Source organism: Parasteatoda tepidariorum, chromosome 4, assembly GCF_043381705.1.
Source record: "Parasteatoda tepidariorum isolate YZ-2023 chromosome 4, CAS_Ptep_4.0, whole genome shotgun sequence".
Lineage (NCBI taxonomy): Eukaryota > Metazoa > Arthropoda > Arachnida > Araneae > Theridiidae > Parasteatoda > Parasteatoda tepidariorum.
In genome coordinates this window covers 12,391,160-12,463,248 of record NC_092207.1, presented here as the reverse complement: position 1 = coordinate 12,463,248, position 72,089 = coordinate 12,391,160, and the positions used below count along the sequence as shown (strand labels likewise).

The 72,089-nt window shown below is 28.8% G+C and overlaps 2 protein-coding genes across 2 annotated transcripts in view; one reads left to right on the top strand and one right to left on the bottom strand.

Annotated features, from left to right (window-relative positions):
- LOC107441929 (chloride channel protein 2) overlaps window positions 1-28,605 on the top strand; it is a 39,120-nt gene extending 10,515 nt beyond the window's left edge. Inside the window, exons 9-25 of the mRNA XM_016055343.3 lie at window positions 654-738; window positions 3,746-3,847; window positions 4,596-4,680; window positions 5,560-5,709; window positions 5,932-6,001; window positions 7,167-7,277; window positions 11,295-11,392; window positions 13,459-13,574; window positions 15,451-15,587; window positions 18,150-18,337; window positions 20,812-20,926; window positions 24,102-24,166; window positions 24,688-24,735; window positions 24,907-24,939; window positions 25,031-25,135; window positions 25,967-26,053; window positions 28,381-28,605. Coding sequence (XP_015910829.2) covers window positions 654-738; window positions 3,746-3,847; window positions 4,596-4,680; window positions 5,560-5,709; window positions 5,932-6,001; window positions 7,167-7,277; window positions 11,295-11,392; window positions 13,459-13,574; window positions 15,451-15,587; window positions 18,150-18,337; window positions 20,812-20,926; window positions 24,102-24,166; window positions 24,688-24,735; window positions 24,907-24,939; window positions 25,031-25,135; window positions 25,967-26,053; window positions 28,381-28,566 — 1,781 coding nt within the window. The 3' untranslated portion in view covers window positions 28,567-28,605. The remainder of the gene's footprint in view (window positions 1-653; window positions 739-3,745; window positions 3,848-4,595; window positions 4,681-5,559; window positions 5,710-5,931; window positions 6,002-7,166; window positions 7,278-11,294; window positions 11,393-13,458; window positions 13,575-15,450; window positions 15,588-18,149; window positions 18,338-20,811; window positions 20,927-24,101; window positions 24,167-24,687; window positions 24,736-24,906; window positions 24,940-25,030; window positions 25,136-25,966; window positions 26,054-28,380) is intronic.
- Window positions 28,606-46,100: 17,495 nt separating this feature from the next.
- LOC107441930 (uncharacterized) lies at window positions 46,101-69,623 on the bottom strand (the record flags this gene model as incomplete). The annotated part of the gene is given in 10 exon segments (XM_043048310.2): window positions 46,101-46,279; window positions 48,913-48,942; window positions 49,024-49,059; window positions 50,600-50,674; window positions 57,668-57,760; window positions 58,967-59,005; window positions 62,911-62,928; window positions 63,049-63,115; window positions 65,652-65,941; window positions 69,537-69,623. Coding segments are annotated over 10 exon segments (767 nt in total), but the record flags the coding sequence as incomplete, so codon positions are not given.
- Window positions 69,624-72,089: the final 2,466 nt, after the last annotated feature.

Sequence of the window (72,089 nt, the reverse complement as noted above, 5' to 3'; positions counted from 1 at the left end):
AAAAAGTGATTGTAAACTATATCAATTGAAATGCCAACACATCAAAAAATGAGGACACAAATATGCGATTCAAAGTTTACAAACTTTAATTTTGCAAAGAAAAAAATATATATACTATAAAACTATATACTATGATTTTATTAAATTCAGGCGCATAAGCTAAATGCACTTTAACAGACGTAGGTGGTGCACTCCTACAATATTTTATTAATTGCATTGAAACGTCTATACTTCTCTTAAAGTATTTAAATGTTGGCTTATAAATCATATTTTTGCTTTATGCTTTCTGTTATTTTAATCCTTTTATTTTACAAACTTTTAAAAATTTGAAAGAGGAAACTATGAATTCTGTTAAGAACATTTCATGATTATTAGACATTAGATTATTCGACAAAAAATTCCATATTTTGTCAAAACATTTAATATTGAAAGGTTTGCTTATTACTTTATTGTAATATTTTATTTTTAAAATTTTCACCAGGGATTACTGAATATGATCTATTTTATTCATTACATATTTTGTTTTTTTTCTTCTGCAAAATAGATTTATCAATGATAGAATTATTTTTATTTTAAGATTTCAATGTTTCAAAGTAAATATTTTGTTCATATTCTTATTTATGAGAGCTAATTTCTAGTTTTTATCTTTATAGAAACTTTAACTGCAATTTTTCGGACCAACTTTCACATAGACTTTCCCTTTGATCCACAGGAGTTGATTGTGTTTGCAGGAATTGGGTATTAATATTTATCTTCATTCTCCAAAAATGTCATTAAAATTCAATATTAAATTTGTACAGTAATGCAAAAATATTTATCTATATTATTAATTGAACTGAGTGATGATAAATCTAAGGAATTTGAGTAAATAAGTTTTAAAATAATTATATCATTTAATTTTATCACTTTGCTAAGTATTTATATTTTTGGTCTGTTACGGAAGTTATAAAGCAAAAAATGTTTGGGGTAAATTGATTTGGCTCTAACTTATGTAAAGGAGGTTTTTTAATGATTTTTGTACATATTATTTGCAATCATGAGGAATTTTTAATGTTCTATAATAAATATAACTTTATTTAAAAAGCTATGATATATTTTTTTATTCTGGCTTGTGTTCTCAAAATAAAATTTTAGTTGCCACTATTTGGGACAAAATGTAATCACATTAATCTAGCTTTGTGTAGTGTATCTACCACAACAAACATATTCCAATTCATTAGTAAATAAGACATGTTAACTCGATTCTATAGAGGGGTACCTTGTCATAGATGAAGGTTGACATTGGCGATAACTACTATTCCCACATTGGTGAACTTCGGATGTGATGTGAACACGCCTACCTTGACAGGAATGCCCACTACGATTTGAACACGCCTACCTTGAGAGAAACGCCCACTACGATTTGAACACATGCCTACTTCGATGAATGGTCCACATTGAAAAGTTAGACTTGCTACTTGTGACTGCGACATTGTCCTCCTCACGCTGTTGCTGCTCAGTCTCCATCACACACAACGTATACACTCGTCTGCTAAAGGCAACGCAAGAGCGACCACGCTCATGAACTTAATATCGCTCTCACTATCAGCGCTCAAAAAGTACGGTGATCTTAATACAGCTCTCCCGGCTTCTCACAAAACAGCAATGAATCAATTAGTGATATCCTTTCTTCGAATTCTATCGCAGATATAATTCTGGTGGGGGAGTACTGTTGTGTATCTTCCACTACAAAAATACAATTCCAATTCACTAGTATATAAGACATGTTAACTCGAGTCTATGTTGGGGTACCTTTACATAGATGAAGGTTGACATTGTCGATATCTACTCTCCCCACACTTTGTTTGTCCGAAAACAGTTAAAAAGTATTCACAGATTTTGTAAACTTAACAGCTGCGGGGTAGGTGTACCAGTATTTATTGCTATAATTGATAATAATTTAGTAACTTTTTTTTTAAAAAAATCGGGCCTTGTAGTTTTTCTATATTTAAAAAAAGAAAAAAAAAGCCATGAAGTGTCATATATTTGTCCAATATTTTAAAAGAAGTGTCAGGGTTCCCACGGTCCTTGAGAGTCCTTGAAAGTCCTTGAATTTTTTTTTGCTAAATTTAGGTCCTTGAAAGTGCTTGAAAAACGTCTTAGGTCCTTGAAAAACTTGATAGGTCCTTGAATTTGTCCAATACTGCCGGCGGCCCTTTTTATAAAACACCCACGGATCTTTCTGTTTTGTTCCCGAGCTCTCTCACGTGTTTTTTAACGCCACCGTTTCTAACCGGGCCTAANAGAAATTGATAGCAAACTAACTGAAGTAACAAAAGCATTAAACAAATGTGATTAATTTTTGTTTTGCATTGCAATCATGGGTCATTCAAAAAGGTTGGACACTTTAAGTTTCAATTTAATTTCTCTATTTTTTATGGAGTAATTATGTAAGATTTTATGACTAAAAAAATGTTTCATAGCTAAATACTTTTTTTTTGTGTGAGAATCAGAATATTATTAAGTAAAGTTAGTTTCACGACCAACTATTTTAGATGACTGTTGGACTTGGGTGACATTTCGTTTTGTAAACATTTTTGTTAAAGTGCAATGTTTTATTATATCATTAAAGTGCAATATTTTTATTATATCATTAGAGTGCAATGCATATTATGTCAAATTCAAGTGCAATGTTTATTACTTTATCTCAGATTGAAGTGAAATATTTTCATTAATTAAGAATTTTTGTTAATAAAGTCATATTGTATTATTTTGTTTGCTTCTTATCTTTTAAGAGACATCACCAAATATTTCCATTGTATTGCTTCCTTTCATTATTTTATAAAATAAGTAAGCTTTATATGGTTCATGAATATGTTCCTTCTAATTTTTATTTTCAGAAAGAATTGTTGCTGCATAACATTTAGAGAAGGTTGTGTAAATTATGGATAAATTAATTTTATAATTTCAGAAATGATGTTTGATGGAGGAGAGGAGGGGGTTATGGAATACCTAAGATTTAGTTCTGTCTCTCTCGTGCAGCCATCACGTGGAAATACCCAGGATTAAAGAAATCTCCTCTTCACCATTAACACCTCATTACCATTAGTTATAGATTGTGCTGAAAATGATTTTGTGAATTAATATGTAAAACCAGTAGGGTTGTTTTTAAAAAAATATAAATTTTAGTCCATAATTCATATACTCTCTTCTCTCTATATAGGCAAAGCATTTAGGTATTATATTTGAAATTAATTATTGCCACAACAAGCATTGTTGCTTCTAGTAAAATAGAAGAGAATAATTTTTAAAATTGGTCTTAGATTAAGGTCCTTGAAAAGTCCTGGAAAGTCCTTGAATTTCAATCTCATCATAGAGTGGGAACCCTGAGTGTCTTACCCTACATTTTTTCTAAACTTACGGTTTCGATTTTTTGAACTTTCTAGAAATGCTGGGCAATTAAAGAAATTTATGAGTTCCACTAAACAAGAATTAAAGAAAAGAGCAAAATGTAGTGCTTTTAGAAATGCTGTGGAAAGCCTCGCTGCTTTTTTTCTCATAGAAAAGGAAAGGATTCAACCAAATTTTGTCCTTATAGTTGCTTTTTTTTATTTTGGTTTCAGCCTATGTCAATTTTTAAAAAGGCATCTTCATAAAAAGTTTTTACGGAGAAATCTTAATTTATTCAAAAGTGTCACCTAGATCTTTAAATTTTTTAATTGTGTATCATACTGCTACTTGTTGAATGTGACTTTTCCCCTTTCAGTGCAGTCTGTGGCCTGGGAGGAGCATTCTTTGTGTGGTTTCACCGACAGATTGTTTATTTTAATAGGAAGCATAAAAGGATGAATGCATTTCTCCAGCAAAAGTAACATTTAATTTTTGAAATTTTCATAAAATTGAGATTGTTTGCATTTCATGTATGCATACTGCAGTATGTATATATTTTTTACAACAATTTAACTTAAATCTAAATGATTGGCATGAAAATTTTATAGATTAAAATTATTGAAGTTTCCTTTAAATGGATTCCACTAAATTAAGTTGAAATAACAATTTTAAAAATTAAAAATGATTTAAGCCAATAATTGTTTAGAAAGAATATAAAGTTATTTTGTATTATTTTTTTTTTTGTGTAATAATTAAGTTGAACTCCTTCAGCAATGCACTCCTAAAATTCAGTTTGGATTGGAACTTGTTTGCTTTTCAGCAATATATACTCACTTTTATCTTGCTATTTTGAGTACAAACACTGAGTTGGAAATCTTGCACAATATGAGTCATTAACTCAATATGAGGGTTAAATAGTTATTATAGTAAAATATGTACTCAATATGCTTTTTTTCTATTTCAAGTATAAGTTTTTCCTTTGACATGGACATAGTCTTAGACAGTTTTTTCTTAAGTGTAGGATTTTTCTTTAAGCATTTGTATATCATTATGCATTTATATTGTTATTGTCTTACAGTTTTTAAATTTTGTCTTATTATTTTGTTATATTTCTGCCTTCTGATCTTTAGATTTAAGGATTATATCTATTTAATTTTCTTTCTTTTTTCAAAAATAATGGCAGTTAATAAAGTGTTCACTCTGAAATATTACTTTTTCTTATTTAGTCGTTTTATATATCCAGCATTAATAACTCTCATCATTTCGACTATGACATTTCCATTGGGTCTTGGACAATTTATGGCTGCAGAAGTAAGTTTTGATATTTAATAAATTTCAGGTTTCTCTTTTTAAAATTGAAATTTTAGGAAAAATTACTTATTTATTTAGTAATTTTAATATTATAATTTGAAATTCTGGTGTTATAATTTTTTTTATTTTGTTTTCTTTAATAAATTTTAGAATTATGTATAAAATGTTAGTCTTTGAAAGCTAAAATTTTTATAATTTTATAAATTTTTTATTAGCATTCAAAATGTTAAAACATTTTTCTCCAAAATTAAGTTTAATGATTATCTATTAATATAAATTTATAAAATTAAATAAAATATTTGAAATAAATAATTGAAAATTTAAATTTTTAGAGTTGGTTTGTTTTAGAGTAATCTTCAGGGTTTAGAGAAAGGAATATTTTAAACAAATTTTCAAGCTAAAATTGTAATGATTATAAAATGACAAAGTAAATTTTTCATATGATAAACTGCTAAACTTATAACTGTATCAAATTTTTTAAAAATATAAATCTTAGCACTTTTTTAGATATTTGCTTTATAAATGATATTTAAAGTGTTTATTCTAATATTTAAAAAGACCTTTAACTTTTTTAAAATTTTGTTTTATCCAATACGTAGGACCATCAATATTTCTTTTTTATTTTAATTAACTTTTTATGTAAGTCAGAATTTTCACTCATATCTTGTTTGTGTGTTCTATGTTGTTCTATCATGTTTCATTTTGACGAAAATTTTTCTATGACTATGGCTGTTCTTTGAATAGCAGAGATAAGGTGCTACTCCAAATTGTTGTAATTTTTGTTGTTCATATAGAATGAAAAAAACTGCTGCTATGCTTTTCTGAGGAAATGAAAAACTTTTGGAGTCAATATTTTAATTTTATTTTTTTAACTTTCAGTTGACTACCCATGAGTCCATGAATGAATTATTTAGTAATGTCACCTGGTCCAATCATCATTTAGAAGTAGATGAAGCTATCATTGTTAGTCACTGGACTACAAAATATACTAATATATATGCTAATTTAGTTGTATTTATTATTATAACAGTGAGTTCTATTTATATTTTATTCAATTTATTTATCTCTTAAAAATCTTATAATAGTACTTTAAGAAATTATTGTTAAATTTGCTGTTGTAAATAGCTGCTAGATTTTAATAGATATTTTAAAATTGCTTCAAAGAAGAAAATAATATTTTTATTCTATAATTATTTAAAAAAAATGTTATTATAAATAATTGTTTTCTTATGTTAATGTTTTTAATTTTAGTTCCTAACTAGTACTTTGGCTGCAACATTACCTGTGCCATCTGGTCTTTTTATTCCTGTATTTAAAATGGGTATGCTTTTTTTTATGTCTTTTCTTAGCAAATTCATTATTAAGATTTAAATATAATGATTTTTTTTTAATAATTCGCTTTGAACAAATTGGCATGGAACTTGCTGCCTTTATTTCATTAGAAATAATGCTTGAGAAATCTTTTCTCCTTTAATAATTTAAAAAAAAATGTTGTGCTTAAACTCAATCAGGCACATTATAGACTGAAGTGGAGCTAATATAAATAGAGGTGATAGTTTATTGTAGAATTAAATAGTGTTGTATTCATTGCAGGGTATCCGCGTACCTGGAAAGTCATGAATTTTGGTATTGAACAAAATTTGTCATGATATGTCATGATTTCAACTATTTTTTAAAAAAGAAAATCATGGAAAGTCATGAATTTAGGTCACCGGTAAAAATCTAATTTTCAGAATTAACCCTCCCCCCCCCCAATTTCATGGTGTTCTGAATATCTGAATTTCTAACAAAATCCCCACTCACAATCATATTTTATTAAAATATAAAATGTTTTATCATGTACTATAAAAATTAAGGTGTTCTTTCAAAAAATGAAAGAAAAAACATCATTTCTAGAGCAAATTATCTTTTGAACTTCTGTGATTTCAGAATTTTTATTTATATATATTTTTTATATTATCAATTTAAAATTCTAACTGAAGCAAACCAGTCTTTGGCAATTTTTTTAAAATTCTGAAATGAGAACGGAAAAATCAGGAGTATTTCTTTCCTTTTCGATGAGCAAGAAAATTTTCTTTGGAATATAATTCTGCAGAAAAAAGGAAAAAAAATTATTTGCTTTTGTGATTTTTTTCAACTATTTTATTGCTTCAACTCTTTCTTCACTCTGTTTTTTAAATTTAAAATCTATAAATGTGAAGATGCAGTGTTTAACAGTTTTGGTAATACTTCTCATTTCAATTAATGTTATAATGCTATTTATAATTTATTGTTTCGTTTTTGTCAGAGAAAATAGTAACTTCGTTAAGTCCTGAAAAATTCTTGGAATTAATCATGAAAAGTCATGAATTTGAAAGTCTAAAATGTAGCAGATACCCTGTAATTAACATCTTTAATCCGGAGGATATCTACTATGTGTTTGAAACAAACATTGAAATTTTAATGTCCCTTAAATGATTTTATAAGTGTTTTAACATGTTTTTAAGGGGCTGCTTTTGGGAGACTTGTGGGAGAATGTATGGCATCATGGTTTCCTGAGGGCATTACTCTTGGTGGGAGTGTCAACAGAATAATTCCTGGTGGATATGCTGTTGTTGGTAAGGAATATTTTTTTTGATAACTATTTTGCAGAGAATTATATTATATTGTGTAATTTACGAGTATCGTTTCTGCCTTTAAAATTTTCTAGTTGTTAAAAAAACCTTTTTATTGTATGCATGAAGGTCTTAGTACAAAATAATAGTAATTGCAAAATATTTCCTGATCAATTTAGAAATTTATTAACTTTTAAATATTTAATAAAAATTTTACTGAATTCTTCCTGTTGCACACTACTTTCTCTCTGAATAATATTAGAGAAAAATTGATTTTTGTTTCATAGTAACTGCATTTGAAATTTATTACTACGCTGCTTTTAAAATTAATTACGTCCATTTGAATTATATAATTTTTACAAGGTTCTTACATCAAGCCAGTGGTAGTTAGCCTTTTCTCTCACCCACACGTGTGCTTCTTTATTTGTTGTGCAGTTTTTTTTAACCACTGTTCAATCAAGCCGTAACCAAATTTAGTACAGTTGTAAAGTTCATGTAGTTAAAGTTTATGGAGAAGATGTTTGTTAAAAATAAATGCATATATCTATCTATCAGGGTGCATAACATTTTTAAAAAGTGCTTAAAAGCTGCTTATTTTTTATTTAAGTTTCTTAAAAGCCCTTAAAGGTGCTTTTTTTTATTCGGGGTTTGTAAAGAGTGTTTAATTTTTTTTAATCAAAAAAGAGATTTTATTTCTTTGTTGTGTCGATTGTCATTCTAAATTACAAAAAAGATGCAAGATTTTCACAATTTTCTCTGCAATATTTATCAGAAACTTGTTATTTTATCATGATTATGTAAAGTTTTTGAAAATGTTTTGATTTTTTTTGTTTTTATGTTTATAAATTAAAAACTTCAAACAAAAAAAATTTTTTTTTTATTACTGCATGGATCATAATTATGATTTTTTTTTTGTTGGAAAGTGATTAAAAATATTTTTTGAGTGCTTAAAAAGTACTTAATAGGGGCTTATTGTTTGTTGAAAAATCTGGCTGTTATCTGTTTATTTTAACTTTTACGATATGCGTGTCAATTGATGTTGCATTTTTTCATCTTTGTAGACAAGAGACATGTAACCTTTAAAAAAACACCTATTCATCTGCCATAAAAGTATAACCTACTAGTAGACCAGTATTGCTAGAAGTTTAAACAGACTTTTAGTAATTAAAAAGCAAAAGATTTTGAATGAACTCAGGTTGTAGTAAATAAGTGTATTTTATATAACATCAGTCATGTGATCATGGGATGGCTTATGATCTGGAGTAACTGTAGTATCAGTTCTTAATCCAGAAACTGCCTGTACTGATCTAGTATATGAGAAGTAAAGTAGCTTAAAGTATTAACCAGATTAACTACCGCTGCATTAATCACTGTTCATCTCTTAAACTTTCCTTTAAATACTTATAAGTAAACTTGTAGATAGGCTCAAAATTGCCACAAGCAATTTTTTTTTAGTTGATGCTTTTCAAGCCAATCAAAATCATATACTGAAATTCTTCATATACCAAAATTTTCGAAAAATTTATTGTGATTTCCAAATCTGTAGGAAATATGTTATTAAGAATAATACAAAAAAAAAAAACTATTAATTTCCATCATAGTTCTTCAAATTTGTTGAGAGTGTTACAGTGATAGGCTGTTTTTTTTTTTCCTCATCAAAATACTGAAAAGTCACTAGCATAAGTAAAAAATGTTTTAATCAAGATTCTGTAAAATTTATTTTATGCCAAAAATTTACAATGGGAGTAAATCTTATTAGTTACATGTACTCTCACCTCATAGATACCTTTCTTATTTGCTAGTTCTAAAATAGAAATTTATGCCCGTTTCAAAACTAAAGTATGTTAGTATGACCAGCTAGGTTATGGGCAAATGATTCCAAGTACTCAAAATTATGCCTTACCAGAAGGGAGGTAAGAGGACTGAAGTGTCCTGGAAATTGCATAAAATGGTAAAAAAAATCATAAAAATTGAGCAGTTTTTCCAAAGTTCTAAAGCTTAGATAAAGATGATCTCCTTCTACAACTAAATAACACCTTGTTCTTGGTCCCTTTTAAGCCAAAGAGCCACACTGACTTGTAAAAAAGACAGTGTTGTTCGTTGGCTGAAAAGTTTGGAGAGACCTGATATAGAATAATATTGTACACATATTTTAGAACATAATTCTGTTTTGCTTTTAGGTACTTTTTTTGTAAATTTTTATTATAATTTTACAGCTGAGCAAATAAAACTGTTAGGACTGTGTTTTTACATAAATTAAATACCATTTTTACATTTGTTTAATGAACTGTCAGAATGGAGGAATTAAATTGATGTGAGTGAGTTTTTTGTGAATTGTATGTTCAATGAATTAAATTTTTATTCATCAGTACTGTTTTACCTAATAATTTTTTTAAAATTTTTTTACTTTTTTAAAGATTTATTTAAAGTTTTTCCATAAGTTTTCCAAGCATACCTTTTGTTAAGGAATGACTATTTTTATTATTTTATGTTTTTTGTTAGTATTTTTAGACTTGTATTTGTTGCTAGAAAAGTATAAAAAATTCTGTATATTTCCCAGTAAAGTATAGAATAATACATTTTAAACAAATAGTTGCATACACTTCTTAAGCATTGTATGTTATATTCAGAAGTTATACAGCTATGGCCAAAAGACCACCAAAGTATGAAATGCAAACATTTTATCTAAGATTTAAGAATGTCTGACATTTGGCCACTCTATGTATACTTTGCAATTTTGTTTTTAAATAGAATACACACAGGAAAAAACATGAAATATTTATCATTTCATATTTTGTTATTAAATTTTAGCCATTCTATAAATTGCCTAAAATTTATCTTTGCTGACTATATAGGGTAAACTAACCAGTGAAGGAACACTTAAGCTTCGCTTGCCTTTTAAAAAATCATATTAATTTCAAAATTCGTAATTTTAGTTAAATGACAGTGTCAACATATTTGTTACTAATTGCAAATTAAGTAAAAAAATTGTAGAGAACTTACATAATATTGTTTTAATGTTTTGAAGGTTCAAATAATAAGTAGTAAGAAAACCAAGTGAAGGAACAGCTCTTACCAGTGAATGAACACCCAGTAAAGGAACACTTAATTTTGGTTACTTTTTAATGCTCTTTATGAATTTATAAGCCATACAAATATTTAAAAACAAGCCTATTCTTGAAATTATAACATATAAATGCTTGGAAAATGTTAACTTTTTTTTTGTAATCATGAATTGAAAATTAAAGTGTCAACATATTAACACATACTGTTCATTCACTGGGAAATCAATGCCCAGTAAAGGAATATGCCTGTTCCCTCACTGGTTAGAAGTTGTTTTTCGTATTTTTGACATACTTTTGATGCGGAACATCACTAAAGGTACACGAAAATTAAAGTTTATCTTTTATTTTCATTAACTTAGAAAAAAACCTAGTAAAGGAACGCTTGTTCCTTTACTGGTTTTTCATCGTTTGGTGATCCAGTGAATAAACACCTCCTTATCTCAGAACTTTATTATGCTATGATGCGTAAAAAAAAATAAAACGTAACTTCAATAACTATATGTTGTATTCTCTTTTTCACAGTGAGAAAAATAAAACTATTACATGCAATTAATTCCACTTCAAACATATAAATACAAACACTCACCTTATAATTTTTTCAAAGAAACAAGGTGTAGCAGAGATAATAACAAATTCAAAATTTTTTCCAGAGAAGTCTATTTGACCAGGTAATCCAAAACATTGCTAGATTGTTTTACAGTAAGCTATTGTTACCAATCAATCTAAAGAAAAACTTCCAAATTCTTATTTTTAATCAATATATATGAAATGTTCCTTCACTGGGTAGTGTTCCTTCACTGGTTGGTTTACCCTATACAACTTTTTGGGCAAATTTCTACTGCAGGCATGTTACTCTTCCTTTCATGAGTTTTAGTTTTTGCTTTCCATGCAGTTAAGATGCTAGTAAATTTGGAAGTATTTTGTACCAAAAAAAATGTTTTCTGTAATTCTTTAGGTGCTGCTGCCCTTTCCGGGAGTGTCACCCACACCATTTCCACGTCAGTCATTGTGTTTGAGTTGACTGGTCAGATGTCGCATATTTTACCTGTGATAGTGAGTCACTAATAATATTTAACGTCATATTTCATTTTCATTCATTTTTTTAACTGCTTAATTCTCATCAGTTTTTAATATTTACTATCCTGCATATTAATATTTTTACTGTTTTGGTTATTGCATAATAAAATTTTTATGCTTTATGTCATGTAATACTTTTTTTATGTAATTTTGTATAATTTTTTATGCTCTTCAGAAGCATATTATTTTTAGATAGATGTTGTGAAGTGTAACAAACAAATTTAAAATAATTTTGAAGTTCAAACAATACAAAATGAATTTAATAACACAAATATTTTTGTTTCTAAACTTAATATCCTTTTGTCAACACTGTAGTGTTGCTGCAAGTTGCTTGTTACAGCCTGTTCTTTTATTCAAATTTTACTACTGTTTTTGGATTTATATTACCTGGTTGCACTGCCCTGCTATATCAAAATCAAATTATGTTGTTTCTTTTTTATGAGTCTCAGCCTGCTCTTTCTGCCTTGGCTGTCTGTTTGAGATGGCCTCTTTATTGAAAAAATGAGCAGTACTTGTCAGCCAATTTTTAGTTAAGAGATTTAGCCATTGAGAAAGCAGAGGAGAGTTTTGGTGGAAGTTTTGAAGCAGGAGAAAATAAGAGAGACAGAGATAGATAGACAAAGAGACTGGAAGAGACAGATAGATAGACAGAGACGAAAAGAGGAGAAAGTGGGCCTGCAAATGAGAGATAAGATTTAGGATTTTTATTTCTATTTAAGTGCAGCAAAATATTTATCAACATAAAATTATATAAAATAAATTATCTTCTTTTGATTCTTATTTCTCGACAAACTTTGCACTTTATTTCTGCTCAATGTGGATTTGTCAGGGCTGATTGTACTCCGGAAAAAATCCGGATTTCCGGATTTTTCGCAAACAGTGATCCGGAAGTTTCCATCATTGATCGCAGAAGTTTCCGGAAATCAAATTTTCAAAGGTGGAACTTAAAAGCACAGTTTATTATTATTATTTTTTTTTGTAAGGGAGAGCCAGAGATACTTTATAAGCTTATATTTATGATTAATATTCATTTTTTATCAGTAAGTAGTTATTATAATCATAAACTCAAGAAAGAAAGACATATTGTAAATTTCAATTACTTCTCCAGGTCATCATAGGTATGTGTAAAATTTTAAATATATTTTAAGTAAACTAAGAAATATTGAGAAAAGGGAAAAAAACCTTGTTTAAATTTTTATTTTTTCAATTTAAAATGTTTTTTTTTTTTAAATTTATTTTTTATTTTTATACGCAGGGAATTTTCCGGAATTTTGACTTAGGCTCACAATCACCCCTGATTTGTTGATGGTGATATAGAATAGGATATAGTTATATATTTTAAAATGTAATTGTAGCCAATTTTAAAATATTAAACAACTATATCCTATAATTCATGTAGCAGAACATTAATATCAAGTTAAGCAAAAAAAAAATATAAATAATAAATTAGATAATTTTAGAGTGATCACTAAAGGTTACAATTATAAATATTTTGCTGTACTTTTCCATCTCCCTCGCCCAGTCTCTCTGTCCATCTCTCTTTCCCTATCTCTCTATTTGCCCCTGCTTTAAAACTTCCATTAAAAATTCTTCTCTGCCCTCTCATTGGCTAAATCTTTTACTAACTGAAAATTGGCAGACAAGTACTGCTTATTTTTTCAATAAGGAGGCCATCTCAAATAGACAGACAAGGCAGAAAGAGGCAGGCTGAGACATTAAAAAGAAGAACTACATAATTTGGTTTTGAAATAGCAGTGCAGCCAGGAAAAATAAATCCAAAAATAATAGTAAAATTCGAATAAGAGAACAGGCTGTAACAAAAAAAGTTTTAGCAATAACTTCAACACTTTTATTTATTTATTTATTATTTAAAATTTGTATAGTCACCATAGGGGGATAAAGAAATGGTCCGGAAAACTTATTATAAATTTAAAAATTTGACATTTTAACTTTTACCAAAAAAAGTTTATGACACACAAATATTTTAATACTCTGCTAAAGTTCATAAATGTCTGTTTATTCCAAATGTTTAATTATTTCAGCTTGCTGTTTTGATTGCCAATGGTATATCTCAAGCTTTACAACCGTCCATATACGACAGTATTATACAAATTAAAAAATTGCCTTATTTACCACCTATAGTTTCTACATCATCTGAGTGAGTTGCTTAATTTTTTTCTCAATTATTTTTCTATGTTACCCATTTTAGATTGTTTGTTTATTTTATAATATGGTTGAATAACTGAGCACATATATATTGTATAACCTTGGTAATACAATACAAGTTTTACTTTTCAAAAATTGCAGTGTTATAGAATTATTCTGCTTGTCAAGCATTTCAGAGTATTTTATAGAATATTTTAATATTGTGTTATGTTTTATAAGATATTCAAAAACACTGAATAAGAAATTCCATTACTTTTTTAAGGGCTTGAAAATTTAATTGTTGGTAAGTAACAAATAAATATGGTAAAAATGCATATCAACTAACTAGCTTAAACTAAGCAGAAATCCACATCAGATTTAGGAACTAAAAGAATAACATTTTCAGAATTAGTTTTATTATTAAATTACTTAAATGTTATATTTTTTCTGATGCACTATTTAAACAAAAGCATTGACAATTAGTTAGTTTGCTATACACAAAATTTTTTTTTTCATGCATTTTCCTCTTACGAGAAGCGTTAGGAAAGTAAATACTGTTTTTTTATTCAAAACAAAATTTATTTTTGCACAAACGAGAATTTTGGAAACTATTTTTCTACTTAGTTATCTACATTGTTCAAATATTTAAATATATACCCTCTTCTGTCAATATATACTCTCAACTGTTCAAATGTATATCCTCTTTAAAGAAGGATGCCACCAAAGGAGACAGCCACTGTTGAACCTTGTTTTTTTTTTTCCTCATCATTGATTTGTCAAAATCTCATACGAAACAGTTTTTAAAATTCACGCAAACTCATCACAAAGCATTTGAGCCACTTATGAGTAAACATATTGTGAGCCATTTATGTTTGCAAATAAACTATCACTGACAACAGAATGCTGCCAACTTCTTGTTTTGCCATGAACTTTTTTGTCTTGTGTGTCCTTCATTGAATTTTGCAATTGATATTCTCACCATACCATCATTCATTACATTTTCACTATGAATCTAGAAGTTAATTTCAACTGCATCGCCTTTCTTTGTAAACAAAAACTGTAGTACAAAGCACTTTCACAGTCAGCAATAGTCTTAAACATTTTAAATATCTGCTAACACATGTCAGGGTGCGTAACGTTTTTACAAAACGTTCTTAAAGGTGCTTATTTTCTATTTTCGTGTTTTAAAAAGCCCATAAAGGTGCTTTTTTCATTGGGTGTTTTTAAAAAGTGCTTAATTTTCCCTTTTCCAAAATGAGATTTTTCCTTTACCATGTTGATTTTCACCAGAAATTATACAAAAAGACACTTTTCACATTGTTCTATTCAACGTTTTCACAATTAACTCAACCCCAATCTATTTTGGCGTACCCATGATCCCTAGCGTATGAAAATGTCATTCATTTTACGTGATTCGAAATTTCATGATTTTCGACAATTCGTCAAAAACTATACCAAAAGTTTTTTTGTATTATTTTTTTTACATGACGGTTAAAACGGGATGAAACCGTCAATTGTCAAAAACTTGCCAACTCTGCCTAATTATGATCTTTTTATAAAGTGCTTAAAAATATTTTTGAGTGCTTAAAAGATGCTTATTTTTTGTTGAAAAATTGGGCTACGCACCCTGACATGCAAACATAACATAATTTAGCTGTAATAGCATCAGTTAAGAGACAACCAACCAGAGATGTGTGTGCACATGTGCAGAACTGCTAAATTACTGCTGCAGTAACAGAACAAAAAAATTACTTTCTGTGCATGCCTGGTATTATTTTTTTCATTTCTTATATATTTTCACCTTATCTCCTTTTTTGCAATCTTATGTCGTTATTATATTAAAATGTATTAAAACTTTCTGCATATACTGAAACTTAATTTAATTCCAGAGCTCACAATGTGTATGTTTCGGATATAATGGTTCGAGATGTTGTCAGTGTGTGGAGAGGCTGCTCATACAAAGACCTGCGAAGCATATTAAAATTGAAGAAGAGACTTCAGTTTTTCCCACTAGTCGAATCTTTAGGTTTGTTTAACAACTTATATGTTTCTATATTTACCTATCTAAGGCTGTTTTTCTACTTAAGGCACTTTCGAAGGGTAGTGAAGAGCCACAGGTCAATTGCCTCAAGCTCAAAGTAAACAGGGGTCTGTCTCGAGTTTCTTGAGAGGTCCCTATTTTGTGAAAATTAAGTAATAATTTGTGAAAATAAAAAATTATATTAGGAAATCAAGACAAAAATATGATAAAGTGAGAAAATATTTTCAAAAATTGTCACTACAAATAAAGATTTCTAGATATTTTTCCCCACATATTCAAAAACAATTTTGCTATTGTAAAATTTTGGGCCAAAAATTGTATCCAAATTTCAAAATCCGTAAAAATCATTGTCCATAGTTAAATTTCAACTTGAATTTAATAAAAAAAATGTATTTAACAGTACTAGTGCTAAAAGTTATTTTAATTAGCAATTTTAATAATGCAAAAAAAGTTTCACAGAGAAAAAAAAATGGATCATAAAAAAATAAAGGTCTGTTAGAATATATCTACAATAGAGTTTAAGATATTGTTCGAATTTCGACTTCCTGTAAAGTTTATAGAAGGAGGGCTTCATTGCTTCATTTAAAAAACTCGGCGAAAAAAACTTGCTTTGATCTGATCGGTTAGGCTTACCATGTTGCACTATCTGATCAAACAAAAGGATAGCTGGCAGAAAAGACAGCTGACAAGAGACATGTTAAAAGACAGCTGGCAGAAAAGCTCCTCTTTTCCATAGATTGCAACGAGAACGGGGTTTGCATGAGAACTTGCTTTTTTATTTGTGAAACTACCGTTTTTCCTAAAGTTGAATTTGTGAAAGTACTGCTAAACGGTAGTAAATTTACCCTGGACAGACCCCTGGTTAAGCTTTTATTTTAATATATAAATGTTACAGTAGCCATCTATAGTGGGTAGTTGGTTTTATTGTTTCATGATTCTTTATTTTTAATCCATGACATTACTATTTTAAGTGCAAATGTTTATGCGACACAGTGATTCAATCAAGGTAAACTACAGGAATTTTCTAGCTTCTCTTGATTGATTTTAAAGTTTTTATAATTTTTATCTTCTAAAATTCGAAAATATTTTGAAAAAGTTTAAGGAAATAGATAACTGAACTATTTTTTTTAGAGTAATCAGCTTCTCTCTCTCTCTTTTTTTTTTGTTTAAAAAACAGAATTTTATTTATTTTTTTTGAAATATTTCTGTTTTCAATGTAATGAAAAAAATTTTTGTTAACATTTTGTAAACTAATATTGTTATTTAAGAATATGTTACAATAACTTAAATCATTCGAAATTATAAATTTTAGAATGAAAGGTAAGAAAAAAAATTTATGTCCATTTAATCAATTATGAATGAGAAAATATTGCAGTCAATAAATTTGTTAGTTGTTTTATATAATTATTATTGTATATTTTTTCACTGTACTGATTTTATAACACACAGGGTATCTGCGCACCTTGAAAGTCATGAATTTCGGTATTGAACAAAATTTATCATGATTTTTACTATTTTTTAAAAAAATTATGATAAGTCATGGATTTAGGTTGACGAAAAATCTAATTTTTAAAATGAAATCCCCCCCTCCCCAGTTTCATGGTGTTCCGAATGTCTGAATTAGTAATAAAATTCCCACTCACAGTCATATTTTATTAAAATAATAAAATTTTTTTATCATGTTCTTTAATAAGTATTGTATTCTTTCAAAAAATGAAAAGAAAAAACATCATTTCTAATGCGAATTATCTTTTAAACTTCTGTGATTTAAAAATTTTTGTTATTTTTTTATTTTATCAATTTAAAATTCTAGCTGAAGCAAGCCAGTTATTGGCGAATTTTTTTTGTTCTGAAATGAGAACAGAAAGATCAGGAGTATTTCTTTCCTTTCCGGCAAACAAGAAAAGTATTTTTAGAATATAATTCTGCAGAAAAAAATATTTTCTTTCGTATTTTTATCAACTATTTTAGTGCTTCATCTCTTTCTTTACTCTGTTTTTTAAATTTAAAATCTATAAATATGAAGATGCAGAGTATAACAGTTATGGTTATACCTATAATTTCAATTAATGTTATTATAATGCTTTTTTAATTTCATTGTTGTTTTTTTTGTAGGAGAAAATAGTAACCGTTAAGTCAACAAAAATTTTTTGGAATTAGTCATGGAAAGTCATGAATTTGAAAATCTGAAATGTAGCAGATAATCTGAACACGCCTTAAACAGGGAATTTTTTACATTTTATACAATTGATTCTTCCAAATTTCATTGTATCATAAAATCTACATAATTTTCATTCCTTGTATCATTTTATTTAGCCCTAAAAAAGAAAGCCTACTCTGGGCACAAACAAAAATTGTGTTACATGAAAATCAAATTAGAAAATCACTAAATGATAACTAGGTATTTTCTAATGCTGTATTTATAATTTTTTATTACATATTAATGCTTATAACTTATTCTCTTGTTATTATAAACAGGTATGAATTATCTCTGCTCTTTAATTTTCTGTGTTATCCTTTTTAGTTATTGGAATGTTTGTTTTTTAGAGTCAATGATATTACTGGGATCAATACAGAGGATTGAGCTTTTACGTCTTCTGGAGTTGCAGTTAGGGCGAGAAAGAAGACTTCAAGAGGCACAAAAAAGGGCACAATTAAACGAGTCTCCTAAGACACCTAGAGCTGAAAAGAAACTTTCCCGTTTTGAAGTCATTCCAGTTCCAGGCAGTACAAGAGTGAGTGATTTGTTTTTATTTTATGTATAAAAAGAAAACGTAAAAAATCTAATTCTTTGCTTTTCAACCATTTTTTAGCATTTTGTGCTACTATAAACTCTTTGTACTATAAACTCTGTACTATGTACTATAAACTCTTTGAATGTCACAGTATCTAATGTAATAAGGTACCAGTTTCTATTTTTTTCTTATGGAACTTGTGAGGAATATTCTATTGGTGGCACCCTGACTTTGCAAATAAAGTTCTTTAATAATTGTGACATATTAACTAAAAAAAACTACTAATTATTTTGAAAATATTTATTATATAAAATAAATTTTTTGGGGCATTTAATTATTAATAACCTGTAAATTAGGCTTCATGTCAGACAGTTGAATTTGTAAATCTGGAGTAACATATAATCTAGTTCTGTATTTGTTTTTGAAATATGCATAAATAAATTAAACTGAAATATATTTTTTTATGCCTTGAAAATGAAATATAACTGTAATAAACATTGGGATTGATTATCAGTGAAACATTTCTTTATAGTTGAATTTAGATATTTTATTTTGAATTGAAAAGTTGTATTCTATGGGAAACTTAATGAAGTTTTTTGAAAATGGATATCCTTTTCGGAATTTACTCAATGCAGTTTAACCCCAATTATCCGATGCCCAATTTTGTGATACTCTGATTATTTGACATCCTTTCTGAAGAGTGTTAAAAAGCTTTTGACGCTTTTTTTTATCATTATTATAGATGGTGTAACCCATTTACTCTTGAGACAACAAATCCAAAATTTTGTTTACATTATATTGTTATTTAAGATCAAAAAATAAAAGTGTTATTAGACTCCATTATACTTGCATTTTGTTTGGAGTAATTTCACTCATAGTGTGTAATATTTAAACATTTTAAAAATCGAATTGAAAACTCCCAATTATTCAATAATTTTGATTTTCTGACCTGATCTTTTTTTACCTAAATGATTTAAATCCCTGATTCAATGATTGAAAAAAAAAATTAAAGTCATGATTAAAATAGTTGACTTTAATACTTTATGTATTAGATATCCTGATAATTGTACAATAGTCAAATTAAATTCAAGTATCCAGTACCAAATGCTCATTCAATAGCTGTTACTGAATGGTAAATATGAGCTGATAAAATTATATTATGTAAGAATACATTGAAATGTTACACAATTTGTATGAAAATATGGTTGGGGTTGCAAAGAAAACTATTATGTCTAAGTATTTCATGCATCCTGGATAGAATATTGAGAGGCATTATGATGCAAAATATCATGATCACTTTTTTAAGTTGTTCTAAAATTTTGTAAAAATTAGACAAAAGAAAACAAACATGTATTTTACGATCTATATACAAAATACTTTATCTTTTAGAGAGAATAATTATGAATTGCTATGATAGATGATATTTTTAAGTAAAAACTAAAATTTTTTCATGATAGATTTGATCTTTCAAAATGATTTAACCTGTATGTGGTTCTTGTTTACCATATTTTTTCTGAAGAAGATTCTGCCTCATATTTTTTTTGTCCTAGTGAAATTCTGTCCCATGATATTTTTTTATGTCCAGATTCTACACTACGTATGTTTTCTGGACATGATTATGTATTCATGTAACATTTTGTTTGTAATAGATTCTACTCTATTATTATTTCAACCAATAATATTCAATCATTGATTATCATTATTACAGATTTTTTTTTATAATAATGTTTTTACCAAATTTCTTTTCTGCATTGACAAAACGTTTAAAACTCTTAATTGTAAGGAGTATATTAATGCGAAAACATGCACTGCAAACAAATTTTGTCTTGCCTGTCAATTTTGCAATTTTTTACATAGATTATGCTTTATTCATTTCCCTCCTAGAACTTATTTAAGGTATGAATTATTTTTATAAATTTGTGCTTCTAATTTTCCTTTCTGAGAAGATTTTAAATGAGGAGTTTGATCATTATTAATTTTTATTTTGAATATTGTTTCAGAATTCACCACGACCCGGTCAAGAGTCAATAGGTAATGTTTGACAGTGCAACAAATGTTGATTGGCATTCATTTGATGCGGCTGAGATCAAAATTAAAAATCAACAAACTGTACAAACCCTTGAAAAATGAAAAAGTGGTGATAAAGCCATCATCTGATCAATTTTTGGGGAGAAATAAAGACAAAATAGCACAATGGAGGTTATTTAACATGTATCTACTCCATGGCGTGATTTTTTTTAAATTTAAAAAAATGGAATCATTCTACCTCTAAGCATAAATTAAGCACCACTTTTTTATGTTTTCGAAAACTGTACAAATCTTAGCAATAATACTTTTATACACTAGGATGAAAAATTTATTTAAAGATTTAATCTTTATTTCGGTGTTTACCTTCAGCTTTATCATTTGTCTGCCTTGGTGAAATAGCTTTTAAGAGATTTGTGACTTATATTTGTTTATTTATTTTCCTACAGCCTTCTCCCAAGTGTTCTCCCCCTCCCTCCCCAGTAGCAACCCCAAAGTCACCCAAAAAGTCTTTTCTAAGATATTCACCTGTTAATTCCCCGTATAACACAATCTCTTCACTCGGTAAGTTTCCTTTTCTTCTACAGTAGTTATACTTTTTACTCATAGAAAATTTCTTTATCCTTTTTATTCAAAATGCATGTGGAAATTCAGGGTGTTAAGTAATGACTGCCCTTAAAGACTCTTGTGAAAAATGAAGTAAAAAGACTATGTATGCTAGGGGTTACAAAAGAACAAAGAAGTTTTTAAACATAGACAAATAACACTGTACAACGGATTTGAAAGTTTTTCCTGCCCCTTAGTTTCTGTCACTTAATTTTTTTTGTTAGCACAGAAGCTATTAGATTATGTATTAACAAAAAATGTTCTTGATTCATATATCAAAACTAAAATGATCCACCATTTTGGTAGGAAAAAAGTCACCTAGTTTACTGTGAATTCTATGATATCTTGCTTTTAATTGCATCTATGCATTATTTTTCTAATGCATATATCCTCGAAAATTTGGTTAGGTAGATAAGGCTTTTGTGGCCAAAATCACCACGATTACCTAGTTGGTGCTTGCCTCACTGTCAATGGAAGCACCTTTCCTTCGCTTTTAAGTTGTTACTATGTGCTGTTAAAAGACATAAAAATCCTAAATGGGGGATTTTTTGGGAAAATGGTGCATTGTAAAAAAAATATATATATATATTTACCGATTCATTATTTACAACCAGAAATTTTCAGGACACATATCTGAAGAGTATTTTTTATGTACAGTTGTACTGTTGATATGGGTATTAAAATAATATTAAGACAGTATATTTGAGGATAAGCCTTGAAGATGGTTCTTAAAAAAAATTAAATGCATTCCAGGTCCACTATGTAAAATATAATAGTTTTCAAATGTTTTTTTTTTTTACTTTTCCCGCCCTCAATAGTGATTTGCCAGTGTTTGAAAGCATTTTAGTTCTTTCTCATTTAAGTATGAATTTGTGAATCCTTAAATGCATAGTGTTTTACTTCGTATGTTGAAGAATTCAAAAAATATTATGCATAGTCATTCCAAAATACCTTGCCTTGTATTAACAAAAACATTTTTATATTTACCTATATCTTATTTTGTTATAAGGAATTTTATAATTTTTATTTTATTTGTTTATTTAATATTATGAATTTATGTGAACAGTAAAAATTGTATAAAGTTTGGAAAGATTTTTTTAATTACATTTTCAAAATACTATGAAACTTCTTGGGAACAAAGTCTTTCTGTTATGCAACAGAACAGTTATTAACCAAATCATTGTTGCACTCTATTTCTAAAAAATGAATTTAAAGTATTTCTTCTTTCAAAGAAGCACCTTCATAATTACAGGTATCAAAAAACCTCTTATTTGTGGGTAACAATAATCTCTGGATGTGGCGCTTTTGCTGTAATTGTTAAAATAGATTTCCTCTGAAACTTGTCAATGCTGGATTATTAAAACAATTTACACAAAAATATATACATATTACTATTTAGTATTCATACTAAAATTACTAAAAACATAATTTGTGTTGTTAACTGGGGAATATTGCATCTTCATGATTTCTACTACTTACATATTTTTTGAAATTCAAATGGTCTTAAAATATGAAATTGTTTTGAATTGTTTTTGTTTTCTAACATTTATATTGGTATCCTTTATGTTTTCCCAATTTACAATGATAAAATCTGTTTGCTTGAAATTCTGCTAGGCAGTCCTGCTGTATAATGTCAATAGATGGACTTCAGTTTTTGTATTTATATCTGAAAGATATGAAATGTTCAAAATTTTCGTTCCGTAATTTTAATGTTCAATTTTTAAGAGAGCATGCTCGATTTGAGCAATGGCTTTTTATATTGGGTGTTCTTTCTAATATGTAGTTTTGTTTACTTCACCAAAGGGAAAAAACTAGAAAATTTTATAACTGTTAACCTTTTACAGAATGATTCTTAATCTGCTCTAAAGGACATTTTTATATTAAGTTGATAGAGTAAAAAGTTGGTTGTTTTAAAAAAGTGGTTGGTGACTCAGTAATTTCTCTATAGCAGTAGTCTCTCATAGAAGTTTCACTGTATTTAATTATAAAAATATTTATATAATTCTTAGATCTTATATTCTGATCAATTGGATAACATATTAGATCTTATGTTATCCAATTTGTTTTGCATAATCTTATTATATTTATTCATATTTCAGAAAACTTTTGAATTAATAATCACTATTGCCTCATAGTTGTAAGCATTATAAAGCTCAATTTGCCTTTAAGTTACGGACAATATTTATATTTTTGAAATTAATGAATAGCATAATTATTTAAATGTAAACTAATAAATACGATAAATTTTTTAAAAAAATAATATAGTATTCCACAATAAATGTTTTCTGCAAAAAAGTGCAAGTCTAAGAATTTTGGCACAAAACATTGTTATTGCCTGGTTTAGAATATCAGCATCTTCATTTTAATAAGTGTTATATATTATTCATTGCATGTTTATTTTGTAACTGATAATCATTTATAAATATTTGTTTCAGAAAGGAATATTTAACGATATGCATTCAGATAAATAAAATGGTTTATTATTTGAGTCAGAAAAGAATGGTTAAAGAATGTAAGGGAAAACAAACACTAATTTAATGTATAGGCATTCGCAAAACATTTGTTTATCCTTTAGTATGTGTAAAATGTCCTTTTGTTTTATAAAATTTAAAATAAGCTAAAATGTTCTCTTCTCCATTGAAACACAGGACGGTTTTTATGATGCCCATTGTCTTATTTGTTTGAAATATTCTGAATTTGTTAATACACTGCTATATCGATATTTTTATCCTCTCCTTCTATTAACAGCATTATTTTAAAATTACACCTACGAAATATTTTTCTTTTGAATCTCACATTTTATTTTTTGACTGTTTGAATTACTATTTTAAAAGCATTATTATTGCTTGTAGGAGAAAAAAAGAAGTTTCATTTTTGTTTATGTAAAGGCTTCATTAATAATGCTACTTAGGATTAAATGTTTAGTACTGAACTTGCTTTTAGTACAACTGATAAATTTATATTTTTATTAATAAGTTAAATTATGATCTTAGCATTTACTTTATACATTATGTAGTTTCTTATCTTAGTTTTTTTTTTATTATTGATTTGAAATCGAACTAAAACTTTTTTTGTATTTATAATTTATTTATTTTTGAATCTGCAAATTATAATTATTTCACTTGCATTTTAGATACTAGACTGAAACAAGCATTTGAAAATGTCTTCAAGAAAGCAGTTTCAGACCCATTTGAAAAAGTAAAACTTTTCTAAAATATTAAAAAAAAAATTTTTTTCATTGTGTATAGAAGTTTTTGTTCCTGTTAACTTGCTTCCTATAATATATATTTAAAATTTGGGTTTCATATTTTCAGGCAATACAAGTTGTAAGTTTTATTTTGTAATTTACTTAAATCTGGGTTAAGGTATTAATGCAATATTTTTTTCCTGCTTAAAAAACTTTTTCTAAATTTTAAAATAGCAATTTATTTTTATTGGATTTTAAAATTCTGTAAAACATCTTCTTGTTTGGTTCATTTTAAAATATAGCTTAAATAAAATAGCATTACCTAGTTTAGAATTTTTTGAATAAATTCAGGAGATGCAGAGGTATTCTTTGTTATTTTTAATTATTATTTTTAAAAGGGGAATGTTTTAGTTATTTAAAGCGCCTATTTAAGATAGTGTTTTCAAAATTGTTTTTAAATCACTTTTGTTATGCTTTTGATTCATTTTTATTTGGGAACTGCAAGATTTTTTAATATTTCTTTTAATTTTAGTTTGAATCCAGTCTTCCTAACACTCCTTTGTCTAAAAGATCACAAAAGGTGATTTTTTTTTATTAATTTGAGTTGTCATTACATAGCTGTATGTTCTTGCTCATGTTCTTAAGTGTTTGAAATCTTACTTTGTTTTATCATTAATTCTATCATATATTTATTATATACATCTAATAGTTAGTTTCAAATTCTAATTGCGATTGCTTAAAATTATTACAGCCCCAGATAATACTGGATATGTCCCCTGAAGAGGTAAGTCTCATTAAATGAAATTTATTTCCAATTTATTTAATTTTGTTTCTTAAAAGTACCGTCATTTTTACAAAATATTTTTTTAATTCAGCTTCTTGCATGGGAAGAAGATCAGCTAAATGCGTTGGTAGACTTTGGTAAATGCCATGTAGATCCTGCTCCGTTTCAACTTGTAGAAAGGACAACATTAATTAAAGTATATTTCTTTTTATTTTATAAAATGCATGATATCAAAAACAATAGATTTTTAGTTTTTAATTGTAAATCTGCTCATGTTCTAGAAGATTTATAGATTTGCAATTGCTATGTCCGAAATCTTCACAACTAATCTTCAAAAGTTTTTTTTTAAAATAATTTGGGATATTTTATTTTTCTGCAAATATTTTACTGAACTGGGAATTTTTTCCCCTCTAAACTATAGGAATGTTTGTATGGGACCAAGTTTAGAAATCAGTGTTGAGTAATTTGACTTTGAGGACTATTGTTTTTTTAAGTGTCAAAAAAGCCACTTTTTTATTTTATTAATTGGTACATTTTAATTTGTTTGTTCAATTTACAATTTAGCTCATTTGAAAATTATAAAGCTTGATTTATTTAATTTTTAATCAGGATACATTATATTTTTGTTTAAAAAATAGTAATTATCTTTTTTACCCACCTGTGTATCTGCATGTAAAAAATTATACTTTTTTTTATTCTCCCAAATGATAGTGCACACATATAGAAAACCTCCCTCAATTTTCCACCTACAGATAGTCTTGTGCTTAGAAAAGGTCTCATATTTTATGCACCATAATACCCACTTAGCTGGAATTTAGTTTCTGATTTGAGAGTTTAATTAGCCTGAACCACAGTTGTATAATAAAAGTTAGAAGTATTAGAAGTATTAAAAAGAAAAATGTCAAAACTACCAGTGGGCTGGTTTGTGAAACCAGTTTAATATTTATTGCTCTGATATGAAATTTTTTTTTTGGTCTTATGTTTTTTTATATTTATTTCTAAATATGTATTACTGTTCTCTTTTTAGGTTCATTCTTTATTTTCAATGTTAGGTCTTAATTATGCATATGTGACTGCTATTGGGAGATTAGTAGGAGTAGTTGCCTTAAAAGAGGTAGGGTTTATATGCTGTAAAATTAATTCCATTTTACTTTTCAAGCCAAATTTAAATATTTTTGTTCTCTATCAACTTAACTTTTGATTTTGATTATCTGATTTAGTTTTTTTTTTTTTTTTTTTTGACTTTTCCTTAACCATTCATTTTATGAATTTATTAGTTTATCATGGAAAATTTTTTGCTTGAAATTTTGAATTAATCTTTCACAGGGTGCGTAGTGTTTTTAAATAGTGCTTGTTTTCGAATTTCGTTTTTTAAAAGCCCTTAAAGTTGCTTTTTTCATTGGGTGTTTTTAAAAAGTGCTTAACTTTCCCTTTTCCAAAATTATATTTTTCCTTTACCATGGTGATTTTTGCCACAAATTAAGCAAAAAGACACTTTTCACATTGTTCTATTCAGAGTTTTCACAATTAATTCAACTCCAATCTATTTCGGCTTACTGTCTGTCCGTAGCGTATGAAAACGCCATTCGTTTTACATGATTCAAAAATTCATGATTTTTGACAAATGCCAAAAACTATGACAAAAGTTTTTTTGACATGATGGTTGAAACCAGTAAAACCATTAATTGTCAAAAACTTACCAATCCTGGCTAATTATGATTTTTTTAAAGTGTTTAAAAATATTTTTGAGTGCTTGAAAAGTGCTTATTTTTTGTTGAAAAATTTGGGTACTCACCCTGTTTCATGCTTAATAAGATGATCTGCAGGGCCCGACTTAGAATAACTGGGGTCCGGGGCAAAACTATTTTGGGCCCCCCCCCTCTGCTTCAGAAATGAAGAACCGAACATTGTGGAGGTATTTAAAATTTTCATCTAATAATAGGTAACAAGAAAATTGATTAAAACCTAAAATAGCTATAAATTTTACCCCACTCCCTCCAATGGTCAGACAAAATATTGTTCTGTCCATTTTATTGATTTTCTGACAATTCTATGTCTGTCATGCTGAATTCAGTTTTCTGATTGTTAAGTTTGTAGCCACGAAAAATTAAGTGTTAACTATCTAGCAGCGAAAAATTCATATCCTTGCTGACATTAGGGCAGAATTCGGCTTAATTTTCAAAATTACGATGCCTCAATTAAGCCAATCAGAAGCCTGTATTTTTGCAAACATATCGCATTTTGCGATAAGTAAAAATGCAGGTTTTTGATTGGCAACATTTTTCCACATTAATTTCGAAAATTTAGCTGAATTCTGCCCTAAAAATCCATGGATTTGCGAAATGTAGATTGTGTTCATACTATAGATTAATGAAGATGCCAACATAAAACTGACAGACTGTAGTGATACTTTGTTTTAAAAAAATTTCAGTTAGAGAGAAACGTAAAATAAACTTTCTATTTCTTTTTTGGGAATTTTCATAAACTTTTTGTCTGAATTGATATATTTGTAAAAAAATTACAAATATGCATCCATGTCTGATATATCTTTCTATTAGATGAAAATAAATAAAAATATTTTTATTCATGCATATAAAAAATCCTTAACTGTGTTACAAATGTCTGATTTTTCTTGACTAGAAGACAAGGAGTTGTCTTCATACTGCAATCAATTCAGGCCTGCCAACTTTTGTTCTTTCTTTGCAATAATGATTTTCCCAAGTTCACACTATTTTACCAAGATCACAAGATAAGATCTACACCAGGAAAACACTATATTATGTGCATTGAAAATTCAGTTGTTATCAAATATATTTGAATATTTTGCTGGAGTTTAAACACAGAATCTAGCCATTCATACATTTATGTGAACATCATTTAAAATCGAATTCTAATATAAACTCCAATTATAAATAAAATTTTAATCAAAGAATGAAATAGAAATGCATATGTTATCACTTTAAATATAAGCATGAAATCTAAGAATTGGCAGATAAAAATATAAATTAAAAAAAAAACAGAATGTTCTATAGTTTAATAGATAGATATTTATCTTCTCTAACTCGGTGGCTGAGTGGTAGCGCTTCGCGCTCCCGTGCCACAGGTCCTGTGTTCGATCCCCGGGCCGGGCAAGGTTGACTCAGCCTTTCATCCCTTCAGTGGGTCGATAAATGAGTAAGTACCAAGCATGCTTGGGAACTAACTGGGCCTTCTATGTGCTGTCACGCCGCTGAGTTTAGTTTAGTTTAGTTTTCAACTTTTTGCAAAATCATCTGAGAGCCACAGAGCTTTACTAAGCAAAATGCTAGTTCATGCTATGATTTTATAGTTAACGTTTTCTATTATTTTATTCTTCAAAAATATTATATTGCTTTATTATATTTCTTTTCACAAAGCAATTATGATTTGGAGAGAAGTGTATAATAATTTAATATTTTTCAGCTGCGGAAAGCCATTGAAAACATCAGCAGTGGCCTTTTTGTGCAGAGCTCTCACCAGTTCAGCCATCATGATAGGTCTGAACCTCCATCAGAAACACACTCAGAATGCGAGGACAATACGGACATTGGCAAAGTATCGGTCAAGAGACAGAGGTTTCAAGAGGACCGTCATGCCTCCAATGTATGAGAAGAGTTACTCATTCTTTCTTCCAAGACTGTGGTGATACTTATACTTTATCAGTATTCTATGCATTTATGTTTGCTATTTATTTTCTGTTCTCCAAAACGCTTGTTGCTTTTGTGCAGCTAAGACGAGAACTAGAAATTTTCATTTGTTTCCTACATTTATGAATGCCTTAATGCTTTTTTTGTGCTATGCATCTTGTCACTAAATAGAGTTTTTATTTTGAGAATGGCTGGAACTCGATTGCCCAAGTAATTGGACCTAGATCTATTTCGGATTATGAGAGTACTCAGATTATAGAGGTAATATTGTTTTTAACCTATTTTCATCAATTTATTCTGAAAATCAAGTTTTTATTTTTTTATAATAATGGCACATATTTAATTTTTATTTGACAATTTGATAAACAACTTTTTGTCAAATAAGTAAAAAGCTATTTTATTTTAAAATTCACTTGCATAATTTTAATAGACAGTCAAGCAAAATAACTCTAGTTATGAAATGTGGCAGTTATATGTAAAAAAAAAAAGTATTGCAATTTTCAGATTTCTTAAACAAAACCGAAACAATTAAGTTAACAAACTAATAAAACGTTTAGTTGTTATTCTAATAAAATAATCAATTTTATGTAATCATGCAATGCAAAGATATTTTTTTAAAAATTTTATTTTGAAGGCCTTGTGTATAGAAGTTTCAAGTAGCTCTTCTCTTTTTATTCATTAAACCAATTATTCATTGAAAAGAAAGGAAGCTTCATAAAGGACTTTGATTATCAGAAGTATTTAGATAAAGGAGGTTCTATTGTATAAATTCCCTAATCCTAGCCTAATGTAGAAAAGAGAAATTGATAGAATTCATTATCTTAAATTCCACTAAATGAATTTGTTATTTAGATTTATGTTACATGATTTTTATCCCTTTTAGAGTTTTTCTCAGTGTTATTCTTTATTGAGATCTAATCTACTTCTTAATTCTTTTCTCAATCGATTTTAAAGAAAATTGTTTCTTTTAAATTCGAGAAGTAAAAGATAATTGTATGTATCTTTTAGTTAATATTTTAACTTCATTTATTCAAAATAATACTTTATTAGTGTAAATTAAATTTTATTTAAATTATTTTAATCTGAAAGAGATACGTTTTTAGAGACTTCTATATACAAATTGACTGTGCAATGTATCCTATTGCATTTTTTGCTATTAATGTTGCATTTTATTTACATTAGAAATGTACATTCCATATTTGTATATAAAAAAGAATTATATATTATATGTTTTTTTTAAAGCTAATTCTACTAATGCTACCGTCCATTATAATTTTGTGGAACTAGATTAATTTTAGAGTGTCCATTTTGTTTATTAAAAATGTCGTAAGACAAAGTGTCGTTTGTAACAACTTGCCTACCAAATATTTAGTTCCATACTTTGTTTAGAATAATTTACACATAAGCAGATTTCATACTAACTTTCCGATGAATTAGAATGTACAATTCTGTTTTCTTCTAAAAATATACTTTTTTCTCGAACTACTAATTTAAAACATCTTTACATTAATTATCTTAATAGTATTAATTAAAGTTGTTTAAAATAATTAATATCAGCAAAAAAAATTTTTCTTAAAAAAATATCAATTGCGTTTTAGAAATTTTTAATTTTATAAAAATGAAATCAATCATAATATTCGCTTGTAATTGCAACTCCTAATTATAGTATTTCTAACTTTCGTATTCATCACAAATATGTAACAGTATTTTGTTTTATATTAGTCATTTATTGAATATAAATAATGCCTATATGCATAGGTTTCCTACACTTTCCATTTAATTTCTTTAAACCAAAGATATTAGTTTTCGAGCATACCAGAATTTTCATAAATATTCTGAGTAATAATTATCAGATTTCTTATTTACTACTGCTTCTTATAAAATGCAGCCAACTTAAAGCAACATTTGAATTTAAATTTATTTGTACATTTTATACTTTTGCTTTATTGAATCTCAGTATTGTATTCCTTATTTTATATTCTATTTACCATCTCCAATTGTAGGGTATGTTCTCTAAATATCACCTTCGTCATAGATTTTTAGAATTCTTTGTCAGTATTAAACATCTAATAATTTTGAAAAGTAATTTGTAAATGAGTATTTAAGAAACAAGGAGTCAAGTGGAGAAATGGTCTGGGTGACATTTCTGTAAAAAAAAAAAAATATTATTTCTTGGGGGAAAGATTTTAGTTTAGTTTTATTATACAACTTTAATTTGTTTTGAAGAGTCTCTGTGGATGAATGTATTATCACAGTTTGAGTTGAAAATTTTGTATGGATTTGGCAAAAATGTATCATTGTTCACATTAGAAAGCCTTAATCCTCTCTTTAAGCAATATTTGAAAGCACCAAGAGTGCTAATGCCAAGCTTTAAACAGTTTAACTGAGTGTTATAGATTTCACAAATTGAAGAGTTTAGACCAGAACTAAAAGAAACTTTTTCTTTCTCATATTCTGATTCTTTTTTAAAAAATAGAATTAATAGAATGATTAAAACTTTGAATGAAAATTTGAATTCCTTGGGAGAAAAGGGAAAATATATTTAAGCGTAACTTTCCTTTCATCTAATTTCACATTAATATGTCTCTATAAATCTGTGTTGTCTATTAAGTCAGCAAGTAATGTGACAATATAAATCATTAATAATTTAAAAAATTATTTTTAATTAGCATTTTTTTAATTTAATAATTTAATTGGAGGATAATTATTTCAGTCAAAACTTTCAATTATCGAAGAGACCAAAAAAATAAAAATAAAATTTAAATATAAACATTGGATAGAAACAATATTGAAAGTGCTAAGACTGATGATATTACAACTGTAGTTAATCACTGACAAGACAATTTTTACGGTATATTTCAAAGAGTAGTCAGACAAAAAATTTGTATTTGTTAAAAAAAAAATTATATTTTTATTCAAAATTCTAAAAATTATGACAAACATTTGAATTCAATAAAATTATAGTGTGAAATATGGATAATTTATAAATTTTCTACAAATTTTTTATTTTTAAATAAAGAAAGCTTAACTTTGTACTGTGTGTAAATAAGAGTCAAACAATGTGAAAAAGCTTGAATAACATCACATACCAGACATATTAGTGTTTCCTTTCCATATAATGAATCACCTTCAAGTATTGAAAAGCAGAGAACAGTTTCTGCATTTTGACACTAAGATGATACTTCATTACTGTGAAAAAAAAATGGTTGTTTTATGCGATGCTTTAATTTTGCTTTAATTTTGCTTTAATTTCATATTCAGTTTCTTTTTTACCTACTACATACATCAGAAATGCACTTAATACCTTCTATTCAAGGAGAGACATTTTGTAAATAAAGACAAATACTTTTTCTAACAAATAAATTAAAGTTCTGGCCCTTCAAAAAAGTTAGGGTCAATTTCTTTTTGTGTGCTATATCCTGACAAATGTACAAGAAATACAAATTAATAAACCTAAAAGTTAATTTACTGAAATATCACTTAGAACCTTCTACCGCTTGACTCTCTAAATAATTTTAAAATTCAGAATTATAAAAATTTGCTTTCTGTTGACAATTGATGAATTTACTATGACTTTTGTAGCCAGTGAGTATATAGATTTAAAACACTCACCACTCTTGGAGATACTTTTTCATATTGGGCGGCAAGTCTTTGTATGGTAAAAAAAGCAAAATGAAGGACATATTGTCAGATATTGATGTTTTCTGTTTTTTATCCTCAATTATTTGCAACAATACTCATGATTTTATTTTGGTGTAAGAATTCTAAAAACACATGCTAAGTATTGTTTAGAGAACACTTTTTAAATATAGAAATGTTTGTATTTATTTGAAATGCCTTTTTTCCGAAATACAGGGTATTGATGTTAAATTTTTAAAATATACATTTTTGTTATATATTTCGGTTTTTAATGATAAATAATTGTTAAAGTTGATTTCAAGTTAAATCCAGACGTTAATGTTAATTATCCAGCATGTTAAAAAAAAAAAAGAAAAATTGTGATACTTCAGTATGCAGATCTGTGATTTATGTATGAGTGTAAATATATTTTAGAAATAAATACATTTTATACACCTTTAAAGTGTTTATTATTTGAAAATTGAATTATTAAATAAACGAGCATAAGTCGTAAAATGTATTTTGAGTAAAGTTGTCAAGTGTATTAACTGTTCTTTTAAAACTACATCAAGAATGACTGCTAATAACTCTTCCTATTTTTTAGACATGGTGCTTATCGTTTTTAAAAAGTGCTTAAAGGTGTTTTTTTTTCAATTTTCGTCTTTTAAAAGCCCTTAAAGGGCTTTTTTCATTGGGCGTTTTTAAAAAGTGCTTCATTTTCCCTTTTCGAAAATGAGATTTTTTTCTTTATCATGTCAATTTTCGCCACTTATTATGCAAAAGCCTGCTTTTCACATTGTTCTATTCAACCTTTTCCCAATTCATTTAACCACAATCTATTTTTACATACCGTCAGTTCATAGTGTATGAAAGCGCCAATCATTTTATATGCTTGATGAAATACTTGGGAGTTCGCATGTGTGTCTCCTGAGCTGGACTCGGAGAGATTTGATTATTGCACTCCCGTGTGCAACTCTGCTGCATTTTTCAAGATATTCTCTATTTCAGGCTTCATTTACCACCCTCTGATATCGAAACGAGAAATCTCTTGAGCATTTGAATGGCTAAAATAATCAAGAAAAGAGTTCTTGTCAGAAACTAGTTATTTTATCATGATTATGTAAAGTCTTCGAAATTAGTTTGCATTTTGTTAATGTATATAGTGCTTAAAATTTTATTTTTGAGTGCTTAAAAAGTACTTAGAAGGTGCTTATTTTTTGTTGAAAGATTTGACTACACACCCTGTTAGAGATTTAGGAACCCAAAATTAATGTTAAAATAGCTCAATATAACAAACTGTGTGTCGTTCAAATCTACAAACGTAAATCTACAAACAAAAATGTAATCGATTACATTTTTTGATTACAGTAATCAATTACTTGTAATCCTGATTACAACTTTGATTACAGCTGTAATCTTAATTACAATAGTCGATTACAGTAATCAATTACTTGTAATCGTGTTTAAAACTTTCAAATTTTTTTATTACAGCTGTAATCATGATTACAATATTGATTACAGTAATCAATTACTTATAATCTTGATTACCGCAGTAATCAAAATTTTGATTGCAACTTTAATCCTGATTCCAATTTATTGCCATTACAAGTAATCACAACAAAAACAATTACAGGTAATCATGATTACAAGTAATCAAAATATATGATTACATGTAGTCATGATTATTTGTAATCTTGTGTAGTAAGAACTGTGATTAAACTTGCTATAGATTATAGGTACTGTCTCCACTTTATCAAATTTCAAAATAGTGAAGGCGAAACTACCGGAACTGAAAAGAAAAAAAAACATTTATAAGTCCTGATTTCTAACAAATACTTGACCTTGAACAGCGATAGCTCAGGGGATAGAGCGTTCGCCTTCCAATGCGACGAACCGGGTTCGAATCCCAGTCGATACGAATTCCGCATCCGGCTTGCACCGACCACAGTGCTGACGTGAAATATCCTCAGTGGTAGACGGATCATGGGTAAGAGTCCCCTTGCTGTCAAGGAAGACCGTCGGAGGTTCTCGTGGTCTTCCTCTCCATGCAACACAAATCCGGGTTATTTCCTTCGAAGAAGTCCTCCACGAAGACGAATGTCTCTCAATACTTGATCCAGGAGTTCCCTTGTCTTCTGGATTGGGTTCAAAATTACAAAGCTACAGAGTTGAACATTAGTAGTCGCAAACCCATAAAAGTGGGTTGGCTGTTCAACGACGGTTATAAAATAAAATAAAATACTTGATCTTGATTCAAAAGTTGAAAATCAAAAGTTTTTGTTGCATTAAAAAGAAATACTTGAACTTGCTTAATTCGGTTGTGGGGATCCAAAAACCACAGTTTTTTTAATTACATTTTTAGTCTATTTTCGGTATACAATGTGCAAGTTTAAAAACGCCATATATAAAAAGGGGTCTGGTAAGTGTTGCGAAAAACTACTAAAAGAGTTAGGGCACATTATTATAATTAAAATTGCATAAGGAATTCCGTCATACGGGGCTAGAGACGCTTTCCTATCAAGACCTGTTCAGAAGCACGGGGAGAAATAGTTCAAAATAGAAAAGTGCCCCTAGGGGTGTATGGTGATATTTTCCAGCATTTTCTTTTTCCATTTTAAACTTAGTGATGTGCCCTAGAAATTTGTTGCAACATATATGCGACCCTTGTTAAACATACCGATTTAAAATTGTATATTTTGACAAAAAAATCAACTAAAAACGTTATTTTTAAAAGAAATTGTTGTTCGAAGAGAGAAACCTATTGCAAATTTGAAATAAACGAAGCGAAAATATTTAAGATAAAAAATCTCATGCAAAGAAAAAAAAAATCGAAGAAAAAATTGTTTTCTAGAGTAATTTAAAAGTTAAAAAATTTCAGTTTACCAACTATGTCTATATATAATTAAAAATTCAAGGTATTTCGCTTCATTATACGCATTTAACTCATTACTTTGAGAATTTGTGAAAATTTTTCGGAAAAAATGGCTAAATAACAATTTACTTAATTGTTATTTTACTATATTCAAACAAAACAGTTAAATAACCACAAGTAAGATGGCATTCAAACTATTAACAGTAAGGAAAACAGCTTATTGTCTGCTTTCACCTAATATGGTTAAACAACCAGACTTTTATTGCACCAATTAGGCCCAACTAATGAAGCTACTTAGTTTCTTGCTGTTGGGTACATATTATGGCCCAGAGGGCTAATTTGTCAATATCATGACCCACAGAACGTGGTTTGAGTCCCAGCGTTGACACCACAATATTTCTCCTATTATCTTCAACGCATGAAGAGTCTGGTTTCCTGAGCTCCCTAATTTATGACCCCGGACTATTAGAATACGAAACTCTTATTATCTAGATGACAGCACTACAAAAAATACAAAAAAGTTTAATATTAGTCTTATAAAATAGTCGAAACAACCAGATAAATTACTTAAACCACATTTCATGATTTATTTGATAAAGCACTACTCAACCACAACCTAACTCCAGTGACCTAATGAAAAGCCTAGCTTCAATGTCCAATTAAAATTCTTTTTTACTGCTTAGAAAATGTTTTGCGTAAGTGGTTAAAATACCATGTAGCTTTGTATTCATGTTTTTTTTATAACCATGTATGCTAGTTACGGTTTCAAAACCATAGAGGTAAAAAGTTCTTTACCGTAAACTTTACGGTTAATTGGTACTTAAATTACTTAACCACATTCCACGGTTTATTTGATAAAGCATTATTCAACCACAATCTAACTCCAGTGACCTAACCAAAAGCCTAGCTTCAATGTCCAATTAAAATTCTTTTTTACAGTTTAGAAAATGTTTTGAGTAAGTGGTTAAAATATCATATACGAGGGTTGCTATTTATATTTCTGACCTAATAATGAAAAAACAAATATGTAGGATCGAAATTGGTTTTATTGTTTTTCAAAATATTCTCCATGATGATCAATACACTTTTGCATGCGTTTGAACCAATTTTCAAAGCACTTTTTTTCCAGTCCGTTTGAGGTAACTCCATAACATGCGTTTTGAATGCATCAACCGCTTCTTCGGGGGTCGAAAATCGTTGTCCACGTAATTTATTTTTGATGTGTGGGAATAAGAAGAAGTCATTGGGTGCCAAATCAGGGCTGTACGGCGGATGACCCATCAGTTCGATCTTTCGCTCCGTCAGAAATGCCTTTGTTTGAGTCGATGTGTGAGAGCTCGCATTGTCATGATGAAGAATGATTCGCCTGTTCTTCTGCTTTTTTCGAATTTCTCCGATGACTTCTGGCAAACAAATGGTCGTGTACCATTCAGAATTGACCGTCCTGCGTTGCTCTAACGCCACTGTTGCCACATGACCGTTAATGCCGAAGAAACAGGCAATCATTTGTTTCGATGTGCTTCTTCCTCGAACAACTTTTGTTGGTTTTGCCTCGTCTTGGAAGACCCATACAGTTGATTGCTGTTTTGTTTCCGGCTCATATGCATAGATCCATGATTCGTCACCTGTGTAGATGTTATACACAGCCTTTGATGTACCTTGAACGTATTTTTCCAACATTTCCTTGCACCAATCGACACGAGCCTTTTTTTGAGCGTTTGTCAGATTATGCGGGATCCAACGCGAACAAATTTTTCATACGCTCAAATGTTCATGCAATATTTTATTGATGCTAGTCATACTAATGTCCAAAGACGCCTCTATTTCACGGTACGTCACATGACGATCTTGCTTTATCAGTTCAAGCACAGCATCGATCTTTTCTGGCACAACAACGGATTTTGGATGACCTGTACGGGATTCGTCCTGGATCGAACATCGACCACGATTAAATTCGTTATACCAATTTTTTACAGTGCTGTAGGATGGCGCTTTATCGCTGAATAAAGAATTAAGTTCATCGAAGCAATCTTGTCTTGATAATCTACGTCGAAAGTTATGAAAAATAATGGCACGAAAATGTTCACGATTCAATTCCATTTTTTGAAAGAGAAGAACTTTTCAATTCACTGTCAACAACACAAATGAAGCTATAATGGTAAATCGTCTGCTGAATTTATGTTTAAAAATATCAAACTTTCGATTAAAATCGTCTGCGGTCGCCTAGCAACACTCACTGTTGCCAAGGCCAGAAATATAAATAGCAACCCTCGTAGCTTTGTATTCATGTTTTTTTAACCATGTATGCTAGTTACGGTTTCAAAACTGTAAAGGTAAAAGGTTCTTCACCGTAAACTTGACGGTTAATTGGTTAGACAGGCTGCTGCCGATTATTTTACCGTAATTTTAGAATGAAAATTCTAACAGCTTAAATGGCATCACAAAATTTAAATTTAGCGCTTTTTGTGGTATAAAATATTTTCAACAAAAAGGATAAGACATCTAGACAGATGTCTTAGGTTAGGCCAGTGGTTCCCAATCGGTGTTCCGCTGATTCCGCGGGAGAGTTAAATGGGTATCGCGAGTTAGTACTTTTTATTACCAGTGATGAGTTTTAAAGCTGATTGTATTTAGATAAAACTTAAAATTATCAATTCATTTAATCATTCGGTTGCCTTTATGAAATTACTTTAATTAAGATGACAATAAAATTGGAATGTCATTTTTTAAAAGAATATATGATATTTCAATAACAATATATTGAATAAATTATTTAAAGAATATTGCGTTTATAAAATATTGCGTTAGTAGTCCTATCACGCTTTTCAAATCAAACTAAAATAACTAAATTCTTCAAAATAAAGTAAGTAAATTCTTTAATAAAAAAATATATTTCTTGAAAAGAACTGCTATAAATGTGAAAACGGTTATTAAGTTTTCATATCTAAGTACACCATAATTCGGCTCATTTTAGTCATATTCACCTTATGTATATGCAAATTCGTTACCAGACTAGATGAAGCAAAATGGCAGCTAATTTAACTTTCGGATATAAAACCTAGTTTAAGATTGTTAATGATAAAACAAGGAAAAATCCTTCTTCCTCTAATTAAATATTTTAAAAATAGTTATCTTCAGATTATAACTTTTACAATTGCCTTAATAAACTTTATTTTTAAAATCGGGTTACCACCGAAACTAGTTATCCATTGGACTAGTGATCAACTTATTTTAATGTAATTTTCCATATTAAAATGTTATTAATCCATTCTGATACCATATTAAACTGATATTTTTTATATTGAATATTACTTTCCCATATGTACCTTATAACTGATATAAACCTGTAAGTATAATATTAATGCTAGTGGTTAAATCATCGAGAAATTTCTACTGTGTTATGGGAATCCTGTTAGTTGAAAGTCCACGGTCTATTCATGTGTTATCCACATTAGTCCATGAAATCATTTTTTCATTTAAGCTCATTATCGTTTATTAAAGAAAAGTGTTAATTAACCAAACAAAAATAATGTGTTGTCGTGATTACAAATATGATGATGAAGTTTCTGTATTTCATATAAGCAGAGCTGCCAACTTTCTACACTTTTTGGAAAAATTTCCTCGAGTAAGTTTAATGTTTTAATGTATCACTCTATGTTGTGTAAAATCAATTTAAAGTAATTTTCCACACATAAAAAAATTCAAAAGTTTATATCAAAGGCCACTTTGTACTAGCTTTCCCGTGGCTTTTAAAATGCTAGCAAAACCACCAAAAATTCTGAATACTTTAATGTTTGTTCACCATTCTAAAAGATATTTTGCAAAAAGCTTTGTAGTTGGCATCCCTGTTGCTGTTACCCCTTTTAAGGCTCATGGTTTTTGAGGTACACCTTACGGTATTGACAATTGAAAAACAACTAAACACAGATGAAAAAGGCATTGTTTGAATTAAGTGTTTAGCAACAATCTGAATGTAATAATTTTTTTTCCCCTAAAGTTTAGCACAAGAAGAATCCATTGTTACCAAATACAACAATATATTCTCTTGTTACAAAATACTTTTTTTCCAATTTGGTTGCCTTTTCGCAGAATCTTTCACTTCCAGTTTCCTGATTTATTACTTTGAAAACTAGCGTAAAATAATCTTAAATATGAAAAACATTTTAAAATACATCTGGACAAAAGTGTAAGTAACATTTTATTTATTTTGAAGGTCATTATTTTTAATTTTTGAACTATCTAACTTTTTACCCAATGACACAGTTGAGGATGCATATGTTAAAGTAAAAGTAATATATCAGGCTTTTATTAATAATAACCGGGGTTAATAATAATTAGTAAATGTGATAAATTCTGCAAAATCGTCACATTATCGCGTTATTATTAATAATAGTCAATAAAGTTTGGTGAGTTTGAATAATTGTGTTTAATTTTATTGAAACTTCAACTCTTAACTAATTTTTTTTATGTCTATGTGTTGTAAGAATAAATCTGTCTTTGTTGAGACTGCTATACTTAAAAAAGCAAAATCTTCCATGAAATGAGGGTTTTTTGCTTTTGTTTTAATTTAAAATAATAACTTTAAAGTTCAAATTGTTTTTCTTTTAAATAGTAGGGGATTAAGCCCCCTGTTCGCTACCTCTCATCACTTACGATGCTTTCTTTGTATTCATTGTTTTTTTTTTCACTGGAAGAAATTCCAGATAAAATCACAATAAAATATACTGACTTCTTGAGTGTAATTTCCGTAGAACACATTTTAATATAAAATTCATTTTTAACGAACATTTTATATCGTAGATTTTACAGTAATATCAATTGAAATTCTAAGACTTTGGTAACGGCTCCCACATTCATGGTAAGTTCATGTTTCACGTCTTTGTTATCTCGCATCATTGCACGAAAATAGTATATTCTCATAGATTAAAATTTAACTTTTATAAAACACAAGGAAAACTTTACGTAATTCTATGAAACTACGAGCCTGCAAGCTACAAAGGATTTCTTCTTATGGCAAAGAATTATCTTGTTCTTGCTTCTTTATCTTTACGGGTTAAGAATGTTTGATGAAAAGTCAATACAAAAGCATATATATTCACAAAGAAAGTCTCAAAGTAACAAAATGCAATTATACCGTTGGTACTATCTGATTGTTTTCACTTAAATACCTCTACCTGAGAGCGATAGTAAAAAGTTAAGCATCGGAATGTAAGCTAAACAAACGACATGTAACAGAATTTGTCGAGTCTAAAAAGTTTAAAATGGATGATAAGTGTTACCTTCAGTCTTGCTTATTTTGCAATAGCGAAAATGCTTAAAAACTGCATTTGTATCGCTATCACCCATCTTAACAAAATTTTCAGCTTTTAAACGCGATTAAAATATAGGTGTAAAAAGAATGGTGATAAATACATGCATTAAAAAGAATAATTAAATCCAAAAATCAAATAAAAAGCAATACAAGCCAAATAACGCTTGAATGAAGAGTTATGTACAGCAATAATAGTTATAATTACATTTCCTTTCAGATTCAAAAAGGACTCAAAAAAGCCTCACATCCACATTCTATTTGAAAATGAAAAGTACAGTAAAAAATTTTCTGAAAAAGTACCTGAATCAGTTGTTAACAGTCATATGATCAATAGCCTTGATCTAACACCATCACACGAAACAGTAATGGAAAATGTTAAGGATGTAAGCACAACATCAAGTGACAACCTTAATAGTTCCAGCGATATTCCATCAGACGAACTAGACATAGATTGGGAGGAGATTAGAGAGCGATTTTTTAAGTTAATTCCCAGCAAGAGAGCTTTATATGAGAAAGATGAGGATTCAAAAGAAGAAAATTCCTACAGTACCACTATAAATAAACTTGAGTTAACATCTCTTCAAGAAATTGAATCAGTTTCTAATAGTCACAATACCCATAGCCTTGAACTAACACCATCACACGAAATAGTAATGGAAAATGTTAAGGATGTAAACAAAATATCAAGTGACAACCTTAATAGTTCCAGTGATATTCCATCAGACGAACTAGACATAGATTGGAAAGATATTAGAGAGCGATTTTTCAAGTTAATTCCCAGCAAGAGAACTTCAGATGAGGAAGATGAAGATTCAAAAGAAGAAAATACCTACAGTCACACTATTAATAAACTTGAGTTAACATCCCCTCAAGAAACAGAATCAGTTTCTAATAGTCACAATACCCATAACCATGAACTAACAACATCACAAGAAATAGCAATGGAAAGTGTTAAGGATGTAAACAAAACATCAAGTGACAACCTTAATAGTTCCGGCGATATTCCAGTAGACGAACTAGACATAGATTGGAACGAGATTAGAGAGCGATTTTTCAAGTTAATTCCGAGCAAGAGAGCTTTATATGAGGAAGATGAAGATTCAAAAGAAGAAAATACCTACAATCAGATTATTAATAAACTTGAGCTGACATCTCTTCAAGAAATAGAATTCGAATCAACAAACGAATCAACAACTGACATTCTTAATAGTTCAACAGTTCAAACGGAAACATCCTACATAATACCCAATAGTTCCATTTATAACGATGCAATATATAGAGACTTTGGATCAACCGAAAATCTTACCTTCTATTTCGAGATCGTTGCGAAAGCTAGACAGGTTGACGCGGAATTAGAAAAAAAGAAAAGAGAAAATCCATCAAGCATACCCGTAAAGCCTGTCCTAGTTGAAGATACCAACAACATAGAAAAAATAAATGAAACCAAGTGTAAGAACAAAACGTCTTTAAGACAAAAGTTTGTTACCTTAAAAAAGTATTTTCAGTTCAAGAAGAAGCAAAATTAATGATTGAAAGCCAAACTACAGTTCCATACTTTTTTCTTCTTCTTTAACTTTGTGTGTTTAAAATTAAAAAAACTGTGTGTACAGAACAAAGGTTTGAGCCCATCACTGAGATGAATCCCGGTTTGCTAAAAATGTATTGTTATTGGAATGACAAAAAAGAATAAAGATATTTGTGGGGAACGCAGATGTTTAAGAAAAATAATTAGAAAGAAAATATGGAAAGATCATAAAGAAGGGAAAAGTCGTGAAGAAGAGAAAGGAAATAAAGATAAGGGTGAAAATAAAGAAAAGAGAGAAAAGAATGGATAAAAAAATTTGGAGAGAAATGAACTGAACGGAGAAAGATCAGAGTTCAAGAAAATAGGAGAAGAAAACAGAGAAGATGAGTAAGAAATGGATGATTAGAAGGAAATTGAAATAGAAAGAGACTAGGTTTCGTATAAAAAAGGAAGAGAATTAGAGGAAAAACGAGGAAGGAAAAAGGAAAGAACGAGGAGAAACAAGAGGGAGATTTTAAATGAGAGACTGATAAGTCAAGATCTATGAATTAAGGTATAGAATTGAGAGAAGATCAAAATCCTGATGTTACAACCATCCAGTAATTGCCAGGTTTTTTTCGATTGAAATTTGAGGAAATTTACGTCACCATTAAAAAAAACTTAGAGCCAAAATAAAATATTTTTTATAGGTAATTATTACCTAGCTTAATGCTTCAGGTAGTCCTATACCTGACTTTTGGAGTCTATTCATATAGCAGAATTTCTATAGATTTAGGTATATTTTTACCTATGCTGAAAAGGTATATTAATTATACCTTGTAATAAGAGATTTTTAAGTTAGAAAAATTTGGAGAACAAAACATCAGGTTTGGTAAAAGCAACATCTGGTTTGGAGGAAAAATTGTCTGGTTTGGTGAAAGTAACATCTCGCTTGGAGTGAAGAACGTCAGGTATGGTGGTACATAACATCGGGTTTTAAGAAAGAAACATCACGTTTTGAAAAAGAATCATCAAGTTTCGAGAACGAACCATCAAGTGCCGAGAAAGAATCATCAAGTTTTGAGAACGAAAAATCATGTTTTGAAAAAGAACCACCAAGTTTCAAGGAAGAAACCACCACGTGTTGAGAAGGAAACCATCAAGTTTTGAAAAGGAAACGTAGTTTGAGTAAGAAACCACCATCAAGTTTTGAGAAGGAAACCATCAAGTTTAGAAAAAGAAACCTAGTTTTGTGAAAGAAACCATCACGTTTTGAGAGAAAACCATCAAGTTTTAAAAAAAGAAACCTAGTTTTGAGAATGAAACGATCACGTTTTGAGAAAGAACCATCAAGTTTTGAGAAAGAACCATCAAGCTTTGAGAAAGAATCATCACATTTTGAGAGAGGACCATCACATTTTGAGAAAGAACCATCATGTTTTGAGAAAGAAACCATCACAATTGAGAAAGAAACCATCACGCTTGAGAAAGAAACCATTATGTTTTGAGAAAGAAACCATCACGTTTTGAGAAAGAAACCATCAAGTTTGGAAGAAGAAACCTAGTTTTGAGAAAGAAACCATCAAGTTTTGAGAAGTGACATGAGTTTTAGAGAAAGTAACAACAAGTTCAGAGGGAGAAACACCAGGTTTGGAGAGAAAAACAAACATCCACAGCAGTATTGATTGATGACATGAAAGACACCGAAAGTTTTAAGTTTTGGTCGCTAAAGCGAAGCAAAAGACATCGAGGGATATATGAAGAAGAAAATTTGTTCAGTGCACTCAATGAAAAAAAGAAAAAACAGCCATAAGATGAAAAAACTGCAAAAAAAAAGTTAAAAAAATAATGGTCCTTTGTTTCGAAAACTGCCGTACGTCTCTAGAAAAAAAAGCAAATAAGAATTAAAATGAAAAAAAAAACTTTAAAAAAATAAGAACTTCTACAGAAAAAGAAAAACACATTGATTTTCGGCTCAGATCAGATATTCCTTTATGATTATTTACGTAGGATAAGATTTCACTTAAATTCTGTTACTTAACTTTTCGGCAAGAATAAAAAATTCAAAATTCTCTTGCGTATAATTTTCATTAAATATTGTTTCAGTTATTGAATTACGCATTATATTAATATTTTTTAAAAGGGTTAAAATAATTCATTAATGTTTGGTTGAAGTTCGCTTCATGTTGAGTTTAAATGCAGATATACTCAAACTACATCACATCTGTGGCTCAACAGTCAAAAGAAGTTACTGTTTTTCTCTATGTTCTATTAACTTCATTTTATTTCTGTTTCTATATTTTTACTTAACAATAATTTAACCGATCAAGGTCATTGAGTAAAAATGTAGTTTTTGAAATTTATTTAGTAGTAGTTAAATATCGACATTAAACAATGAAAAATTAAATGGTAGCAATATATATATATAACACAACCTTATATTCATTCGAAGGTATTTAATATCATGTTTATGATTGTTAAAATTAGCTACTATGCTCGAAATTTCATTAAGAAATCGTAACCAATATTTTTTCCAATCTTTCATTTTGTGGACTGCTACCATCACACAACAACCTCTTCTCATCTTAAATCTGTTGATTTTATCCTTTATATTTTCATTTTTTTTCGTAATCAATTCCTAAAAGACAAAAATTAAATAAAATAATAGCTTTCAAAAATTGCCATAGCCGTAACTAACAAATAAATAAAAAAAATATGTTGTTGCACTATATAAAATTGTAAACTATAATGGCTATGAGTTGTCCTCTGTAAATTCTATCAACATTAAAAAATAGTCCTTTATACTCAGAAGTTAAAAATACACAATACATTATGACCACCCTCCATCTGTAACAATGGGCTAGCCCAGGTTTTCATGGTTTCTCGCCCAGGAACAATGCTTTCATGGGGCACATTAGAACCCATAATCCTCATAGAACAATCCCTGACGTCTGTAAGCTACTTGAACATAGTTGCAGACCAGGTTCACCCATTCATGGCAACAGTTTTCCTGCTGGGGATGGTGTTTACCAACAGGATAATGCACCATGTTATAAGGGTCGAATCGTCATGGATTGGTTCGAGGAACATTCCATTGACTTTCAAGTCATGTCTTGGCCCTCAAATTCACCTGACCTTAATCCAATAGAGCATTTGTGGTCCCACTTGGAAAACCAAATTCGTGCTGCCACGCTACCCCCTCGCAATGTGAGGGAATTGCAGGGCCAGTTGGTGAGCGCTTGGTACCAGATACCTCAGACTACCTATCAGCACCTTGTGGATTCAATGCCAAGGCGGGTGCTAACAGTTTTGAGGGCTAAAGGTGGTCCTACATGTTATTAGCAGGGTGGTCATAATGCAATGGCTCTTCGGTGTATATTAGGTGTTATCTTTACAAAACACCTTACAATTTTTTTAGAAATTCAGAAATAGTAGTGCATAAAATGTCATGGGTGTTTCCCAAATAGTTTATTTTACTCGAAATGCATACTTGAGGTATATATTTTCTTTGGTAATAGTAGTTAAAGGAACAATGTGTTTACTATGATCATTAGAATTGCAACAGCTCTATAAAGATTCAAAATAAAAGTTTGAAATTATTTGAAATCAAGTTAGTTGTTCTTTCACTTTTTGGAAAAGTTTCAAAGAAATATTTGAGAAACATTAATAGGGTTTTGTTCTGTCTAGGCTTGTATAAACATTTAAATAAAAATTAAGGTGCTAGACAGTTTTAAAAATAAAATTAGTTGATCGGATAGTAAGATTGAAAAAGTTTTATCTTAAACAGCACTCAAAATAAAGATACGTATTGATTTAAAGTTTATGATTTTATCCAATTCATACTGAAATAACGCATTTTGAAAGAATAATAATTTTTTCACCAAATTTTACTTTGAATCCTCCTTTTTTTAGAAGACGCTATACTATGAAAAAAAAACTTTTCATTACTAATTCTCTTTCATTTCAATTAGTATATTAAAATTTGAAAGTATCGAATAAACTTTATTACTCTAAGTTTACCTGAAATCCTTTTTTTCTATACTTTTTAAATTACTGATATCCGTAAAAAAAGAATTTGTCATGGAATTTTCCTCTCACGGTATAGCGTCCTCCTCATAAACAAACAACTCTAAATATTATTAATTGTTTATTTCTGAATCAAAATTCACACACCAAAAAGAAATCACCAAATAAAACTATAACATTTTATTTCGTGTAATTTCTTGTATACGCCAGCAATAATTTAACTTAAGGAATAAATAATTCTTTTCAGATGTGAATCTTCACTGGTGCCTTTTAAATTCGGTTGAATTGGCCTCCAACACATTTCGTTTAGAATTAGCTGTATTTGCAAAGATTTGGCTCCACCACTAAAATAAATAAATAAATGAAATAAATTGTGTCATATCATATATTTGTTATAACGAATTATACTTATTGTTTACTTTTAGCTACAAAGTAAAGTAAATAAAAACTTAAATATTAACCCTTTTACTACTACAAAAATACACAATTAAAATTTCATTCTATTTTCCATTTTATTCTTAGTATTCCATTACCAATATATTCTTAGTATTCCATTACCAATAAGGTCATAATTATTGATATAAGACGTAAAAAAGTATTTTGCTACTACTACTTCAAGCAAATTATGGGTTCATTCAGCATGTAATTAATAGTTTGATGCCAAAAGGAGTTCAGATTGCGCAGAGAAAATGTCAAAGCAATTTAGTTTTCAACAGTTTGTAGGACATTTTTCATTATTAATTATATAATGTCTGGAAGTTTTATGTTAAAACAAATAAACAATAACAGAAAATTATAAAACAATTCATTATTTTTAACAGACTATACGATATTTTTCATTATTAATTATTTAACTAAAGTAATTTTCAATGTGTTTAAGCAATTAAACAATCACAGAAAATAATAAAATTATTCATTAAGTTTAAGAGACTATACGATACTTTTAATTATTAGTTATTTAATTACAGTAAGTTTCATTATGTAGAAGCAAATAAACAATAACAGAAAATATAAAAACAATTTATTATTAACAAAAAGAAATTTCATTATTAATGATTTAATCAAAGGGAATCTTCATATAATTATACGATAACAGAAAATGCTAAAACAATTTATTATTCTAACCAGACCATAAGATATTTTTTATTATTAACAATTAATTAACAGGAAGTCTCATTATTTTAACTTTTTAATTTTTGTAAGATGTTTTTAACATATATTTTTCATAAATTCAAAAATTACGTACATTAGAGGCTTTAATATAATTAATTTAGAGAGCAGTTACTAACGTTGTTTTATTCTTTCAAATTCGACTGTGTATGAACTGCGAAGCTAATTTTGAGACTTGCTGAGAATAAATCGCCAAACTTCACAAATGGAACAAATGACAAATTTTATATTTCTATTTCCTTCTTTATTATTGAATTTATCTTTTAAATTTCAGATTATTTTTAATATACATGGTAACAGTTATCCATTACCAGTTAGTTAAATTTCTTTCGTAAACGGTTAGAACGGTAAACGATTAAACGGTTAATTTTGTCCATATCTCTAATACTGATGATAAAAATGGTGGTATTATGTAAAAAATCCACTATTTTTGTTTAAAAAAATTAAATAAATTTATGATGGAATTTTCTTATGTTTGAAAAGTTGAGTATTTTTTCTCACTGCATTGTTTGGAATTACAATATATGGAAAAATTGAAAACTGATCATAGCTTTTAATGATTTTTTTTATGTAGGAGATAAAATATCTCTTAATTGGAGATTTATTTTGAAAAAGAAAGATTTGTTCATTTTAGATGCTTAAAACATTTAAAACATTAAAAAAAATGGTATGTGACTTAGTAGAACAAATTTAGAGCTTTATCACACATATAATGAACCTGATATTATTAACTTAATTAAATGACAAAGAATAAAATGTTCGGGCCACGTTATCAGAATGGACGAAGATCGTACCACAAATTGAGTTTTCAATTCCAAACTAGCTGGCACACAAAAAAGAGGCAGGAAATTTGAGATGGATAGATAGCCTAGAAAAAGATCTTTTGGTCTTAAAAACTAAAAACTGGAAAACACTAGCAGGAAAAAGGTTAGTCTGGAAAAAACTTCCTGAGAAGGCCAAGGCCCACCCTGGGCTGTCGAGCCATTGATGATGATGATGATTGTTTGGAATTACAATATTTGAAAAAACTTTAGTGACAGACTTTATGATTTTTTTCATAAAGGGGATCTTTTTATATAGGTATAGGTTTTATAGTTTTTTTTTATAGGTATAGGTGATAAAACATCTCCTAATTGGAGATTTATTTTGAAAAAGAAAGAAGACATTAGATGTTTAAAGTATTTAATCTATCGTTCACAGAGAGAAAAAGTATGGTCAAAACTATCAGATTATGGTAAAATTTACCGTGTTTTTGACTCTATGGGAACACCAAAAAGCTGGGTAATTTTTACCGAAGAGCTTTCTTAATGATTTATTAAAAATAACTATGAAATATGGTGTTATAATACGTGATAAAATTTAGTGAAATTTGGAAATCCTCATACCTTAGAGCATGGCGTAAAAGCCATTTATTCAATTAAATTTACTTTTCACTTTCGTATTTTTCACTAGATGTGCGTCAATAAGAACTTGGAAAAGTAGAATTTCCGGTAAACCGTTGTCATATAAACTGAAAAATTACAAAATGAATGGTTTAAATGCAGTATATTTTGGTTTTATAACCGGAATTATGGTTTCTTTTATCAGAAGGTTTCATTACTATAAAGTACAGTAAATCTAGCAAAATGTTTTTCTCCATGTTTTATACTAGTTAATTTTTTTCAACTGTAAAAGAGAACAAAGAAAAATTCTACTTTGAGTAGGATAGTTAAGCTTCATCCTTAGCATAAAATAAAACATTTAACGAACTCAAACTATAACTGTAGAAACACAATAATGAAATAAAATATTAAAATACATTGTTTACCTCTAGTATAACCCTTAGTTAAATCTTCACCTAGAAAGAAAAGAAAAAGGTTTTCACATCTGATATTTCAGTATTTGTTTTTCGTAAAAGAATTTTCAACTTTGCACTCACTTCCTATAAAATCAACTTCTAAAGCTTGAAACCTTTCTAAAATAAAAATATACATTTCCTTTTATTTCGAACAAGTTTATAGGTTGTTTTTTAACATTTTTTATTCAACATTTTATAAATTATCAAAGTTAAGCTCTATTTAAAGATTTTTCGTAAAGAACACGTCATTAAAACATTTTATATTACGCATTAATTTCACAAACTAAGTATCAACCTTAATGGTTACCTCAAGGTTACCAATGGTTACCAAGAGGTTACTCCAGATATATTGTTTAGTAAGTGATAACTATCAATTAAGTTACAAAATTATTCAACACAAAAACATCTTTTTTTTTTAGAATAAACATACACATTTACGGCAGATTAGAAATTCTTAGCCTACAAAAATATGTGGGAGGGGGAGGGGGCAACTGTTATCTGAAAAACACGATTACATTAGTCTAGGCAAGAAAGCAGTCTGAAGTTTGGAGCACTTAATGTAAATTTCAATTTTTACTTATTTTGCTGTATCTCGAAAACTGTTATAGTAAATTAAAAAAAATTGCACTCAATTATGAAATTCGTTTTTAAAAAATAATTCCACGCATAAATTAATTTTTAGCATTTATTCATTATTTTACTTAGTAATAGTCAAAACATTATTTGATTTGTATGGTTTTCAAATTTTTACATTACTTTAAACTATTTTTAGATGTTGAAACCTAAAATTTGAAAAATATATGTTGAATAATTCTTGAGTAACAAAAATTCTAAATTCTACTTTTTGTAAATTTATTTCTAAATTTTTAAGTGTAGGAATAATTTGACCGATTTTTTTTCAAATTTTGTATTTTGTTACCTAAAATTACATATTTTGATATAATGTAAAAGTTTTCTGCCTCACGATACAAATTTTTTTCCACCATTTTTAAACAAAATAATAATAATAAAAAAAATATTTATTAAACATTATAATTTAAATGAAAGTATTTTTTGATAAGCAAATTTTATAAGCTTTTATGAATTTTTTTCGATTCCCTTAAAAATTTAATGAACTTTGACGAAAGTAACAAGAAGAAAAATTAATAATTAGTGGACCAAACTTTGAGCTGCTGTCCGGCTACTAAACTCTAAACTAAACTCAGTGGCGCGACAGCCCATAGGGCCAAGGCCAACTGTGCCCATCTCAGTTTTCTTGACCTTGGGCTCTGGTGTGCAGGAGCAGATGTTCCAATCAGGTGGTCAGCCGAACGCGGAACCCCAGTGTTTAGTTCCCAAGCATGCTTGGTACTCATTTATTGACCCACTGAAGGGATGAAAGGCTGAGTCAACCTTGCCCGGCTTAAGGATCGAACCCAGGACCTGTGACACGGGAGCGCGAAGCGCTACCACTCAGCCACCGGGCGATCTTAAATTACAAACAACTGCTAATTGTAACCTTGGCGGAATAGACTCATTCATTGTGACACAAAAGCGTTTTTTATCTTAAGAAGATATAATNTATATATATATATATATTGAAGTACGGAACTTGAGGGAATATCTAGGTATTTTAGAGAATGCAAAAAAAAAGACCAGTAAGGACTTCAGTACTTACCTTCTTCTATAGATTTTGGGGGCGAGTCGCCTAATCCATTCTCATCTTCGTAATCAACAGAACTACTAGAGTCATCTAGAATAATAAAGCATAGTAAGAGGTAAAGCAGATAATTTTTTTTTAGGTATGCATAAAATTGTTTTTTAGAAGAACAAGTACGATGACATTTTGATTACGATGTTAAGAAATATTATAAGTGTGGAAAATTAATTTATTCTTTTAAGCCCTTAAAGTAAAAATAAAAAATGTTCAAACGCCTTTCTGATATTCCTATGTCTTTCAAAACTATTTTTTTTCGAATAAAATGAATAGACACTTTACACGTTTTTGATTTTTTAGCATATTATTCATCGAATTTTATATAAGTTATGATTATAAATTGCGATGTACTTATATAATTCAAAACTATGCTCGTCATAAATGAAAAATCAAACGATAAACAAGAAGAGTGATATGATGCAGAGTGAGGTTAAGCATTTTAAATTGAATTTCAAGCAATCCTAATAAAAAAATAAACTTATTAAAAATTAAATTTGGAACCTTAATTGAAACTTCAATTTAACAATCTTGTTAATCAGATTAAGCTTGTCCATCTGAAAAAAAAAACAAAATTGGATTTTCAAACGATTTTATTTTAATGGAATAGAAATCATAAATGCAGTGAAAAATAACATTTGAAGTTGTGCAAAATTAATCAATTTTTTTCATTATTTTTTCCCTAGATAGATTCAACTTTTTAACTTAGTTGCTTTACAACTTTTGTTCATTGTTGGTAACAATTCGGTGAAGATGTTTTACAAACAACATTCATTTTTAAAATTTTAGCAGTTTGTGTGAATAAATTGTTATTAATATTATTTAGATTAGAGAAAAATACCATATTTTTTGCTTTTCTCTTATAAACTTGACAGTATTTTTTTAAAAAAGAAGACTTAATTTATTGTTTTGTGTTATTTATATTTATTTGAAGAAGTGCATTTTTGATGTATTTTTGAATTTGCTCCTTGATTCCTGAATTTTTACAAAAATATAACTGAATTATTAAGATTGATACTTGAGTAGTTAAAACTCAACTACATCATAAGAGGACAGATGATTTGAAAAAAATTTAATGAAGTTAGCAGTATGATTTCTTTACTAGCGTTCAGCTTAGTCTATCAAATTTGTAATGTATGTCTTTATATGGATATGAAATCAAGTAATTTTTTTATTTCACTTTTAAACCAAAAGTGGTAGATAATAAAAGAAGTTATTCACTCATTTCAAATATGAACGCATTTCAACTTTTCAACTGTAAATAATTTTTTTATCCTCATATAGTATAAAAGTAGTGCATTACTAAAAGTTTTTTGAAGTTATAAAATTTTAAAATTTGAAGTATACAAGACAGAGAGATGGAACATTGTGTGTTATAAACTTTTCGGTTCCTTCACGAGAATTGTTTTTTATTCTTAAGTACAATTTTATTGATTGAAAAAAAAATAGAATTGGAAATTCCACATAAAGTGTGAACTTTATGGAAAACTTATGCCCCATAATAGAATAAAAATGAACAAAAAAGTATGCATACAATAATATCTTCAAAATAGGAGTTTTCAAATTAAATGTGCATAATTGGTGATTTTGATTTTCTTTTTCTTATCAGATTAGAAGCACGAATTTGTTTGACTTCATCAGCCGCTGCAGAATGTCACGTCGCACAGTGGGCCAGCATCCAAGGTTTCGTGGCCAAAATTAGTATTTCGATAAAATTTGTTTCAAAATTTGGGTTGAAAATTTAATTTTTGACTTTTGGCCAAAGATCATGGTCTTCTGGCCCACAGTGCGTCGTTTAAATAGACCGTCTTGCGTCATGGCAACACAATTGAGTGGATGGTTTGGAATGGTCACGCACATATTGCATTTTGTACAAACTTCGACATTCTTTTAACAAAATGAGAAATAATTATTGATTTTTATTTCAATTCAACATTGATTTCACAAACTATATGAAGAGTTTCAATTTGGAATGTTTCGATTTTAAGGAGTTTTGTTGACAATAATAGTGTTAAATACAGTTTTAAGTTAAATGCAATTAAGTTAAATACAGTTTTGTTCAAATTTATATTATGGTACAAAATGCAATAAATTGGAATAAAAAGACGAAAATTATTTCTGAGATACTTTAAGGTTCCCTTAATTTAACTGGAAAACTGTCTTAAAGTTAAAAAGATTGCGGGAAAATTTATTAGTTAAGTTCGCTGTTCATCAATTTTTTTTCCAGCGAAATGTTTGTCAAAAATAACTTTGATGTTGAAAGTTTGCAGATCCGTTGCGAATTTACATCAAAGGCAGAGATTTCTAAATTGGGAATACGACTGAAAGTTCAAAATTTGTTTAGTGCATAAAATAAAGATAGAAAAAGGTTTGAAAATGTCAAAGGATAAAAAAAAATTTAAATTCTTACAAATTTTTTTCTTCAGAGAATATAGTTTATTTAGAATAGTTTATTTAGAAGTTAGAAAATAGTTTATTTAGAATATTCTGAAAAATTACTTTTGAGTTTCTGAAAGAAAAAAAGTTTGAAGTGTACTTTAATGTAATCAAATAGTTTTTTTAGGCTCATGAAACTGCCGACCTTTTTGAACTTTAGATTATTATAGGTTATAGAAAATAATACTGACTCTTTCTGATTTTTTTTAAATAAAACATTAAAACCAATATTTATATCGTTATTTCATTCTGGACTTAAAAAGCAGAATGCAACTTTCCTTTTACGAAAACGTTCTTTAATTCTTACTTTCTTTCAGAGAAAGTTAATATTTTTTTTCAACTATAGAAGGAGATTAATTAGAACAATTATCTTCAGTATTCACTCAAATCTCGAATAAAATTTATTCATCAAAAAAATTAGTTAGTTTTAATTTCGTTAACATGTCAAAAAATGCCGAAAATTAAAAAAAAAATTGAGGAGCAATTAAGTACATTCCTAAACATGTTAATACATTCACAAGAAATATACACTGATATATTGAATGAAAAATTCGCGTAAAAATATTCAACAGTCAAAATAAAAAAAATAGTAATTCATTTGATAGCAATGATTCTTCAATGAATAGCAAGGAAAGCTCTTTTAAATACAAACAACCTACTCTACATCTGTTGCAGTGTGCAAAAAATAATTACATAAATGGATCACCCTGAATAACTTTTGATTTCATGATTCGATCTTCACGTTTTAAACTTAATCTTAATGGTTCGTGGGTGCAACAAAAAATATGTTAATTAATACACATAATACTTTAAATTACGAAATCAGAAGCAAAAATATGATTCTCTGAAGAAACACAAATTTTTTCGACAGATGCAGATTTCTAACCGCAAATATAAAGGGGGTGGTTGGGTTGTAATCGGGGAAATACGGTCCCCATAGTTTAAAAAGAGTGCTCCAAGTTTGGACCCTTAATGTCAACTTTACTTTTTGCTTATTTCGCTATATTTCGCACTTTTCTAAGCGAGTGAAAAATTATTTCGCTCATAATTATAATATTCGTTTATTCAGAGATATTTCCATGCAAAAATGTGATTTTTTGAAAAACATTCATTATTTTTTATTACATTATTTATTAATAGTCGAAAATGTTTTGAATTGTTTAATATACAATTGTTTACATGGCATTAATGCAATGTTACTTGGCAAAATGCAAAATTTGAGCAAAAACAGTAGAATAGTTCTTGAGAAATTGAATTTTAAAAATACTTTTTTAAAATTGGATTTCTTAGGAACTATTCTACCTTGTAAAGTGCAAAAAACATGAATATCCGATCATTAGATCAAAAGCTATTCACGGTGAACCGTTTTTTTTTTTGCGAACTGTAGAAAGTATAATTCGTCAAAATGACAATTTTTTCAAGTCATTAAAAATTCAAGTGAAATTTTATCTACATAATGCTTTCCTCATATTAACATTTTGTTCACGAATCAATTAGGTCAGATGATAATTTGTTAACGGGATGTTACGTAAAAACAAATTATTTCTTTCGCGAGATATTTAATTTCAAAGATATTTTGTCCGGAAAAAACTTAGCAAAGACATTTTGTCTACAAACCATATGTGAGTTATGGCTATTAAACAACATGAATTACTAAATGCTATCCATGAACTTTAATTCACACGCGTTTTATGCATTGGCTTACTTCTTTAAATTTTTTAAAGTGAAGTATGTAATCCATAAATTTTTTTCCCAAAAATTTTTCTTACAGTTCATCAGAATTTATTTTGTTAATGAGATGTTTCGTAAACGTTATTTTTCCCGAAATGTTTTGTCTAAATAATATTTGATCTGAAATGAATTTGTCTCATGAAAATTATATGTAGCATGTGATTAAACTACATGTATTACTAAAGGGGTATTCAAAAACTATAACTTTGTCAGTTTAAAAAATGGGTTTATTTTTTACATTTGGCTTTCAAATTATTGTAAATTAATGAAACAGATAAAAAACTAAATTTTTGTGTCGCAACAGAATTTGATTTAAGAAAAATTGAATTTAAATTTGAATTTGTTTTGATTTTACTTACGCATAAATATTTCAGTGTATGCTGCAATGGCAAAGGAAGGAAAGTAATATTTAAGAAATCAAACACTTGAGTACAACCTAACGCACCGTTCCAATAGTTGCCTGATAGAGAAAGCTCTATATTTGGAGATAAGAAATGAATTATATGATATGAATTTGAAATCTTACTTAGTGTCAAAAAGCAGAATTTCGAAATCTTAGTATACAAGAAAATGCATTATTAATTGGTAAGATAATTAAAAGTTAGACAAAATTTTCTAAGACTTATTAAGCAAATTTAAAAGGTTTTTCAGAACAAATCGAAATAAGTATTTTTTATTTCACAAAACAAAATATACATTTTGTTTCACACAAAATGCTTTGAAAACCAAATTCTATTTGATTGTTATTTAATTCATTATTAAGGGTGTTGTGTAATGACCACTCTTAATTTATATTTTTAGAGGTTTCATGAAAACTAGTAAATTAATAGGAATTTAATTTGAAAGTTTACTTAGTTCAAGTAAGCAGAATATCGAAAACTTAGCTCTAAAGGAATTGTCTAAATAATTAGTAATGAAAATTAAAAGTGAAACAAAAGTTTTTAAATTTTATTCAACAAACGTAAAAGGTCTTGCTGAATTAGTCGAAATGATTATTTTTTGTTTCGAAAATTTTAGTTTTCGTCACATAAAATGCTTCATAATACCGAATTCTATTTTATTGCTATTAAATTTATTATTATGGGGGTTGTATAATGACCACTCTGAATGCATATTTTTTTAGAGCTCTTGTAAAAATAAAGTAACAAGTAAGGCACTTTTGAATTTTCTAATTAATTTATAAGAGAAAAGGAATAAAAATGTTTTCAAACTCTGACCAGTCACTTTTAAGATCAATAAGAGCAAAGCAAGTAATAAATTAATCATAAAACTGATTATCTGAGTATAAAGTTTCAAAGCAAATGAGTTTCAATACCACGAATGAAACAAAGTTGAAGGAATGAAATTTTTATTAATTTAGAAAAAATATTATGAACAACAGTAAGAAAAACTAATTAAACTAGTTATAAAGTTTATTAAAACTAGTTATTATAAAAATATTCATGTACGACTTATGACTTATGAATGCTGTAACCTCTTATATGAATGTTGCTTAATTTAACTCTTTGTTACAATGATTTTAAGTACATTAAGGGAGGTCATTAAAGGATATCTTGTATAATATTGGATAATTATTGATTGATTTGCTTTTTCTTGCTGCTCCATAAGGATTATCCAACCTGGAAATATAGAAAATATCATTTCCAGATGTATAGAATGCGCCAAGGAAAAATTGGTACTATTTAATAATGTTAATTTAAATGTCACTGAAAGTGACTAAATAGAATTAGAATAATATAGAATAGTATTATTAGAATATTATTAGAATAGAGTATAGAATAGTATTGTTAGGATAATATGGAATATTGAAAAATATAGAATAGTATAGTAGTAATAGTAACCTTTAAAAAAAAATTTTCTAAGTTTTTTCATGATACTAAAATGTTTTTTCTAAGTTTTCAAAAATGTTTTTTCTAAGTTTCTTCATGATACTAAAAATTGTTTTTTCAGTAGTATTAAAAAAAATAACGAGTGCTACTTAGACACGCTTTAGCATTAATACAATGAAAAATATTTTAATTTAAAACAATTAAAAACAGTAGTAAATAGGTGATCTAACAACACTTTTCTTCCCAAATATTTTTATTATTAGCTTCTGGATAAAGGAATAATCTTACTTTTAGCTAATTAACCTACTTTTCAGAGAATGGAACATTCCAAACCTAGGCTATGTAATAAAGAATCTTTTTCTTCATATTTGGAAAATACATTTTATTTGGTAATAATTAAGTTACATGCTCTGTGTACGTAGCTGTAAATGCAGTCTGAATGTAATTTGCGCTTCTTAAAAATAATAAACAGAACAAGACCTCATTAAACTGTGACAAAAATGAGACCGGTTTATTATTTTATATAACATACATAGACAATTTGAGTTTATATATTATTTGTGCTTCTTAAAAATAATAAACAGAACAAGACCTCATTAAACTGTGACAAAAATGAGACCGGATTATTATTTTATATAACATACATAGAAAATTTGAGTTTATATATTATTTGTGCTTCTTAAAAATAATAAACAGAACAAGACCTCATTAAACTGTGACAAAAATGAGACCGGTTTATTATTTTATATAACATACATAGAAAATTTGAGTTTATATATTATCGAAAGATATTAAAGTTAATTCATTAAATTAAAAATTATTTTGTTTGAAATTAAGGAGGGAAGCAAATATATCAGAAGTAAAAATACAGAAAGCATTGTACATAAAAAAAACCAAAGTTGGCTATTAAAATATATCTAAATAAAATTATAACAGCAAAAAGATAAAAAAATAAAACAGATGAGCGAAATAAAACATAATTATAACATTTAAATAATTTAAATGAAACATTAAAGAAATTCAAGTGCTGTAGTACCTGATGATACGTTAATAAATGTGTCGTCGGTAGCATTAATTGCTACAGTAACTAGATTAGGTAGGATTTCAGTGGATTCTGATTTGGTTGCAACTAAAATATAAAAAATAAACTGAAAAAAGCAAAGTAAAAAAATACTATACGAATAAATAAAACACAAACATAAGTCAATATAAAAAATCATATTAATAAATTTAAGTATTTTTCTTTCTCTAAATTAGGTATGTGATTTTAAATGATAAAAAATATCACTTTTTAAAATTTTTTACAGTATAGTTACTTTATCTTTATCTTAACTATCATTGTTTTCATCTATTTTTAGAACCACAACTAAACAGCAACAAGTGGTATAAATGGTTAATGGCACAAAAAAAAACATCAAGTTAATTTTCACTAAAAGCATAAATTTAATTATCTTTCTCTACTTACATTCAATTTGGATTTGTTTTAAAACCTGAAATGTTGGATGTTTTCAAAATTTTAAGAGATATGTTCAAATATTTAAATTATAACTGAATATTTAAATTTTGTTATGATATACGCAAAAACTTAAAAAATATTGTTTTTTAATTGTTAACTTAGAATAAGTTTCTTTTCTTTAATATTAGGATTAGATTTAAAAGCATTGTCTTAGGATAAACCCAAAGTTTTGAGAAACTATATCGTATCAAATGCTTACTGGGCAATTCTAAGCCAATTTCACCCTTTTCGGTATTTTAATAAACCAATATAGTAAATGTCCCTTAATTAATTGCAGTAATTAAACTAAAAATGTTAAAATTTGTTTTCCTAGATGCTGATCTTTTTCAGATAATAATTCTCTCCCTTTTGTTTAAGTTGTGACCAGTTAAATTTGATGAAAAAAATATTTCATATTCCTATAAACTAAAAAACATTATTTTATAAGTAATATGCTTAAATATAAAGTTATTGAAAAAACAAAAGATTAGCAGAAGATAGGTAGACCTACCTCATAATGACCTGCCTATTTTAAATAGTTTAAAAAACAAATTGAGATTTATAATTGTCATGGAATGGATTTATGGATTATGTCATGAATTTATAACTGTCAATAAAATCGCCTGATTTTATTATAGAATGTACTTTAAAAAGGTTTACCACTAAGATTTTCAATTTATTTTTGAGAAAATGCATAAATATGTCTTGAAAAAAAGATAGAAGGTAAAAAATAGATCAAAAGATTAGTGTCAGATATAGCGTAGAAGAACCCAGTGTAGTGAAAGAAAGTAAGGAGCAGTATTTGCCGCACATCTAAGTGTTTTAGAATAAAAAACTTACGTTCGTCTTCTCTCTCAATGCCGGCTGCCACTGGTGTGCCTAGGAAAGAAATTATTTAAAAACCTTTCAACACAACCCCTGTCTTTTTTACAAAAACAGGCTCCAAAAATGGGACATCCAGACCCTTAACCTGTGTTTGAAATCTTTGAGGAAGTTTATAGAAACTAATTGCATTGTGAGAAATTTTCGAAAGGGTTGAACTCTCCAAATTTACTGCAACCTTTTTATGGTGATATAAACTTGAACCATGCAACAGTATGTCTTAATTTTGATTACACGATAATTTAAATTTGAATGAAAACAAGATTCAATATAACATTTTATGGTACTTCTCGCTTAGCCAGGTGCAAGGAAACTCTAAAGTTTTTGTTAATTTTTTTGTCTACTTTTTAATTTAATTTAATTTTTGAGAACACTCATTTTGCACAGCGTTTAGAAAATAAATAGGATGAAACAAAATAGCCAAAGAATTAAAAAACGAATTGAAATGCAGTTTGTTCGAATACGGAATGGTTGTTGTTTCTTTTAATGAGTATTTAACAAAAATGACCCGTAATAGCTTTGTTGAAAATGGTTTGTTTAATTAAGGTTTAACTTATCTAAACAAATTTCATTTCATATGATTTTGCTCGTAATGTCGGTTTCTTTGCTTAATAGTAATTGCTATACTATGAGCATAAATAATTCATAATAATTTTTTTTGTTAATTTGAGATTTGAGCAATAATGTGCGACTGCTTCATCAGAAATTAGAGTCAAATTTGATTTAAGAAATGAAATTACTTCAAAAAAATTTAATATTGAAGCTTATAAAAACAAACGATAGGTGACTATACAGAACAATTTTAAGTTCTCAAAGTCAGTGATTTGCATTTACTCCTATATTTCGAGCATTGCATTCTGCCGTGATCATGCGATTAACCCAAAACCGGGTATTGCAATTCTGGAAACTTCCTTCGTAATTTGAGTTCAGCGCAACTTACATTGCTTAATTTAAAATTCTTCATCAAAATCTTATACAGTAATATTAAATATAGCGAAATAAAAGGAAAAATTCTACATGAAAGCGTTTAGTTTCAACTCCTAATTTTTTGAAATTTTGGAACGTAAAGCAAGTAGCTAAATGAAAAACTTAAAAAACAAACAAACAAAATAGGTAAGTTTTTAAAAAATGGAATATTATATAATGTAACAAGCTGTATTTGCTAAAATACTCCTTTAGTTCCACTTACTTAAATTGTTAATAATTAAAGAAGCACTTTGTTACAAGCTATTTCTTAGTGAGACTTGAAACTCAAAAGGACATAATTACCAACAAAAGGTTGATAGTAAATAAATTTAAAGGAAAGTAATAATTGAAAAGTAATTTATTCAAAATTTATGTAAAAAAAAAAAAAAAAAAAACTCCTGTAAACTTAAAATTAACCGCCCACAAATATGGGCTGACGAGGTCGCTAGAATGAAACAATTAGGCGCAAATTAGCCCTTTTGGCTCTTGCGGCAAAAACTTACTAACTGCAAAGCTGATATAAAATTGGGAAAATATTACGTTTGAAGCCTTACTTTAAAATTGTGTTACATTAAATTACCTACAATGTGAATACCCACGATTTTGCTTCCTGTTATGAGGCAAACTGTTGCAAGATTTTCGGCCTGTATTAAGATTTTGGAAAATATGTCGCAATAGTATTTACAAAAAATAATACGTCATCCACGGCTTTTTAAGCAATTCTTGTTTACAATACAGTGTGATACAAAGTTTGTGAAATGCACTAAAACTTTTATTTATACTTAGTTCTGGTATTTATCTTCTATCAATAATTCAAAGTTTTTCATTAGAAATAATTAAACTGAAGCTACAATTGACTTGTTTTGTATAACAAATTATATGTTACAAAATTGAATATCTTTCATTTATTTTTTATTTTTTTGCTTTTGTTTTCCGAAGAAAAAATCTATCTTATCATTTTAGAAACGTATTTACCTTATATTTTTTTATTTTTTTTATTACCATTTCTCCATTGTTTATAATTATTACTTTACGATAATTCCGTTTATTAAATGAGAAAAATTGCATGCAATATCAAAACTATTTTTATATTTTTCTCATATTATTTTGTGAAATTTTTGCATTTACTGTGTTTAATCAAACATTATATAGTATGTCATTGTTTGCAAATGAATTTCGGCCAGAAACAACAGAGTTTCAAAAGTGTTTTATAAAGATTCGTTTATTAATGAAATTACTATTGAAAATTCATTATGATTAAAAAGATTTAGTTACCGTTAATATATACCAACGAATATTTTTATGAATTCCAAATCAATATTTAGTTTTTGTTTCAAATATTTGTGCCCAGGTAATATTCAAAATATTTCATGATTTTGTTTTCAATTTTGAATTTATTTCATTGGAGTGGAGGAGGATATATTTTAAATAAACACGCGATCATATAAAACTGTTTACTTAAGATGTTTACTTTCCCTTTTTTTAAAATTTGAAAGTTTTAGAGCGTCATAAAAGTGCCGCTATCAAACCAAACTTTTCCCATAAAAATATTGATATTGAGAATAAACCAAAATGCAACACGCGCTAAGCTTATTTTATGTGATAATCCATAAAAGTTCCGGATCTTTATTTCAGACATTTAGAAAAAAAAGTTTCCTTCAGAATTTTAAATATGATGAAAATTGAGAATTATTTTATGCATAAATAAACATACTCTTTCGTGTTCTGTAAAATCTTTAGATGCTAGGTTAGAGATAAATAATCCATGTTAAAAATATGCATAGTGCACAAAGTAATGATAAAAAAAAAAGATAATAACTTTTGATATAATGGTCAGATTGTAACTTAATACGAACTGAATGGTTCGAAGACTAGAGTTTTAATATGCTTTAATTTTCGCAAACGGTATTTAAAGTAATCTGGCACAAAAAACGGACTTTCACTGAATAAACATACTTTTTTTTCAGCTGCTTTAAATTCTAGACTATCAAATTTTGAGGGGTAGCCGCAAAATTGAATATGATCTCAATACTTTGGTCAAGCTTCGCCTATACACTTTTAATAAAGTTAATGGAATTGTGCAACCAAATTAGCATATGATATTAAAGTATTAAAGTGGCACTTCTATGAAATTCCATTTTCGCTAAAACCAAACACTATTTTTCACCAGTTATATGTTTAGTTATTTTTAAATATGAATTGTGCCACACTATTTAAGACATTAATATCAACGTGTTTTTTAAAAATAATTTTTTGTTCTAATTCTCATTAAATATGAGCTAGTTACAATATGAAACGATTTGATGCCAATTTGGCAGAATTTACGCCAACTTTCCTGATCGACAGGATTTTACACTCGCAGAATTAAAGCAAAACACGAATTTGAAATAAATTATTAGAAATTGAATTTTCACCTTTTTCTTAAGCAATCTTTATGATTAAAAAATCTGAAATACGCTTTTGCAGTTACGTTAAAATTGCAAAATCATAAAAACGGTCGCTCTTACTGTGCTATTATTTGTTTAACAAAATTAAACCAGAATTAAATTTTCTAAATGGGTAATTAAAAATTAAACTGTATTCTTTCCTAATTTTATTTAAAAAATATATATGTTATTTAAAATAAGAAAACTGATAAAGATTTTGGATCAATATAAACGAAGAAGCAAATCAGTGAGAGACAGGAAAAATTAAATTTAGGAAAAGTTGATATAATGAAAAATACCGCGGTTCCCCCGTGCTCTTACTCGTTGCCCTCATTAACTCACCTGCAGGGGTTGCGGAGCAAAACGAGCAGGGGAAATACCCTTTACCATAATCATTTTAATATTTAAATGGTACGTCATACTGTTGCTGATGAATGTAAGATAATAACGGAAGAAAATTTAATTTCGTACGAAGGTCTATGAAGGTTAGGTGAAAGAAATATTACTTACTTGTAGCAAGAGTATTTCCTGTAATTGAAAAAATATTTATTAAAAATATTTTTTTTATTAAAAATATTTTTGTTACAGATACTATAATCATACTAGATGGTTAGTGAAACTAAAAAAAAACACATGTTGCTAACTTACCTTTTAAAACTATATCTTTAACTGCTACATATGCTTCTTTAAATGGAATGTGTGCTTTTATAAGTATCTAAAAATAATAAAATAATAAGTATTGAAAAATTATAAGTAATTATAAGTATAAGTTATAATAAGTATCGAAGTATAATAAAAGTTTTCAGATTTCATTCGTTTCTTAAATGGAAAAAATCTATTCAAAATTATTTAATCTTTAAAAGTTTGCATTTCTATGTAGAGGTTGCTTTTTTCTAATATGATAGAAAGTAAACTTTTTTGTTAATTACTATGCTAAACCTTTTCCAAAACTTTTTGCTGCTTTTAAATTATTGATTTGAAAATAGCTGTTTAAATCGAAGGTTAAAAAATTGTTAATAAGATGAACACCATGAGGGAAAAAAGTGTTTTAAAAACAGTTTGACAAAATTTTATATATTTAAAATTTTTGATGGATTGTGAAAAATAGAGAAAATAATGTCTTAATCGGGAACAAATCAATTTAACCAAAATACTTTCTGGCGATTAAGATACCAGTTAAAATAAAGCTTTAAAATTGATACTTTACTGTAAAATTATTTTAATTACAATGAGACAAAAAAAAGGTGATTGCAAGTGTACTAAATGTATAAGAAAGTATTATGAAACACTTGAAATTGCAGATGAAAAGGATCAAAAACTAAATATAATTGAAATACTTCGACCAACTGATGTAATTTAATGTTTAAATCCAAGAAAAACATCCTCATATGGATATTGGAAAAAGCGTAGTATTTGTAACCATTTATCGCTCATCATCGACCCGTAACTTATAACTTTAAAATAGAAAAATTCTCCGTATTAACATCAACTTGTTAATTCAGATTTTAATATTGTCTCTTATCGACAAAATTAGTTGATATTCAAAATATTTCCTTTAAGAAATCAAAACTGAACTTACGGCTTTATTATAAGTTGCGGAAGAAATTTAAACGCAATTCCAATGCAAAGAAATAATTAAAAAAAATCTAAAACGTTGAGAAAAAGTCGTATATATGATAGAAAATGCATTGTTGGTGAGTAAATATTACATTACGAGAATATGATGGATTTTATTTTATACCAAACAGGAGCATTAATTTCTAAAACCACTTGATAACTAGTGCAACCCTTTAAAGACCAAATGATAAAACTCTGCAACCCATTAATGACCAGACACCAGCATTGAGAAGCAAATTATTTTTACTTCATTTTCTGAAAATTAGTTTAAATTTCGTGGAACATGTGAGAAACTGTGTCCAAAAGGTACAAACGGACTTTAGAGAAGCAAAATTTGTATGTGCATTTCATTTTCGTCAAGTGCATATCTAAAACGCGTTATAGCGTTTCGAACTGCAGTGCGTTGGGTCTTTCAATCTACTGCAGCAACGTGACATCAGTATTCTTTCGCCGTTGTTGAGATTTTGACTACTTCACTTAAAAGATCCGATGTGATGCAGGAGATATAGCATTCGCCTCCCTATGAGGTGGAACAGGGATCGAATCCCAACACTAATCGATACGAATACTGCATCCGGCTCACACTGACCACAGTGCTGACGTAAAATATCCTCAGTGGTAGACGGATCTTGGGTTTGAGTAACCTTGTAATCAGGTTAACCGTAGGACGTTTCGGTGTTTTTACCTTTCCATCTAAAGCAAATGCGGGTTAGTTCCATCAAAAAGTTCTCCACGAAGGCAAATTTCTCCCAATACCTGATCTAGGAGTTCTCTTGTCTTCTGGATCGTGTTCAAAATTACAAGGCTATGAAGTTGAACATTGATAGTCGTAAATCGCCGTAACTCTTCTTTTAGAAATTGTATCTGTTTTCATGGGCTTTGGACAAATTCTGGTACTTTTCATCATCACAATATGTTTGTTACCTTTTTGCAATGTTTTTTTTTTTTTTTTTTTTTTTTTTTTAAATTGATGCTTCGCCTATAATGTTTGAACACTCAAACTCCTAAATTCTATTTTCTGAGTAACTACTATACTATACTGAGTAACTACTTGTTAATTCTAAGATTTCACTAAATTCTTTGAGGCCTTCTGGTGTTGCCATGGATCGCAACCAAGCCTACTTTTTTGAATCCTCTTTTTCTCTTGCTGAGAGGTAAAATTCCTGGAATTTGATACCTTAAGTACTGTTGTGTCAGCTGTGATTATATTCTGAGTTACAAACATACTATATTTAACCATGTGAAACTGTTTCTTTTTATTAAATTTGCACCCCTACTGAAGACGCGACATCAATATCTCTTCTGATTGATTCTGTTTATTTTCTTTGTAATGTTTGTTTGTACTTAGTTCATTTCTAAGTAACGCTGTTTTGAATATGTTTGCTTATGTGATTGAACTGTTGCGTGCACTTCGAACTTCTCCGGAGTGTCCCCGGATGCCCCCTTGCGGGGGTGGGGCGGGGTTAAGCTAGTTAATGGTAGTCGTGAACTCAAAATTGAGTTGGCTATTCAATGATGGGTATAAAATAAGATTTTACTTAAGAAGTTTGCTTTCAGAGCTGTCCCAAAAACAGGGACGAAACTGAATTTGCAGTTATCAAAGCTAATAAATGATCCCAAAAACAGGAGTTTACCCTGTGTTTAGAAGAAACAGCAGGCAAAAGAACTTCTCTCTCAGTCCAGGATTTCGGAAATTCATGAGCATAGTTCCCAGTCTGAGAAAATATCTGATGCTGTCCACCCCCACCGTCCGCTGTTCTCAGATAGATTCTTAAATAGACTTCCGATGTACCATAGATCTTGTAATTGAATGACATCCACTCTTCCTGCTCTCTTGGCTTAAGCCACGTGGTTGTAATCACACCCACACCGCAGTTCGGATACTCGCATTCTTTTAATTCAACAACATTGCTTCCATCCTCATCTGAAGAACAAAGAAAAAAAGGCAATTAATTTGCGTAAGGTGATATTATACAATTTAAAATTTATAAACATATCGCTCATTTGGTGAAACAATGACGTAACTGCAAAATCAAGTTACGTCATTGTTTCACCAAATGAGCGACATAAAAAATATTATTTTTCCTTTGAAAAACAGCGACCAATGGCAAAAGAAGGACAAATTCGAATTAATTTTTTATTTATTTATTTATTTTATTTATTATTATTGTTTTTACCTTTCCTTTAGATATTTTAGCGGGAATAGAATGTTCTATGTATCGCTCATTTGGTGAAACAATGACGTAACTTGATTTTGCAGTTACGTCATTGTTTCACCAAATGAGCAATATGTGAGTCTATGCTATAAAGATGTATAGAAGTTGCTTGCTTGCTTTCGTATGCCTGTCCAGGCAGAGGGATGCGATTGTTCTTGTTTTTTGAGTAGCGCTATCTATAACCAAGAATTCGACTTCTGCTACACCCATTACGTCACGCCCGTTTATAGGGCGGATCCATTCATACATCCATTCATTCATCCACAGATCGTAATTTTGAGCTAAATCAGAGAATGATCAATCTCCAATTCAGTACCCCCAGAGGTATTGATTTGTTATGGGAACATGGAGGATTTTGCAACTCGACAGATTTAACATGTATCAGCCACCATTTTATTACACGGGGGAGTCTTCGGCCGGCAGGGTTCGAACCCACGAACTCTCGGACATGGGCCCAGTGCTCTTAGAAATGAATGAAGTATAATATCACGAAGCGCCTTGTTTGATCTGATTTCTTCAATATTGAGAATATTATGCAAATATGTTATTTGCGTAACATCGTGCGTAATTATATATATAGTTAAATTTCGTAACTTTTAGTTTAAAAAAATTTTAAATCCCCCTAAGAAATCGTAATTAATCTCTTTAATTAAAATTTAAAGTGCTATAAATCTCCTTATTTTAACAATAAGTAATATTAAAATTTTATTTTGGAAATATTAACTATTATGTATATTTCTGCTTAATTATAGCTTGGCCATATTAGTAGAAGTATTATCAATGGCCATTGTTAATACTTCTACTTCTTATAGAATTGTTAGCCATATGCAGTTTTTATTGATGCTATAATGAGGAAAAAAACTTTCTTGCAGTTAAGCAATTTTTTCGTATTGCAAATTCTGCACTCACAATTACTTTTGCAAATATGTTTTGCAAACTAAATATTCAGCAAAATATATAATTTGAAGAGCAAAGTTCACTTTAAGTCTTTCTTTATAGTTTGTAATTTATTTCTGAGCTGCTATTTATTGATATATTTCTTTATTTTACTATTCTCGAATAATAAGTTTTTAAATAGTGAAGTTTATAATTTTTTTTATCAAATGTATACATCAACGAGAATATTTTCATATTGAAAAAGTATTTTTTAATGATATTAAACATTTGAAAAATACTTAAAAATTATGTCTAAAAGAAAAAAATGATTTTTTAAAAAAATTATTTTATTATAAATTTTGTCATCTTCTATGTGATTTAAAATTTTAACCCATAATTATATATATATATATATATATATACAANAATTCATATCACATATATATATATATATGCTCATATACACTCACGTTTGTAAAAATTGCAACCCCATATAGGAATTATGTAAATTGAATAAAGCTTTCATGAAATATAAAGTTAGGTAAGTAAATGGTTAGAATTACAAAGCGAATGCTTAAGAGTGGAACCAGAACCGGCTCCTTATCTGCCGTTTGTCCCATGTATCTGAAGAAATGTCAACATGTTTAAATCAGTTTATCGTCCTCTGGCTGCGATAAGCGTTTAATTAGAGGTCAATATGTCTCGTTAAAAGCGGAGGGCGAAATATCAACAGTTAAGGTAGTTCCTAGGCAACACCGTCGGTTTGCGAAACGGTGGATTTTTGAAGAAATCACAGCCCGCGCGTTATGTAATGACACGATAAAGATGCATGCTTAGAAGAAATGGACACAGGAGAAACAGACAAAGCAAAAACCTGGCAGCTTGGCCCACGATGGAAAAACAGTCCGAGATGACAGACACCTCATCTGCATGGTTATGCCGTCTTCCTATGTGTTAGCACAACCTTGGAGCACGGTTAGTGTTTCATTGTCTGATTCCATGGTTTGTCGCTGTTTGTTATAGCATCAATTATGTGCAAAGGTTTCTCTAAGCAGGATTCTTCTGTCGCTGAATAATAGACGCCTTCGACTTCAATGGGCTAAGCAAAGCAGAGCCTCTCCTCTCACAGTGTATTATTCAGTGCGATACCAAACAAACGTTGCCGGGATAGATGTTGGGCTCATTTGCAAGTGGTCGTGAGTTAGATTATCAAACGACCGAAGATTCCAAAAATGGTTACTGCTGCACGCTAAATCTGTCGGGGGTCACAAAGTCCTCCAAAATCTCATAACAAATCAATACTACCTCTGGAAGTACTAAATTGGAGATTGTTCTCTGGTTTAGGTCAAAATTACGATCCGTGGATGGATGGTGTGGGAATGTGTCCTTCCTGTAAAATGGGCTGTGACGAATGTATCTGTCAGAAGTCGAATTCTTGGCCATGGATAGAGCCCCTGAAAAACAAGATAAAGCGCACTCTTTTGCCTTAAAATAGGCTTGTTAGTACTGACAAGTGGCATAAGACAACAAAATACCGAACAAAGAGTTGGCACTATAGCGTGGGAAGCTGTTGGACATAACTGTTGATCCCATTTAGAGCAAATTGCAGGAAATCTCAACAATGAACAATGATCGAACATTAAAAAAATTGTGAAAAAAGAGGTCCTCCGCAATCTTCGATGCATTTCGGGAGTTGTATTTCAGTTAGATAAGGCCAGTGCACAAGTTTCTGAGATTGCACAGGCCTTCTTCAGTGCACAACAGGTTTCGTTTCTTCCAGGGTATTTCCTGATTGTGTCGTCCTTCATCGAGCATGCCCGGGATTTCATAGTTTGGCAACTCTCTCGCAGAGCTGGTTGGATGCGTGGTGAAACTGCACTTAATTGCCGTGGTCAGATAAAATGCCATTCCCAGGATTGCACTCAAAATCTGATTAATTCAATGTCGCAATGTGTACAGTCCCTATCTCAGCGTGGTAAACACACGAAATATTGATTTCAGACATTATTTGAACCCTCTATCAGTAAAATGAGTAAGAAATTCCATTGATTTCTGACAATTTCTTCATAGTGTTTCAGTTTTTACAAGCATTAGTGTACATATAATCTATAATTATATTCCAATATCTTACATATTTTCTATAATTCTATTTCTTTCCAAGAGGATAGAATTATAAAGAAATATAAGATTAAATTCATATCACAAAATCTTTGATGAGAACCGAACTAAACCGAACTAACTTTCGGTTTCTATGGCAATAAAATACAGCCAAAACGCTCGCATGATGTTATCAAACATAAAAATATACAAATATTTGCAACAAATCTGTCATCGATGCATTAACATATCAAGATATAATATTCTTCTGGGGTTTGTTTTAACAAGAGATAGACAACTATTCAATTTGCACGCAATTTTGCGTTTTACCTGTTTTGAACACCCATTTCAGAGCAGATTTGTCATCGTGCAGCCATTCACACGCAAGTTCAAATCCATTCAAACACTGTCCATTCGCTGAAATCACAAAAATGATATTTTTTATTAGTTATATATATTGAAATGATCTTAGAGTGTAAATTATTTCCCGCTGTTTGATGTTTTGAAACACCTGTCAACTTGACATGCATGTTCGCATTAGTTTTCGATTGTGTTTTTCTTTTTTTCGTTTATGTACTATTTTGTGACCACCTATGTTTAAATCATTTCGATTTCATTCTTTGGAAAAGAATTCTAAATGCATATGATACCGCTAAAGTGTAGAAGTCAGTTATTCTACAGATTATCTAGCTAATGTACAGATTAACTAGAGTGATCCGTTAGAGTGCCAAAAATCAGTTATTCTGCAGATTATCTAGCTAATGTACAGATTAACTAGAGTGATCCGTTAGAGTGCCAAAAATCAGTTATTCGACTGATTATCTAGCTAATATACAGGTTAGCTAGGGTGATCCATTAGAGTGCCGAAAATCAGTTATTCTACAGATTATCTAGTTAATGTACAGATTAACTAGGGCGATTCGTTAGAGTACCAAAAATCAGTTATTCTGCAGATTTTTTAGTTAATGTACAGATTAACTAGGGCGATCCGTTAGAGTACCAAAAATCAGTTATTCTGCAGATTTTTTAGTTAATGTGCAGATTAACTAGGGTGATCCATTAGAGCCCCAAAAATCAGTTATTTTACTGATTATCTAGCTAATATACAAATCAACTAGGGTGATCCGTTAGAGTACCAAAAATTGCTCAGTTTCTTAAATTATTTAAGTAGTCTGGAAATTACCTAGGTAATCTGCACAGTACCAATTAGATACTCGTTTAGAAGAAAATATGATCTTTACTGGAAAATCAGCAACGTTTCGGAATCCTAAAATTGACATATGTATTTATTTATTACTTGCTAACTAAAACTATTAAGTAACTGCATTCTAACAATCATCAATCACTTTAACCCTTTAACGCAGATGGGATACTAGTGTCCCTTCTATATATTTAATTATATTTTGGAACTTTTTAATTTTAAGAATACAGTCAAACAGTTACTAAAAAAATCTATAAGATTACCGAAATTATATTTGTACTAAAATATAAAATCCAAAATAAATAGCATGAAATTTTTCTTTTCATTCATATTCAAAAAATTATCAATATTTGGTTTAGTGAATTAAAGAAATTTCAATGATGAATACTTGTTTCTCTTAGATATAAATAACTGCAAATAAGTATAAATTTGAAAAATTATTTTTGAAAGTGAGCCGCGTTTTGAATATTTTACCTTTTACGTAGAAAAAGATGCCAGTATTTCATGATGTATTAAAAACTGGAAATAGTTAAATCGCTAAATACAATATTTATCACTTATTTTGACCCAAATTAATACAAAAAAAAAGAAAAAAAAATATGTTTAATAAAAATTCTATGACAAAGGGTTAAAAACAATGATACAAATAATCAAATGGTTCAAAATATTATTGTAATTAAGGAAATTAACGTACGGTGGTTTATCTATTTTCCAAATCTAAAATATCAAGATAATAAACGCAATAAAAAATTAAAAATTACATAGAGAAGCAAACTTTTGACCTAAGAACCTAACCTAAGAAAATTGTGGAAAACTCTTGATTCCGCACTTTAACGGATTACCCTACTAAATCTGCAGATTAGCTTTGTAATTATATAAATGTCTTTAGAGCTGTTAGAAATTTCTCAAAAAAAGTGGTTAAATAACAATTTATTTAATTTTTATTTTACCATATTCAAACAGAACATTCAAATAAACATAAATAAGATGATATTCAGACTGATAACTGAGAAAAACATTTTGTTATAAGCTTTCACCTAATACGGTTAAACAACTAGAATTCATTCGCACCAACTAGATCCATTAAATGAAGCCACTTAGTTCCTTGCGGCCGGATACATATTACAGCCGGGAGGGCTAATCTGTCAATTTCCTGCCCGACAGAACGGGGGTTCGGATACCAGAGTTCCTCCATTTCCTTCAATGGATAAAGAGTTTTTAGTATTCTGCACGCCCCAATTTGCGACCCTGGGCTCTTAGGCAGCGCCATAAAGCTGCTAAACTATCTCACATGTCCAGTTAAATTTCCTTTTTACGGTTTTGAAACCATGATAGTTGTAAATGGTTTAAAAACCATATAATTTAGTATTTACAGTTATTTAATCATGGTTTCAATACCGTAAAAGTAACAAAAGTTCTTCAGCGTAAACTGTATGGTTAATTAGAGGGACAGACTGTTCCCCGTTATTTTGTCATGATTTAACAATGAAAATTCCATCAGTGTAGTAGTAACATAAATAATGAGGGTGATAATAGCAGAACATCCTATTTTCTAGTATTTATAACCAATAATTTTAATACTGCTATACTTTAAAGTACCGCTATTAGGGAAAAAGTTTCTTCTTTTTTCCTTAGCACCCGATCGAGAAAAAAAGTATTTTTTTCTTTTTTGAAGAAAATTT